Genomic DNA, 71,760 nt, shown 5'->3' with positions numbered 1-71,760 from the left:
TGTTATTAATTTTGAATTCCTGACCCATGTTTTATTATTTTTCAGTAGAATGTGTAAGGATGTGTGTTAGAATTGATGATGTTTTGAAGGCGTTTAGGCACAGCGGCTTTCACTGACATTCAAAAGGGCACTGAGTTCAGGTGACCACTTTCATCTTACGACGGTGTCGAATGGCGGAAATGGATGATATAAAAGCTCACAAAGTGTCGCATTGCAAGACGTTGTGAGCTTATAAATCAGCTCTGTTCACTATTTGTGAAAATTCATGTAAAGAAAATATTATGATTATGATTAATTACGCCTACAGTATAATGACGTGCCCAAAGTAAGGACACCAGGGTGAAAGTGGTTAAAGGGGTATTTCACTTTAAAACACTTCTGGGGCAAGTTTAACGTCTACTCTGGCTTTTGTGTGCATCCGATAATGTCTTAAGTTGCTTGATTAATATTTAGATATTTGACATTAATTATATCTGACATGCCCTCTTCCCTTACAACCCCATTGGACATGCATGCTCCATTTGAACTATATCAAAAACATGTGTGCCTGGTTCTGGTGACTGATACTGTACTGAGGGTGCACACAAATGTCCGAGTAGATGTTAAAATTACCCCAGAAGTGTTTTGAAGTGAAATACCCCCTTTAAGTTGAGCTGCCAAGCGATTACAAAGCTATAGGGCATAGCACTGGCAGCCATTTGGTGCTGCCACAGATATAAACCCCATTCACTCCCCCCATATATATTTATATAAATTATTTATATAAATTATGTTACGCCTTGAACCAAGCCATCCAGAAGCCTGGATGGCTTGGTTCCAGGCTTAGACAATATTAATATTAAACATTTTCAGAAATCTCTATGGGAAATATGAATGGGTTTTCAATCTGTGGAACCACAAAATGGCCTACCACAGCTATGCCCTATTGTAATGCTGTTACTTGTAGGGTACAGTGCGAAGCAGCTCAACTAAGCGTACCTCTATAGGTTTGCCTGGTTTTGACGTGAAACTCACTGGCTGTGCTGAAGGCCTGCTAAAGCAGGAGAAAGAACAAAAAATTAATAATTGTGTGTAGGGATGCTAGAAACCAACCCGCTATAGAACCAATTCCATGACGATGCTTTAATGATGCATTCCACTGCTGTGTAATAGTCAGCCTGAAAACCGAAAGCTTTAAAACCGTTGAGAGATGAAAGAAAGGCTTCCCGAGTTCCCGTTCTTCATCTCAGACCAAAATGTTTAGGAGGCAGAGGAACCTGGCAGATAGCAGACGCAGAGCAAACTGACCTGTTTACGTTCACAATGCTATTCATCTTATCAGTTTATTTTGTATTTATTTATTTATTTAACCCCTTGTACCAATTAACATAGTGTTCTTTTTTTTTTTTTTTACACCAGAATCTATGCACGGGTGATTTAAGCCAATAATAGCCATATATACTAACCAGCAGTGCTGTTTTTTTCAACTTTGGTTGTGGTTTGGGTTGTGTAGTTGTTGTCATGACGTGACTCTAAATATTGGTGACAAACAAGTCTTGCTCCGCTGCTCCACTGATTAGAGAGCAGGTGAAACAGCTCTCAAATTCAGTCTTGTATTGCAAAAATAGCAGATTGTGCCAATGCGTAATATCCACAAATTATTTTTGGATTATCGGTTTCTAATCAACAAAGCAACCATATTGAAGACATCTTGCCAATATTAGGCGTTTTTACACCATGTACCGTGTAGGCTAACAACCCAAACTTCTACCAAAGTGTCATTCTGGTTTAAGTCCTTGGAAACCATTTTTGTTTGTGTATATTATATTATGCATGTTGATATTCACACACACATACACATATATAAATCTCTTTGTTAAATGGGATTAAATGGGTTTAAGCATACTAACATGTTTAGTTACACCATAAGCCGGGCTACATTTCTCAGGTCTGCTCACATGCTGTCTGCCATCTGCCATGGTTCCGTTGCTTCTTTTGTCTACATTCTCCATGCACCTAAAACCAAATAAAGACATTTGAATAGGATTGTGCTTCTGTTGCATTTTCATGTCCCTGTCCGGCCACCACCACAGAGGTTATTGTGGGTTCGAAATCCACCGTGGTGCATCCGCCTTTGTCAAAAATAAACACATCAGCCGCACGATTGTATCGGGTATGTGACTCTCTGTCATTTATGATATTGAGTTATATGTCGTGTTTGGAGAAGATTTGGAGTTTATTTTCTTACTTTTACTGTCTTACTTTGCTTGATATCCATGAGTAAAGATTATTCTAGCGGCTAGAATCTAGCCTATAGAAATGTGGTTGGAGGCCAAAATGAGGTTTTACAGTTAATTCAATGATTTAAGCCTTGAATTCATGGAGAACTACTCCTTATATTTTAAGGAGTAGTGAGTGCAGTGCATGTACAGCAGCCTACGTGCTCTAGGCACAGTGCCAGCAGAGAGTGTAAGGACATGAAGGAACAGAGCTAGGTAATGTGATGATTTAAATGCATGCCACCTCCAGTCTGCAAGTCAGCACTAGATCGCAATAAATATGTGCATATATCAATTACTGCACTCGTACAGTGTAGAGGTAGCCTATTTACTATCATGAGTATTTCCCATTTCAGATACTCCACTACATCTCGGATCCAAACATTGTAGGCATACTTTTACTTCAGTACATCTATTTGAATTTTTTGTTATAGGCTACTATAGTTACTTTATAGATTTTGATTATTATTATTATTATTATTACAAAACATTTCAGCCATTTGAAAATAGCCAAGCTCACATTGCGTCTTGTGAGCTTGTAGATCTGCTATTTTTTTAAAGATTATACATTCTGTACAATGAGTAGCCTACCTTTAAAGGTGGCAGCCACCATAAAAGGAGTAGTTGACCCCACCCAAAATGACTTATTTTCCATCAATTACACACCACACAAAGCCTTGAATTCATGGTGATTTTGTCACATTCCAGAGCTAATAATTTGACTCGGTCAGTCTCGTACTGACCGATGACCCAGCCAGTATGAGACTGCTTTAGGAATGTAAAAAGGGAAAAAAAAGAAAACAAAATCTCCATGAATTCAAGGCTTCATAGGGTATGCAATTGATAGAAAATAAGTAATTTGGGTGAACTACTTAATGTCCACAGCTTGTTTCACCTTCAAATACCTATATAGATTGTTAGCAGAGCTTAAACCAAAAAAGAAAAACAAAGAAAGAAAAAAAAAGAAAACCACTGGTCACCAGTATGACCAGTACAAACAACAGCTTAAACCAGTACAGTCTGTGCTTGTATGGGAGGTGGATGCAGCATATAGCATATATAGCATATACACATATGCCTCAATGCCCCCCCTGCACAAAGCAAAATGTGCAGATTATTGATTTCTAAACTGTGATAACATGGTGATCATCAACCGTATAATATCACAGAGAAGTTGCACTTATTCCTATTCAATTTATTTTAGTTAATTTTGTGGGGGCTTGTTTGCCTTCATAATTTTGTCACTGTCCGAGAGACTATAGGCTAACATGGAGAGAGGGAAGAGGAGTTACATGCAGCAAATGGCCCAGCCAGCCAGGGACCAAACCGTGTGCTAATATCACCACTCGGCTATCGGCCTGAACATATAGGCTGGAAGAGTCAGCGATAACTGAATCATCATTATTATGAGGATTGTGTATTTCACCAGTGTAAAAAAAAAAGTAAAACATCACACCCATGTGAAGTGAGGGGCGCTTTTATCATCATAAATCATCTCATTCCGGGCAATCACAATTTGCGTCCTCACCATCGTCTTCAATGTTTGTGTTACGCAATGTTTGTGCTTACACAAACACTCAAAAGTGTCCATTCATTGTCAATGGCATTTAATGTTTGTGTTAGGACAAAGTTTGTGTTAGCACACACACACACACAAACACACCAAAAGCTGGACATATAGGCACAAATGTTTAAAAAATCACACTTGTGTGAAGTGAAGGGCACTCTTATCATCATATATCAGCATACATCATTATACATCACATTTCGTGCTCAGCCAATCAAATCATCTCAAGTTTGGTACACACAAACACACAAAGCATGGGCATAGGAGGGGCCAGCACCCCTCAAAAATAAACCATGCATCGCTTAGCTGCCATATTGCAGTATTGCTGCTAGTTCATGTACAGTTCAGTCCACAGGCCTTCACAGGGGATTTCACTCGGGTACAGTAACTACAAATGCTGTAGTTACAGCAGCCTAGGCAGTGGTTCTCAACCGTTTTTATTTTATTTCAAGGACCTTCGTTTTTTTTTTACCTACATTAGGGCCAAAGACCCCCATTTGATATAATTGTATTTATTAATTTATTGTTTAATCTCTGGGACCCCGGTCTACACTGCACAGTCCTCAGAGTTAATTTAACTTGGAGTAACATGGAGTTACCAAGAAGCATCTGTTTGAGGGGTGGATGTACCAATGGTGGGTAACATAGCAACTACAGGATAATGCGGCTGGCCGGTCACTGCCATCGACACCAGGAGCTAAACTTGTGCTGTGACAACCAACAAACATCGATCACAAGGGCATCCCACACCTATCAACATCGACATACCTATCAGTCCTGGTTCCTCAGCTTGCGTAGCTCCTCTGTGGCCCAGGTTGCTAGCTTCTTTGTGGTGGAGGTCTTGGATTGCCGTCCCTCACTCAGAAGGGTGTTGATGACCGGACGACCCTCCACGAGCTTCAGCACATCCGTACCGAACGTGCTGCACAGGTCACCTATGAGGCCCGCGGCTTTGGCCACAACTCCGTCTGAGTGGTCCACATCATCGGCTATGTGGTGGACGAAGGACAGGATGAACTCCACCCACGGCTGCACCAGCATCACGTCAGGGTGCACCACGCGCTTCTGGTCTCCCTTGAGGCCCTGGACGATGCCCGTGTAGGCCTCCAGACAGCCCTCCCTCAGGTCATTCAGGTAGTCCACCATATCATAGTCCGTCTTGTCCACCTGGGTGTGGGAGGCCTGCTGCAGGATGTCCAGGACAATCTTCAGATACTTCTTGAACTCCCCGCCGATGGCCAGAGCGATGTCGCCAAACGCCGACAAAATCCGGGGCTTCACCGACCGGTCGACGTTCTCGTTCCCCAGGTTCTCCAGCAGCAGCTGCATGATCTCGTCGCAGTACGGCAGCATGCCGGTACTGAGAGCTCTGCTGAGGTCACACACCAGAACCACTGCCTGAAGACACACCTGATACTCTGCATAGTTCTTAAGCGCAACACACAAGAAGGGCTTTAAGGCATCCATGTACTTCTGGAAGTCACTGTTCAGCACTTCCACCAGGGTGGACATGGCCATGAGAGCATCTTCCTTGACCTCTCCCGAACCGGCAGTGCTCTGGAACATCCTCAGCAGGGAGTCCATCACCTCGTCGGAGATGTTCAGGGCGTCCTGGCGCCGCAGCTTACGGATCACGGTCTGCAGAGTGGCGCACAGCAACAACTGGAGGTCGTTGTACTGGATCCTGTCTGAAGTGCTTAGAATGTGCGACTCCATAAGCAGGACCTGCTGCAGTCTCTGCATGATGATCTGAGCGGTCTTGTGGGTGGTGGCGTAGCAGTCCCTGGCGCTGTTCTCCACAATCTTCATCAGGGCGTCGTAGGCCGCGGAGCGCAGGTTGTGCTGGTGGCCGTCCGTCCGGTCCGCCGTCTCCAGCAGCTTCTGCACGATGACCTCAAAGGAGGAGGACAGGCAGTACGTGTCAGGCTCCTCCTCGTCCACAGCCGCAGCCTCGTAGGCGGCCTCCGCCAGGCTGGAGAACGCCGAGCAGATGTTGGAAGCCACGCGGGGCTCGTCCCGGAGCCCTTCCGTCAGACACTGCAGCAGCGGGGGCAAGTGCACGTCGGTGACGGCCGCCTCGGGCAGCAGGTCACAGATCTTGCCTACCGTCCAGGCCGATGTGTCCCTCACCACCACGCTGGGGTCCTTCATCAGCTCAATCAGCGTGGGCATGGCCTGCACCACCTGAGGCTTCAGCTGGTCCAGGTCAGGCCCTTCCAGGATGGAGCCGAACGCCATGACGCAGGCGTCGCGGTAGCGCCAGTCGGGGTGCTTGATGTGCTCCTTGATGAAGGGCAGGACGTGGGGAACTACGTCGTCCTCGCAGCACGAGGAGTGGAACATAAGACACACGCTGGCCGCCTTGTACGGGTTCCAGTCATCGTCGTCGTCATTCTCGTCCTGCTTGGTGAGGGTCTGGGTCAGGATGGGAACGACGTACTGCAAGGCCCCCTTGGCGTAGAATCTACTGGTGTTCTCCGGAGGACGGCCCAGCTCCTCTGCCTCAGTTAGGGCTTCAGCCAAGTCTATCTCCTCCTCGCAGACGGTCGACCAGAACTCGATGCCCTGCAGGGCCACCTCGTCTATGTCACTCTTCATGGCCTCTATGGTGATAGAGAAGAGAGCCTTGCACATGTAGTTCTCCATGTGCCGGTAATACAGAGACATGATCTTCACCAGGTTCTGCAAGGCCGCCACTTTCACCCGGGTGTCTTGACATTGCGTCGCTTCGCACAGCACCTGCATGATGAAGTGTCTCTCCGTCTCCTTGTCGAAGTTGGCTTTGGTGAACTCCAGGGAGTTGATGAGGGCGTTAGTTGCTGCCAGTTTGACGTTGGTGCTGGGCTCCTCCTTCCCCATTCCCTGGATGATGGCTGTTAGGATTTGGTTGGCGTGGTTCTGCAGGTGTTCCGCGTTCATGTCCTGGCAAATGTATCCAATGGCGTCCAATGTTGACTCCTTCATTTGTTCTATGCTGGAGGGGTTGGTCACATTGGCCACCAGCTGGGGTATGAGCTCGGGCCACTGGTTGATCGGGATCTCGGCACAGGCGATCCCTGCCACGCACTGGGACGCAGAGCTGGGCCGGAATGTCTCTGTGCCCAGTGTCTGAAGAACAAAGGCCTTGATCTGGTGCCGTGTGTTGCCGTCAATGGCCAGCCATCTCTGCTGGTGGTGCTTCTTGACGCTTTCGTCCTTGGAAGTCAGAGAGTTCTTCACCTGCAGGCCGGCGGCCTGGCGAGCCACCTGGCTGTTCCCCGGGTTGGCCAGGACTTTGGACAGCTCCACCAAGAAGGTCGGCAGGTTCTCGACAGCTGCCTGCTCCAAAAACTTCTGCGCCATCTCCAGCTCATTACGAACTGGAGAGACCGTTTTCTCAAGGATTGTGATGAGCTCCATTTCGTTCCACTGGCGGCTGCTGCTTCTACCTTCGCTGGAGTTGCTTCTAAAGCTTAATGGTTTGCTTGCTCCCTAAGGAAGTCCAACCGATTATATGGGTGGTCCAGAGCTATTGCGTGACATCACACACAACACAAGCAGTTGCCATGCCTGCCTATACTGAATCTCTACTAGTTCCTCCTAACATTTTAATCTATTAGACATGGACTCTGACACTGCTCACAGCACAAGAAGAAAGGGCCGTGGATGGAGTCTACACAAGAATGCTGTGAATGGCACTAGGTGTAAAATGGACAGACGACATCAGAAATGTGGTCCTCCATAGGGACCTACTATGGGGCACAGACAAAGTCAGAGAGAGAAGGATGAGGCTGGCAGGGCACTGTGTCAGGCACCCGGAACTATAGAGGCAAGCAGACTGACACGATGGGAGTCAATCCAGTGAGGGAAAAGCCAGGAGAGGCATGGAGCGCTCAACCTATAGATGCACTGCAGCGTGACACCTTAGCTAACAACACTGTAGAGCTCAAGACCTCCAGGGCATGTAGGATAAATAGGTTTGATGGATACAGCTGTGCGATCAGGCTCTGGTGCTGTGATCATATAGGAGCGCTGCCTCTGCAACTAGTCTAGTTGCAGTTGTCCCCCAAACTCCAGCTCTAGTTGAACTAGAGCTGGAGTTTGGGGGACAACTGCTTTGAGAATCGTTATAATTGGTTGCACACAACATAAAACAAGGTATATACTGTATTTCAAGAGCGAGAGATCACAGTAAACATCCATCCTAAAAATTATTTCTTCACACTGGGAGGAAAACAGCATCTGAAAGTTTGATGGGATGCATTTTTACATGTGAGTGCTGTGGGGGTGCATATATTTTTGTCCGACGTACTAATCACACGCAATAGTCCGACCCCCTAACCCAAACCCTAACCTAACCCTAACCGCACACAGAAGCCACGGGTGAATCTTAACCGGCCACACATGTCTTCATCGGCAACACATGTCGGAGCCACAAGTGAGACTTAACCAGCCATATGTGTCTTAACCGGCAATGCATGTCGGAGCCACGGATAAGGCTTAACGGGCCACGCTTGTCAGACCAACGTATGCCCCCGGCCCTGAGTGTTGTGCCCACTTTTACATTGCATCTAATGAGCATTTGGTTATTTTGGCCCCATGCACGCGCATTACTGCTTCATGTCAGTGTAACGTTGTCTGGAAAGTGGATATCTATGGGAAAAATGAATGGGTTTGTTGCACTACTATATTTCTCTATCTGTCTCTCTCGGCCCATTAATTCCATACGTACTTAGGCAGCTTCCCTGACACAACCTGGACATTTGTTGGCCTTCAACTTGATCGATGGGAATGTGAGTCACAGAGAATGATGCTATAGTCACTAATGGATTCTGCTACAACAGCCAACACTGAACACACTGTTATATCATCACTGTTATATCAGCCTATAGGCTACCTTTTCTCGAGTATTGTATAGGATACTTAAACCTAGAACACTATACCCTTTTGTCAAACCATCACTAAACCCGCAGGTATAGTACACATGGCAACTCATTAATATTTCAACATGAAAAAAATTCTATTCATTAATTTGTTCATTCGTTCATTTGTTCATTCATTTGTTCATTCATTCATTCGTTTGTTCGTTCATTCGTTCATTTATTCGTTCATTCGTTCATTCGTTCATTTGTTCGTTCATTCGTTCATTTGTTCATTTGTTCATTTGTTCATTTGTTCATTTGTTCATTTGTTCATTCATTCATTCATTCATTCGTGCATTCATTTGTTTGTTTGTTCATTCGTTCATGCATTTGTTCATGCATTTGTTCATTCATTCATTCATTCATTCATTCGTTTTCGTTCGTTTTCGTTCGATCGTTTGTTTGTTCATTTGTTCAGTCAATTATTCAATTATCCATTTCTTGATTCATTTATCCATACATATAGATACACAATAGCTATAGGATCCAACAAGCAACTTCCATCTTTATTGATCTTATCACTTGATGTTATTCTCAATTCGTATTGCTACTACAGTACATTACTGGGGACCCGAAACAAAAAATCACAATGAATGACCACGAGTTTCTGCTTGAGTGAGTATAAGCAATAGAATAGAAAACGGAAAACGCACCACATTCCCATGTTGAAATGTACCTGAACAAGGTAATAGCGTACACATCTCACATGACAAGACATCAGGAATACAGATGGTCCTTCATTTACTCACACAGCCAAACACTTGAAGATAAACGTCCTTCGTGCCTGGTCTGCCCTGCATTGTGATGTGTTAGTTAGTAAGTGTTTGCTTGATGTGACGTCACACGTCTATTGATAAGTTCATCTGACACCTACCTATACGGTCGTCTTATCTGTAGCTTAAAATGGAGTCTGTGAACCGTGACCGACCCGCACACAAAACCCCGGGACCGCGAAAACAGCTGGATTAATGACTCCCATTACATGTATTCCCGTGATATCGCCCCCTCTGTCAGATAGAAATCTGTTAAAGGACTTGGCTCGTCATTGATGGATAGAGACTTCAAAGTCTAATTTCAGAACCTTGGACAGCGCTCGGTCTTTCAGCACGCGGGACAGCTCTATGGAACTGTCACTACTGAACGCGTTATTTTGTCTCTTTCTCTCTTTCACACGGATCTAGATTTTAACATTTTGTGGATTATTCTGTGAAACTCTAAACTGTAATATACACCTGCATTGAGGTAAGTGTGAGATCGCTCCGGCCAACTCTCTCTCTCTCTCTCTTTTTTTCTTCCCCCAATCTCCCCTGCAGATGCTGCTGTTGCGTAACACATGAGTGTTATAGGCTATTTGCGTGCATGGGGTTTATTTTCTTGGGAACACTTTCAACTTTCACAGCAGGAGGATAGAGAGATAGACCACCAACAGTCATCACCGTTTACGGACCGTTCATGCACTCGCTATGAAACTATTTTAGTATATAATATTAGTATAGCCTACAGAATGTATAGGCTATTGATGAAGAGGGCAGCGCTCTACGTGTGGATTGGAAACGCAGCATGTAATATTCTGTTCTCATCTGATCAGCTTTGATTCACGCATCGATTTTCCTTCTTCGGTCTTTAATGTGCGTGTCGTGTGGGGTGGAGGTGGAGGTGGAGGACACTTGCTGAAGGCACTGAGCGTCGCCACGCCTTTCCCAAAGCTCAATCAACGGCGGTCGTCGCTTGCCGACAAGAACACACGCCGTCAGCTTGAAGATCTGTCCTTGTGGGCAAGCGACAACACCACACTATGATAGGCTACGGGGAATAAAACAAAGCTTTTTTGGGGCCTACAAGTTCACAATCGCCATATGTGTTGCGAATTCCATAATGGACATAAGCAGATCATTATTCACATATATTTTAGGCACGTGCCTAGCTTAGGCCTAGTAGCCTATACTGCATAATAGCTTAATGTTTAATGTTTAATGAGATAAAAAAGAAAGAAAGAAAGAAAGAAAGAAAGAAAGAAAGAAAGAAAGAAAGAAAGAAAGAAAAAAGCTCCTGGCTTAATTAATGATTAGATAATATGCCTACAGTTATCCTCAATAAAATAAAAATAAAATAATAATAAATAAAGTGATAATTTTACATATTATTACCTGTATGCCATAAAGACATTTTATTCTGCACAGTAACTCATGCAAGGTGTACACCAGAGGTCTTCAATGTTTTTCAGGCCAAGGACCCCCTTAGAGAGAGATGAAGCAGGGGCCCCCACTTTTAAAATGTTCATAATATAGTAAACTATAGAAAGGCACAATTCTGGGAAATTACAAATGTGGTTGCATTGACAATTTCAAGCTTTGAGTCTTGCATAAGTAGCCTACAGTATGATGACAAAGTATGATTTTGATTTGATTTGATCTATTTGATAAATTCACGATACAGTGGATTATCAAAATTGCACAAAAACGTATACAAACCATGATTACACAGCTGAGGAGCAGCTGAGCAGATGGCCCGCGGTCCTCCAATCTGAAGTGTTAATTACCTGTTAATTGTTGGCATGCCATGACACATCCGCTGGCATTAGCACTCCAATCATTGTGACCACTGACCATTGCTATAATAGAGTGTTTTGTTTGTTCAGTAACAGGGGTCTCCTTGTCTCATACAGTATAGGGTTCCCCAATAGGCGGCCCGCGGGCCATTTGCGGCCCGCGGAGCGCCCCCTTGTGGACCCTGGAAGAATTTCAGGGGGTCCCAGATATAAATGGCATTAAATGGGGGTCAGTAGCCTATGCATGTAAAACTGGGCATCCTTTTCAAATAGGGTCTTGCCCTGAAAATGAATTTTCAGGGCAAGACCTCGACCTTGTGCATGCGGACTCGGCCCCCAGCCTGGTACCCTAGTCAAAATATGGCCCTTGAGGAAAATGAATTGGGGAACCCTTAACCCTATCTCACAGACATATGGCGAAATAGCACGGAAAAGTACATACACGCCTAGAAAACCCCAAAATCCATACTTATTTCATTCCACGAAACCGGTACGATTTGCAGTCCCTCTTACCTTTTAAAGATGGAGTGCCACAATTTTTGTATTTTTCCAGTTTTTCCATGTGTCTATGAGGTGACAGTACTTCATTAGACACCCTGGAGTCGTTTTTATGTGCAATAGTGTATTAACTTTGTATTTAGGGTTTCTTCCTGGAGGCTGAACCCTTGACAGTCAAACAGGCCAATGAAATAAACAGTAATATAGTGACATCACACTATCAGCCCCTCCCCTAACCCCTCCCCCTTTATCATACAACTACAGCTGTGGGTGTGGCTTCAGCCACCCATCACCACCCACCAGGCAAACCAGGCATACTTAATGAACTGGTGGGCGTGTCCTACATAAAAGCATGATTTTAACAAATACTGTACACTTTTTGGAAAACGTTATTCGTTATTCCTCTTTATATTATAATAATACCTGATGATCATGTTTTAGGGTTGAAAAAAATCGTGGCACTCCTTCTTTAAGGTGTATTTTATCGATTGAGTCACCAACATTTATTTTTAAAAGCTTTTTTAATCAATTTAAATGTTCCCTTTAATATTGTGTAAACATTACATGGACTTTATCTTCATATCAGAAATGATCTTGTTTTCTTTCAGTAGACACCCCCTATTTTGTCCATTTTTTAATGTCCCCAATGGCCTTCGATGAAAGTGGACTTGAGATATGACTATTAAAAATGTACAAAAATCCATAAACTATGTCATTTTCACATATAAATCTATCGGTACTTTATTGCTGGTCATGTTTAGTTTTTGAATAAATAGATGATTAATCATTAAAATAGCATTATATAGCTCTGTCCCCTAATCGCACTCAACCCCGTTACACAAGCCATTCTCCCCTCCATAACAATAATTAACTGGCCCTTTAGTGACATCACGAACAGGAAGTGGCATTCTACAAGTCTTCTGAATAACATGATACAGAAAGAGGCAATCTCACACCTTATTTTACAATGTTTTAGAGTAATTTATACTCTCACATGTGGTCGTAAAGCATAACAGCTCAACTCCGTTACATGGAATAAAGATAGAAAACAATTATTTGTGAAATTTATGTTTGTTATTTCAACAATATATCAGATTTATTAATCCAATGCATGCCTTGCATTTGTTGTCTCCTCTTAATCACCAAAGGTAGTGTAGTGGCCATCTTCAGTAAAAAAAAAACACAACCCCGTGTATAACGTTATCATTTTCAACCCCTTATCATATTATCCCATATAAAAATACATTAAAAAAAGAATTGAATGCCTGAGATGGGAAATTATGTTTTTCTGATAGCTAAAGATGCCCTTAATATTGTGGGGTATTCAGAAAAGTAAAACCTTTCGGTCAAAATTTCAAGAAAAAAAAAGTCCAAATCGTACCGGTTTCGTGGAATGACTCAACTACTGTTTTAACCGTGGGTTTCACTATAGTACGGAAGCGCTATTTCACTGTGGCTGGGTGAGTTCGGGTTTGACATTATTTACTATTCTGTCCAGATATCGGGTTACAACTCGGACGGAGTCTGAGTCGAACACGGCAACTCGTGACCCTTTAGGGCTGCTCGCTCGGTGGTGTCTCCCGTGGCTTAAGTTCGGTAGAGACGGAGCCCTGTATACGTCATTGTCTATGGGGAGAATTTCAATGTCATAAGTAGGTATACGGATTTTTGGGGTTTCTAGGCGTGTATGTACGGAATTGCAATTATGTGCTATATTTCACTGTGTTTGGGTGAGACTGGGTAAGAATTAAAAGATTTTGAGGGGCGCTACCCGGCTTTCAGACATGATGTCATGTGGCAGCCAAGTCTATGTTTGTTGCGTTCACACATAGCAGACGCAAAGACGAATGGGAGTATCATTTGGAGCAGCTATACATGCATCATTGCGTCTTTGCATCGTCATATCGCTGGCTTCCCTTGACAATGAATTGTAGACTTATATCTTTGCATCTGCCTGTGTGAACGCACCAATATTCATGCTCTCCAAAAATCCGCAAGCCCCCAAAAATCAACATGCCCCCACTCGTGACGTCATGTGGCAAACAAGTCTATGGATTTTTAATGCTGCCCCCAGGCGTCTTACTGGTGTTTAAGGCTGAAAGAGAGTACCTATTTATCCAACTTTAATGCTCCAGTCCCAATTGTGTCTGCTCATTTGTGTCATCACTTCCACTTTACATTTTTATCCTGTATCTCACTCCATACAATTGTTATCCTGACCTGAAAATATATTTTCTTTTTATTGAAGAGCTGGAGAGACGGGAGCCCCCTATTGCTGAGTAATATAGCAATGATTACTGTCCCAGGTGCATCCATGCAATGTTTTTTAGTAGTTGTTCTATTTATAGTGAATAGATGTTAGGAATAGGAATAGACTATATGTGACAACCAGGTATAGTCTGGTGACCACCCGAGAGATGGTTGGCAGCCGGAATGTAGACGGCACCTGGGAGCAGTATGGGTTGGCGCCCCAGACTGTGTCTTCCCTGAGGAGGAGGCCCAACAGCCCACGGTAAGGCCTTTAGGAGGGCCATTCAAGCCGCAAGCGGAGCCTGCAGCACCACCGTTTCCCTTGCCGGTGGAGCCTGTGGAACCATGACTGCGGCTCAATAATCTGCCGCTCCTGAATGAAGTGTCTGGTGCTGGGAGTCTGGTGCAACGCACAGGTCCTGCGCTGCACCTGGTGAGAGCAGGATTGGACCTGGTGAGACATAGGAAGGGCCCGGACAGGAGTCAACCCACAGAGCCTAGTCCTTCCACGCGCCAGACCTCCCAGTCCCGGCAGAGTATAGTTAGGGAACAGCGGACTGTATGACCCTGTCTTTCCCTAATGGGACTGATCGTGGGTAGCTACTGGGACGTAAGTCGGGACTTGATCACCCCGGCTGGGTCACCTGAGTGAGGGGTATGATATTGCCAGACCGGAAACCTTGATGACCTTGGGATACATCACTGAGGATACGTCCCAGGTGCATCCATGCAATGTTTTAGTCTTAAAAAGACAAAAGAGTGGCTGCACACACTGATAGCCAAAGAGCCGATTATTTATTAGGATGCAGAGTAAAAACCAACGTTTCGGCAGTACAACTGCCTTCTTCAGGGTATATATGTCATGTTATAAAGTTATTTAATAACATGACATATATCAATATTACACTCCCTTTAAGTGTGTCATAAACTCATACAGGCTATACCTGTTTGTAGATTATTTGCTAATCAGGTCTTTGTGGAGCATTCAAAGATCCTACATATAGTGTTGTGGGATCATATAGATCTGGCTGGACCAAACAAACCATTGATCTGCAATCTATCAAAGTAATGAGCTATATTCACAGCATACTTGAAGCTGCCAATACACTTAATGTAACAGAGTCTTTCTGTATTGTGGTAATGATACTTTTACTCAAGTAACCCCCCCCCCCCCCCCCCCCCCAGTCCCTCTGCCGATCGATAAGCAATAATGTCCAATGTGATGGGAAAAGCCCACCTCCCTGTGTGTGTGTGTGTGTGTGTGTGTGTGTGTGTGTGTGTGTGTGTGTGTGTGTGTGTGTGTGTGTGTGTGTGTGTGTGTGTGTGTGTGTGTGTGTGTGCTTGCGCGTGCAAGGTGTGTTTGTGTGAATGTGTGTGATGTTAACTCCTTGTAGTTGTAAGCTTGTGATATCTCTCCTTTCATGCAACCTGTGTGTGTGTGTGTGTGTGTGTGTGTGTGTGTGTGTGTGTGTGTGTGTGTGTGTGTGTGTGTGTGTGTGTGTGTGTGTGTGTGTGTGTGTGTGTGTGTGTGTGTGCGTGTGTGCGGGTGATGTTATCTTCTTGTAACACTGCTATCCATCTGGCTTTGTTCTCTGTCTCTGTGTGCCGTCTGCCATGCTCTCCTTCTGTTCAGTCTTGCTGATGCAGATCGACTGTCTGACGCAGCTCAACATTTCTCATATCGTCACTGTCGGGTGGAAACCTTGTATGTCCAAAACCAAATCCCAATTATTTACACACACACACACACACACACACACACACACACACACACACACACACACACACACACACACACACACACACACACACACACACACACACACACACACACACACACACACACACACACACACACACACACACACACACACAACAACCACTTTCACTGTCGCTTAAATATATGCAAGTTAGTTCACACCACATCACAACCAATTGTAGATTGGCTATTTCTGACCCCCAGAATAGGGTTTGCCTGAGCAAGAGTCCTTGTACTCTAAAGGCGTTGCTGAGGAGTATGTACGATATTAAACCAATGTTTTGATTGTTTGCCTATTAAAAAAAATTAAAAATGTAATAGAAAACTTGTGTGACACCCCCCCTGGGTCTTTACTAAAGACCCAGGGGGGCGTCACACAAGTTTTCAATTTTCTTTTTTTTTGCCCCCTCAAAAATCTCAATTGACTCCTCAGTCATTTCATCCTGGCGCCGGGCCTGGTCTTTAGGTTGGGTTCTGTACTGTGTGTGTGCTGTTACTGCTTAACCATTCTATCACAGTGCTGGTTTGGAGGGTGGAGCCAGAGATGATCAGTGAAAGGGGAGACACCTGGCCAGTGTATCCATTCCCAATCACTATAAAACACCTGCTCTGCAATGCTCTTTCTCTAGTCTTCAGTAATACCCGGACCCAGTTGTGGTGGTGGTTACATAGGGGAGCATTGCTTTTTTGTTGCTTTTCCTTTGTTTCAGTTCAGTTTAATGAGCAGCATGTTTCCCTGCCAGGTTAAGTTGGAAACTCTAGGTTAATTGCTTAATCCTTACATTTTTCACCATTTGTAAATAAAACCCCTTATTTTTGCATGATCTCAGTGTGGTTTCCCCCCACTTTTGTTGTTGTTGTGGCCTTAGAGCCAGGCCATAACAGTTGAAAAAGATAACAGTTTGAAGATATTAAAGCTATTCTTTTGCATTGTAGGCCTACCTCAATTGTTTTTTGCACATGGGGGAGCACTTATCATCGTACATCATCATACATCATCTCATTCCGGCCAATCACAATTTGCGTCCTCACTTTTGACTTCAATGTTTGAGTTTACGTAATGTCTGTTTTTACACAAACATTCAAAAATGGCCATTCTTTTTCAATGGCATTTAATGTGTGTTTTGTGTTAGGACAATGTTTACACGCACCCTAAGAGCTGGACATAGGAGTGGCTAGCGCCGGTGGCCCTCAAAAATAATTGCTCCATTGATTACAAATTGATCATTTGTGTTCATTCACATCAGTGAAGAGGCTCAGGAGTCAGGAGGAGCTCTTTTAGCCCGTAAACAAACACAAAGCTGATACTGTACTATTTTTGAGGGGCGCTAGCCCCTCCTATACACAGGTTTAATGTTTGTCTTGTAAACGCCATTGACAATGAAGGGAAACATAATGTGCCTCATTACGTCATATTGTCTCTTTATTGTTAATGGCGTTTAATGTTTGTGTTGGCATCGTTTGTTTTACATCACCATTACATCACCTAATCAACATGAGCTAGACTTGAATAAATTAGCTATCCCCTCCTATGTACAGCTTTTGTCCCCACACGTCTCAATATACGCCATTGACAATGAAAGGAGAAATTAGGTCAAATCAACCAATCACATAGTTGTTCATGAGATGATATATGATGATGTATAATGATAAGAGCGCCCCTCACTTCGCACATGTTAACTTCCTGTTCATTTTACAAATTTGATGATTCCGGATCCAGATTTGTGGATGATCAAGTCTGGGTTTTCTACTAAACTTAACCTTTGTCAAAGGATCACTAAACCCGGATAATATACCCAGTGTACTATATATTCCACTAAAATTCCCATCAAAATATATTGAAGTAGAGCAATTCATGGACTTTTCACTAATATATTGAAGTAGAGCAATTCATGGACTTTTCACTATATATATATATATATAGTGAAAAGTCCATGAATTGCTCTACTTCAATATATTTTGATGGGAATTTTAGTGGAATATATAGTACACTGGGTATATATATATATATATATATATATATATATATATATATACATAAATATAAATGACACCCATGTGAAGTGAGCTCTTATCATCGTACATCCTCATGATGTAAAATAAACATTATGCCGATTTACTCAGATACTATAACGTAAAGTTCTCCATTCATTGTCAATGGGATTGTATTGTTTGTGCAGGACAAAAATAGCCGATTTGCCCAGATTTGTACGTCTCTAAATGTTTTGATGATTTGAACATGGTGGACCCTATTGGAAACAAGTGTAATGCTTAATTGGGTCGTCCACTCACAGTTAACAGCCTTTGTATTGAGTTTGTGCTTGAAATGTACTGTAATTCTGCAAACTGTTAATAAATTCTTCAATCAATCAATCAAACACATATGGCGTAAATTCTACATTCATTGTCAATGTTAATTGGACGAAAATAGCCGACAACGTCTCGGGTGTATTTATAAGTGGTTAAATATGTGTCCTCCTCATTACAGAATGGCTGCAAACGAGTCCTGCTGGGACCCCGTCGAGTTTCCTCCAGGAAACTGTTCTGACACCTCCTCACGGACGAACGGGTCATTGGACTGGGAGCGTCCGGCCTTCACGGTGGCGGCACAGTGTCGCGTAGCCGCCACCCTGTTGCTGTTTGTGTTCGCCGCCGTCAGCAACCTGTCCGTGCTGCTCAGCGTGCTGTGGGGACGAGGACGGCGGCTGGCCAAGCACCTCCGCCCACTCATCGCCGGGCTGGCCTCCGCCGACCTAGTGAGTGATTCATTTCATTGGGGGGAATGCACGCAATGTGTAGCACAGTAGCAGCCTGCTACACATTGCGTGGTGCATGCCTGCTACTAGCAGGCACCCTGTTTTCTCTCTGTTTTCTTCCGCCGCACTATCTACTAGCTCAATGGCCTTGTGGTAGACTCTACCACTCTACCGCACCCTGACCTCCCAGTCTCAGGGCAGACAGTCCGCCCTGATTGGCGACTACAATACAGACATGCAACATAAGGAAGCACCTGTGTTTAAGTCATTCAGTAAGTTCTGTGATGTCAGCTAATTACCCAACCCACTAGAGTGTGTGATTCTACTCAAACTGTCATTGATCTCATTCTGTCCTCGGACAAATCCAGAATCTCCAAGAAAGGGGTTATTGTATGTGGGCTTAGTGATCATTTTATGATATTCTGTACCCGCAAAATACAAAAACTTAAGACCGGCTGCCACAAAACAGTCATATCAAGGGACCTCAAAACCTACTCTAGTGAGGTTTTTAACCAAGTATTGGAGAGTCTGGATTGGTCCGATGAGCTTAAAAGCACACTTGTCGAAGAAGCTTGGCTTGGCTTCAAAACCAAATTTACATCAGTACTGAACAACATGGCTCCTTTGAGAACCACCAGGGGCAAAACACACTCGGAACCATGGATGAATTCGGACATACTGGCTGCAATGAAAGCCAGAGACAAAAAATGCTCTGAATTTCTAAAATGCAAGTCAAAGCTAGCCAAGCGCTTCGACAGTGTTCGCCAAGCTCGTTTGAACAACCTAAATACACAACGAATCAAGCTACGAAACAGTGTAACTGCCATGACCAAATCAGCTAAAAGTAACTTCATTAATGATAAAGCTCAGGAAAACAAAAACAATCCTCATGAGCTCTGGAAGCTACTAAACAATCAACTAAGCTATGGTCAGAAACTAAAAACCAGATTTTCGAACATAAACATCAAATCGGACAACACTCTCATCACTGACAACCTTGATGTGGCCAACTACTTGAATATCTTCTTTACAAACATAGCAACAACTCTGGTTAACAAACTGCCCTCCCACTCTGGGCTCTTTGGTGTAGAGCACATTACAACCTTCTACAGAAACCTAGGTGTTTGTAAAGACGATTTTAAACTAGTTATGGTAACAACTGATGAGGTAATTAAGAAACTGAGTGCCCTCCAACCCCACAAGGCCACAGGCCATGACAACATTCCCTCCAAATTTCTCAGAGACTCAGCCATCTCTATAGCTCCAATCATCACCCACATAGTAAACCTCTCCATCAAACAGGGACAGGTCCCCCAAGATTTCAAACTGGCCAAAGTAACCCCCTTGCACAAGAAAGGGAGTAAATTAGACCCCGGCAACTACCGCCCTATTTCTATTCTTAGTTCCATCTCGAAAGTGATGGAAAAAATAGTCTATGAACAGGTTGAAAAGTATCTTGCCACTAATAAATTATTGTACGAGTTCCAATCTGGCTTCAGAACATCCCACTCCACTGACACATGCCTTCTCTATTTGAGCGACCACATCAAACAAGAGGTGGACGCTGGCAAATACTGCGGCATGGTCATGCTGGACCTCCAAAAGGCTTTTGACACCGTGAACCACTCCATACTGGTTAACAAGCTAAAAGCAATTGGTTTCGATAGCACATCAGTGAGCTGGATGCAATCCTACCTGGAGGGGAGAGAACAGATGGTGGAAGTGAACGGAACACTGTCCCCCCCCCTCCCAGTGAGCTGTGGCGTTCCACAAGGAAGCATACTAGGGCCTCTACTGTTCCTAATATATGTAAACGACATGACTTCAGCTTGTGACTGCAACTTGTTCCTGTTCGCAGATGACTCAGCACTGCTGGTCTCGGACAGGGACAAACTGCAGGTTGAAAATGCCCTCAGCTCTGAACTCGGTAGAATCTGCACCTGGCTCGCTGATAACAAACTATCTTTACACCTGGGAAAAACTGAATCCATTCTCTTTGGCTCTATTAGTAATCTCAGCAAGGCAAATGGCTTCTTGGTTAGAGTGGGTGACAATGTTATCACACGTAAAGATGAAATTACCTACCTAGGTTCCATCCTGGAGGCTAATCTTTCCGGTGATAAAATGGCCACCAACGTAATCAAAAAAGTCAACCATAGAACAAGATTCCTCTACAGGATCTCCTCACTGGTCAACAAAAACACCTTGAAGACCTTAACAGGAGCCCTTGTACAGGGTTTCTTTGACTATGCATGCACCTCCTGGTACCACAGCACCTCAAAGGCCCTTAAAACCAGGCTCCAGACTTCCCAAAACAAACTGGTCAGGCTCCTACTTGATCTAGCCCCCCGAACCCACCTCACCCCTGCCCACTTCGACAGGCTGGAATGGCTTAGGGTCGACGACAGAGTACAGCATCTTGCAATGGGTCTGGTCCACAAGATTCGATACACCACCAAGATACCCATGTACCTGTCTAGATACTTCCTTAATGTTAACGAAGTCCACACCCACAACACCAGAGGGAGTGCAACGAACCATGTACAACCCAGATTCGGCACAAACAAGGGACTAAATTCTTTTCGCTCCTATGCCACCAAAATGTGGAACGCCCTACCAACTGTCATTAAGACATGCGAATCCCTTGACTCCTTCAAAACCGCTCTCAAAGGGCACCTACGGATGGCTGCAATTCGAAACTGGCCCCCGTAAAATCTGAATCCCCCCCCCGCCCCCCCCTTTTTTCCCCTCACTGTATATATTTCTTTTCCCTTTTTACCTCCTTTATGATGAATTCCTGTTCTGTCTATAAAAGTGTCTATTTGTACGTCTCTAAATGTTTTGATGATTTGAACATGGTGGACCCTATTGGAAACAAGTGTAATGCTTAATTGGGTCGTCCACTCACAGTTAGCAGCCTTTGTATTGAGTTTGTGCTTGAAATAACTGTAACTGTAATTCTGCAAACTGTTAATAAATTCTTCAATCAATCAATCAAAAAGGTCAGGGTGCGATCCCCGGCCGGTCCCACACTATAGCGTCATGTCCAGGGGGCGTACTTGTACATAAAGCTGCCTCATGCTACAGAAACAGAAGATACTGCATAGGCTCCTGCCCTATATGGGCCTCATGGCTCGGGCCGCTCAGCAAGGCTTACTATCTCACTATCTATGCAGTTTAAAAAAATAAACATTATTTTTAAGTAATATTTTTAGGTACTTTACTGGAGTATTTCCAATAGCCTACTTTTACTTCTACTCCACTACATGTATTTGAAATCTTTAGTGACTTTGTAGATTTTTCAAAATATACATTAACCACTTCATTTCGGCATTTTAAAAATAGCCAATCTACGAAATCACAACCCATTGTGAGCTTGTAGATCTTCTAATTCCAAAATATTTTTATACATTCGAAAATATATTACGGGACATTCAGCATGATGAGATTTTGATACCACTTTGAATTCCGGACTTTTATTGCAGTATTGATATACTTTTACAAAAGTAACAAAAATGTGAGTACTTTTTCCCCACCACCGTATTCAATTGATAGGTGATGACGTTCGTGGTGATGCCGCTGGACGCCATCTGGAACGTCACAGTGCAGTGGTACGCGGGCGACGCCATGTGCAAGCTGCTGTGCTTCCTCAAGCTGTCGGCCATGCACTCGGCGGCCTTCATCCTGGTGGTGGTCAGCCTGGACAGACACCAGGCCATCCTGCACCCTCTGGACTCGCTGGACGCCGGGCGCAGGAACAAGCGCATGCTGCTGCTGGCCTGGGTCCTCAGCCTGCTGCTGGCAGCGCCGCAGGTGGGTCCCGTTTCCAATGCCATCAATGCATTGAAAGGGACAAAGTCATGTTTAATGGTCTCAGTAACCATCTACAGACCTACCAAGATCTCAGTAGACTGCATTCTGTGTGGTTGATCACGAGTCACGACTACCAGTGACGCCGTGCCTTGTCAACTGACTAGTGGCCGGTTGGTTAGGGGGACTTATGTGGCCGGTTAAGACTAAGGTTAGGGTTAGATTTAGGGCTCCATTTTTGTCACCGCTAAACCCCTTATCCCTGAACTTATTTGCCTTTTTTTTTTACTATTTTGAAAAACAGTTTTGAGTAGTTCAACTAGTCAAACTACATTGACACGTTGTGAGCTTGTAGACTGGCCATTTTAACTATTCAAAAATGTTTTGCAAAATAGGAAAAAAAAGGCAAAGAAGTTTAGGGATAAGGGGTTTAGCGGTGGCGAAAATGGAGCCCTTTAGTGTTATAGGGTTTAGTGATATCGGACAACATACACGTCACTGTCGAAACAGTAGCCGTGATCAACGCAGAATGCAGCCTACTAAATTTCTCCAAAACGTCACAATATATCGTTTCTCCCTGGACACGGTTAAAGGGCCACTTCACCCCTTTTGCAACCAGATCTTACTTCCTGGACTACAGCTAGAAACATTAAAGAGGAATGTGCACGGAGGTGTGGCCCGGTCTCCTGCGGGACGTTTGCACATGCTCAGTGTAAACAGGAACTGCGATGATGGAGTGTTCCACCAGAGGTGCTAGATAGAAAGCTCAAACCTTGTGATGTAAATTATGGGATCCAGAACAGTTGAGAATTAAACAGCAGTCACCCTTCCCTTTTCAAATGTTTTATATCATCCACAGCACTTGAATGACCGTATATGTTCCTTTGTCATTTCACAAAAATAAAAGTTTAACACATGTACTACAATCAAAGCAAGCATCAAAATAAAAATATACATACACATTAACATTTAGTAAATGTACTTGTCCTTGCTTTGTCTTTCAGTCTGTTATACACAACATTGTTTCCACACAGTTATGAAATTGATATACTTTTTAAAATAAAAACAATCAACATTGTACTATTCTCTTTTTTTGATATCCTTTTTATTATTTCAGTTCAGGGTCAGCAACTCTCATGCACCTCTAGCACCTCTGCTGGAACAGACCGGGCCGCACCTCTGTGCACCTTCCTCTTTATTTTTCCTAGGACTACATGTTGTCTCGGTAAGACAGCCCTCCCCCCTATCCACAAGGAGGAGCAGTGCACCAAAGCATTATGGGAATTGTAGTCCAGGAAGGAAGTGAGCCCAGTGTCCATGGCATCATGGAGTCCATGGACACTTTGAAATACTGAAATATCTAAAAACACAAATTACCCACATAAAAACCCCAGGAAAGTGTGTCTCCCAAACATCATTAAAATAAGATCTGGTTGCAAAAGGGGTGAAGTGGCCCTTTAAGAGAGAGATAGAGATGGAGAGAGAGAATAAGGCAGCGGGCTCCTCTAAATCGTGTCCGTTCTAATAAATAACATGAACGGGGAAAAAGCATAGCAGGTATGCTGCCCTGCAACAGCAGACAGCACTATCCTTTATGACTTAACAAGCCAGGAGCCTGCATGGTGGTTTGGCAGTCGGCCCGTCATACGCATTAGAATGAATGAGAGTGAGACTGCAGCTCAGACAGGGAGGCAAGTCACCATCTAAACTAAAGCACAGGTTTCCCAAACAGTGGGCCGAGATACATTTTTATGGGTTGTGAGTATATCCCCCTTTAAAAGTAAAACATCACAACTTTTCATCAATTTTATGACATATTTCAAAAGTATTTCATAAATAAAATAAAATAAGTAACATAATTTCCATGAATTAATATTTTTTTAAGTAGTGAAAATAGCAGATCTACAAGCTCACAACGTGGTGCAAAGCAACGCAAGGACCCGACCGGACCCTACTTTGAGAACCACTGCTCTAAAGTTTAGAGTCTAAACAAAACAACACAGAAATGTATTACATACACGTACACGCTATTTTTTTTAATTATTAATGAAAGAAGTAATTGAAATAAACAAACAAACAAACAAACAAAGAAAAACCCTTAAAACGACCATATCAGTCACCCAGAACCAAGGGTGTGTGATTTTAAATGTTTAATTCAACCAGGTGCGACCAGGTGCATCCCAGCTGATTACAAGCATTGTTTTAAATAGTGAAAATAGCAGATGTACAAGCTCACATTTTTTGTTTTTGAAAAATGTCCACAGCTGTTGATCTTCAGGGCCATCAAGCCGGAGGGCAGGGACTTCACTCAGTGCGTGACGCACGGCAGTTTCACGCAGCAATGGCAGGAGACCGCCTACAACATGTTCCACTTTGTCACCCTGTACGTGGTCCCCCTGCTGGTCATCACCTGCTGCTACACCAGGATCCTCCTGCAGATCAGCAGGCAGATGACCAAGAGCAAAGGTATACGAGACTCACTGGAAACCCACTGGTGCTCCATGAACTCTTCATTGTCTCCACCAGGCGTGCGATTTCCACAGAATTATGCATGCAAATTCCCATTAGGCCGAGGAAAACGTAGGCCACTTAAATCAGCCTCATGGTGGTGCTATAACTGTGGGGTTTCTTTTCTTTCTTTTTTTTCCAGGCGGTGAGTCCTGTCTGAGACGCAGCGGAGCGGACATGATCCCCAAGGCGCGCATGAAGACCCTGAAGATGACCATCGTGATCGTGGCCTCCTTCGTAGTGTGCTGGACGCCCTACTACCTGATGGGCATCTGGTACTGGTTCCAGCCGGACATGCTGCACCGCACGCCCGAATACGTGCACCACATCCTGTTCGTGTTCGGCAACCTGCACACCTGCTGCGACCCGGTCATCTATGGCTTCTACACGACCTCCTTCCGGGCCGACCTGGCCGACGCGATGACGTGCTGCTGCCGCGGCAGACGGCGGCGCTCCGACGCCCAGGCTTCGCCCGGGTCCCTGTATCGCTTCTCCGGAAGGAGAGCCGGAGCTGCCAGAGATGTGGAGTCTGACCCCAGCGCTGACCAGTCCAGTGTCAATCTGGGTTAGGCGTTGGAGGATTCAGGAGTGTCTTTGTGACTGCGAAGGGTAACCCTGGACCTTCCATAACCTGGAACTTTACGCAACCCATGAATTTATTTACTTATTTTGGTTTACATTATAGCCACAACCCTTGAAGAGGAAGGTACATCATGAGAAAATATCATTAAAAAACTAATTTTAAATAGCTGATTTGCTCGGCTATTTCAACTATTTTATATATAGTGCTTTCCTAAAGTAACTTAAACGTAAATTCCGTGCCCCAAAAAAAGAAGTTTGAGGGCATTTAAGAGAGTTTGAAATACAGCGCGGTGATAGCAATGGCCGCTGCTCGGCTTCACAATTGGCTCCGATTCAGGTATGCTGTCCGAACGTGTTCACAGGCCTCGTCTGTTGGAACGTGACGTCACGACCTCGTCCGTGTGAGGCCTTGTCTGTTGGAACCTTAGAGTATATATGAATAGAGACGGCACCCGGATGAAACCCTGAGGCGAAATGGACATAGTGGCCGAATTTGATATTGCAGCGCAAACACATGAACGCGCTGGTCCGTTGACTATCATTGTGCACGTTCGCGATGACACGTGAATGCTGAATGCCTGCAATGATAATCAGCGGCAGCGCGTTCATGTGTTTGGGCCCAATCCATCCCAGAATGCACTCTGTTCCTACCCAGAATGCACAGTGAAATCGCCTCATGCGCTTTTGAGCAACTTAATGCAAGTGGATGGGAGGAGAACTCGGGTGCCGTCTCTATTCATATATACTCTAAGGTTGGAACGCGCTGCAGTCAGCTTCTCCTGCAGTGGGAACACTATATGCATGGTTATGTCTGAGTCATAGTTAACTCTATGGTTATGTCTGAGTCATAGTGTCTGAGTCATAGTGAACTCATATGGTTATGTCTGAGTCATCCGCCCCACCCATTAGACAATTTTAATATAGGAATTTAGAAAGTTAAGAACTGATCAGAGTAGAGTTAGTACTACCTCCTGAGCAGGTCCCAAATTAGGTCCTGGGAACCGGATATGAAACCCAGTCCAGGTGAATTATGTGGAAACAAACCTGTGAAATATGTTTTCATGGCACGGTTCACTTTGTTATTGTAGTCAAAATGAGACGACGAGAGGGATACAATATTGGGATTCAGAGATTTCCAATGAGAAGAATCGTTGTGCAACTGGTTCAAGAGCTTTTTGTTTTCTGGCTTTGATGCATGTATGTGTGAGATATAAGCAGGGCCGGACTTCTAAACCTTTTTTTTGGACCATACAGACTGTGGATGAGAACCTAACACCCAGAAAGTACATGTGTGCCATAAGTCAATATCCTCTCAAACAGATTGGACCGACAGTCAGTTGGCTTTTCACAACAACCCAATTGAATGTAACTTCTCTCTACAAAACCTCACTGCCTTAAACCAGCAGGACACTTGGCTGCTAATACGCAGAGAGTTGTCGTTCAAAGCATTCAGGTCTTCTGATGTTAAGATGTCACAGCCTCTGTGCAATATGTTGTGTGCAGTATATTGCAATACCTACTCACACAATTCACGACACCTGACACACAGCTCTTTAAACAGTGGCCTCTTTTTGTAAGACAAAACAATGTATTTTTGTCTGAGATCTACACCAAACATTTGTTTAAAAACGTCCACCACAAGCCAGCATGGCGATGAGTGCTGTGGATTATGGACATGTCCACAGTAGGGCATTAACGAGTTGAGATTTTTCCAAGTCGACTTGTCAGACAGTAAAGTCGAAGTTGAGTCGATGCTCCGCGCAACAACGCAAGTCTCATTGAAAATGATTCGGCGCGTTATATCGCTTTGCGTTTGAAAGGCCCTTTATGCTGCGTTCACACTGGCAGACGCAAAAGATTCAAGGATGCAAAGCTACGCAGCGTATTTGTAGCTTTGTATCTTTGTAGCTGAAGTTGAAACTAGCTCAACTTTTTTGTCGCTTTGTAGCATGTTTGTAGCATGTTTGTAGCTTTTGCAGCAGCTACAAACATTGGATGTATCTTTGTATATCATTGAATGGTAGATTTCATCACGCCATTATCCTACACAATGTGATGTAAATGTGGCATTAACTTTGGCTCACAGGCCAATAATAGATGATGTAATGACCACCCTATTGTAATCTATTGCATTTGGCAGCCATCACAGTTGACTGGCCTCAAGTAGCCTACCCGCTGCTATATTATTATATCACAATGTTATATCATTGTCATTGACGATATCATTGATCCTGGTGACGTACAGTTATAGATTCACGGTCGAGAAAACTTGGGATTCCCTTCTCGTGTACCAGTGGGACATGTCCCACCTACCAGCACAGGTACATGTACCAGTGGGACATGTCCCGCCTACCAGTACAGGTACATGTACCAGTGGGACATGTCCCGCCTACCAGTACAGGTACATGTACCAGTGGGACATGTCCCGCCTACCAGTACAGGTACATGTACCAGTGGGACATGTCCCGCCTACCAGTACAGGTACATGTACCAGTGGGACATGTCCCGCCTACCAGTACAGGTACATGTACCAGTGGGACATGTCCCGCCTACCAGTACAGGTACATGTACCAGTGGGACATGTCCCGCCTACCAGTACAGGTACATGTACCAGTGGGACATGTCCCGCCTACCAGTACAGGTACATGTACCAGTGGGACATGTCCCGCCTACCAGCACAGGTACATGTACCAGTGGGACATGTCCCGCCTATACCAGTACAGGTACATGTACCAGTGGGACATGTCCCGCCTATACCAGTACAGGTACATGTACCAGTGGGACATGTCCCGCCTACCAGTACAGGTACATGTACCAGTGGGACATGTCCCGCCTACCAGTACAGGTACATGTACCAGTGGGACATGTCCCGCCTACCAGTACAGGTACATGTACCAGTGGGACATGTCCCGCCTACCAGTACAGGTACATGTACCAGTGGGACATGTCCCGCCTACCAGTACAGGTACATGTACCAGTGGGACATGTCCCGCCTACCAGTACAGGTACATGTACCAGTGGGACATGTCCCGCCTACCAGTACAGGTACATGTACCAGTGGGACATGTCCCGCCTACCAGTACAGGTACATGTACCAGTGGGACATGTCCCGCCTACCAGTACAGGTACATGTACCAGTGGGACATGTCCCGCCTACCAGTACAGGTACATGTACCAGTGGGACATGTCCCGCCTACCAGCACAGGTACATGTACCAGTGGGACATGTCCCGCCTATACCAGTACAGGTACATGTACCAGTGGGACATGTCCCGCCTACCAGTACAGGTACATGTACCAGTGGGACATGTCCCGCCTATACCAGTACAGGTACATGTACCAGTGGGACATGTCCCGCCTACCAGTACAGGTACATGTACCAGTGGGACATGTCCCGCCCACCAGCACAGGTACATGTACCAGTGGGACATGTCCCGCCTACCAGTACAGGTACATGTACCAGTGGGACATGTCCCGCCTACCAGCACAGGTACATGTACCAGTGGGACATGTCCCGCCTACCAGTACAGGTACATGTACCAGTGGGACATGTCCCGCCTACCAGCACAGGTACATGTACCAGTGGGACATGTCCCGCCTACCAGTACAGGTACATGTACCAGTGGGACATGTCCTGCCTATACCAGTACAGGTACATGTACCAGTGGGACATGTCCCGCCTACCAGCACAGGTACATGTACCAGTGGGACATGTCCCGCCTACCAGCACAGGTACATGTACCAGTGGGACATGTCCCGCCTACCAGTACAGGTACATGTACCAGTGGGACATGTCCCGCCTACCAGTACAGGTACATGTACCAGTGGGACATGTCCCGCCTATACCAGTACAGGTACATGTACCAGTGGGACATGTCCCGCCTACCAGCACAGGTACATGTACCAGTGGGACATGTCCCGCCTACCAGTACAGGTACATGTACCAGTGGTTGGGAACCGCTGTACTACGGTGCCACACCCTAATCATACTAATGAATGTTGTTTTAGTTTTACTTTAGGAGCTAAATAAATAAAAAGAATAAAATGCAGGGATGGATCTTTTTGTAGCCTGCTGTACAGTGGTGATGCAGTGCATGTTTCTATTGAAATGATACTGTGCAGTATTGTACACAGTACTGTTGTACCCAGAGTATTGTAGGCTTGTTCAGTATTGTATGTATTGTTAAAGAGTCTAGTTCACTGTTTCCCAAACACTGGGTCGGGGCCCATTTGTGGCTCGCGGACACACTTCGTGTCGTGATTTTTCAAATGTATTATTATTTCAAAACATTATTGAGGAAAATAGAGAAAATCTAAAGTTTACAGAGACATTTTTACAAGAAAGAAATACAATTTAGGGAATAGCCTAGTGACAATAGCAGATCTACAGGCTTACAGCTTGTAGATTGACAATTTTCACTAGTTTGTGTCCCGGGGAGACATCGAATTCCTTTTTTGTGTCTTTTGGGTCTCTAGCTAAAAAGTTTGGGAACCACTAGACTCAATCTAGACTCTACTTCGACTTGTTTTGCTTGATTGTACTCTACAGCCACCTGCCTGTCTTATAACAATATACAACGTGACAGCCAATGAATGTATTTGAACAACATACCGTATAATAGTCATTAATGACACCTGATGTGATTCTATGTATAACATAATAGACATCTGGCTCTCTATCAAATATATATTATATAGAAGTGTATTATTATTATTCTTGTATGTTTAACATTGTTGCACCTTGACCAATGCCAGCAATAAAGTGTTTGTGAGTTCTGTGATCAGTTTCATACAGAGACGTGCTGGCCATTGGGAAATTCGGGAAAACTCCCGAACGGCCGGTCCAGTCTGGGCCAGCCGTTTTTTTTTATTGTATTAATAAAATAGGTGCGCGGCCTTTGGCCGCGCGCCTAGAGGGCCTCCGCAACTCCACTTCCCGGGCTGAATTATGGGCCCACCACGTCCCTGGTTTCATATATGGGGTGCTGGTCGAAGTTTAACCACTAGAGAGAGCACTCATACCATGAGATCATGTTGTTGGGCCCTGTAGTCCAGCCAGGGGTGTGGAGTGGGAAATGTGGTAGGCCATATTCTTTTTTATTGGCCTAAAATATTGTCTATAATCTATATACATACATTCATAAATCCACTTGCTGACCAGCTGTCAGCATTGAGCAATTGTTTTATAGGGGTTTATATGTGACCATACCATTAACAAATGTCATCATCCTATATAAGGCAAATTTGTCAAAAATGACAACATTTCATTATGCTTTTCATTATGAAAAACACTCCTTGGGCTATAAACGGCCATAGCCGTCATCACAAATATGACTTGAGGTCAGCACATTTTGGGCAAGTGGCTATGGTTGTTTGTTGTTTTAGCCCAAGGAGTGTTTTTTGTGTAAAACTAATGCATGCAATGGATTCAGAATCATGAAAACCCCCTAGTTTAATTGACAAGTCACATGCTAGAGCATAATGACATTTTGAAAATCTTACCTATAGGATGTTAATGGTATGGTCACATATATCCCCCTATAAAAACAATTGCTCAATACCGACAGCCGGTCAGCAAGTGCATTCAGTGTATATAGACAATATTTTAGGCCAATAAAAAAATATCTATACCAAATTTCCCTCTTTAAACAAAAGAAGCCTGTTGGCTGCCGGACTACGGTTTGCTGTCATCGCAGCTCCATCTACGAGCTCCATACACCATCATACTGCCTAGCTCCTCCTCTCCCTGAAGCCTTGATGAGCCTGATTGCCCTGAGTGTCATCACCTGTGAGGACCAGATGAACTAGGGAGCTCCAGACAGTAAAAAACTGGTACATCTTTTCAGCTACCGATCTGTGGCCAAACTGGCCATATACATTAATCTGGGGTAGGGCCTACTATACGTGAAATGTTGGGTCACTTTTCTAGTGTACATGTTTGATATGTAGGCCTATTAGGCTAATAAGCTTAACCTGTACACTAAAGCATGTATCTGGAAAACATTTTGGGTTAGAAATAAGCACATATATTGTGCCATGCTGCCCACCTGCTGCCTGCCCAGGGTGGGTGGATAGTCTGGATACACCAGGCTGGACACAATCATCTGCAATCAAGCCAGCCCTATTTAAGCCCCAGTTTGACTCCAGCTCAGAGTTGTTTCTCCACTCAGACAAAAATAATTGCAGACTGTGTTATCACCGATGAAAACTAAATAAAAACTAAGCTATGATGACTAAGACTAAAATATATTGACAATTGCATAAACAAAATGGGAGGGACTAGTCTCGCTCTCACGTGGGACAACTATTCCACAATCTCTGAGAACTCTGGGTAAGGAATTGCTGTCATTTCCGTTCACGTAAATGTCTTTGAAAATATCTTTACATTTTATTCGTTCATTTCCATTTCTGCTAAGCAACAAGCTATATATTCTTAGATGATTTCTATTGATCTAAGGATAAATGTGTGCAGCTGTAAAGACAAAACGGAAGTGAGGAGGAGTCCGCTTTATCGCTTACTCATGATGATAGAGCTTCTGTTGCTCCAGACTGTATGACGGAAGCATTTGAAAATTGCGAGAGGCAACAGTCTAGCAGATCGGCATGCAACCAAGTGTAAAGTCAGCCATTAATTATGATGCGATCAAGGAATGCCAAATACATTTCTGTCGACAAAATCAACTGTAGATTTAGTCGACTAAAACCTTATATTTAATAGACTGAAACTATGACTGATGACTGAAATATGACTAAATCTCAATGGAATTTGATTCAAAATACTATGACTAAAACTAAATCAAAATTTGCTGTCATAATGAACATTGATGCACACATGAGGCATTGGACCCGGGGACCGCATGTAATTCAGACAGGGCACTAGTCTGACATGCGTCGGACTAGCGTCTGCTCCCGTGCTTGCAGTTATGGTTAGGTTAGGAGATGAGGTGGGTTGTCATTTGGGGAGGCATACTATGGTCCGACGGAGCATTGGTTCGAAGGAGTATTGGTCCGAGGTGCGTTGGGGTCGGGAGAGGGTTGGGGTTAGGTTTAGGTGTGCTGCCCTGGAGGAGGTTAGGGTTAGGCTGAGGGTTTGAGGTAGGTTGTCGTTCGGACCAATGCTCCGTCGGACCAAACACATGAACCCGTCATTTGTCGGACCAATGACTAGTCTGAACAACGTACTGCACAGACACACGCACCTCCAGGGTAAATTGTATGTGTACTGTACTGAGGCTCATAATAGGAGCATCCCCCCGCCTCATAGTCACTCTCTGACTGTCCGACACAGCGGAGAGAAAAATAAATGGTTGGATAAAGTCTTTGTTCAGTGAAGACGTGTTAGTAGCCTTGACGACCTTATAGGCATCTGCAAAGGCTCAACTTATGTAATTTAGATGTAGACAAAGGCCTATAGCACTTTAGTGTATACTCATAGTTTCATTGTACAGATATTCTGTACAATGCTTATACTTCTGCTAAATGCCTAATTGTAAGGAAGGTTCACACACAAGGTCATGTGGCCAGTTCTATGGTGCTCTAGTATCTATGACTTATGTATTTATAATGTATGACTCCATTAGGCCGTGGTTGCAGCCTGATCCAACATAGCACTAGCCTGGATCCAGCCCAAAGACTCCGCCCACTCTCTGAGTGGGCTCAGGCTAACATAGCACAGCTTGGCTCTGAAAGAGGCTAGCTGATGGCATTATCCATGCCCAAATTTGGGCAATCAGAGCATATATAGAACGACTTCTAAAAATCACACTTGTGTGATTTATTATATATATTATATATTGTATTTATATCGGCCACACATTTGTTTAGTGCCCTAAACAAACATTAAAGTCCATAGACTTGGCTGCCATAAAGTCGTAATCTTCAAAAGCCATCATATTGGAGAGACTAGCACCCCTAAAAAAACAAATTAATATTTCATAGTGAACTGGAGGTATTTAGGTTATTTGCATTTTATTAGACATTGGATGGATGTGCCTGTGTCCATATATGGGTGTGTGTGAGCATTTAATGCAAAAGGACAAGGAGATGTTTGGTGGGTACATTTCCCATTCTGGCTTGTGATTGGCTCTTCACAGCGCAAGTCCACTATATAAAGAGACTATCCTCTCAAATCTGACTACACTTCTAGGTTGACTTTTAATTTTACACTTGTGAGCAAATCTTTCCCTGTGAGCTAGAAGGGTTAGATTGCCAGCTCTGATCTTTAGCTGGCTTTTTTGATTAATTTAATCAAACTAGTGCTCGAAGAAAGAACCGAAGCGGAACCAAAACATGTCTGTGTTTTCGGTGAACGTGAAATGGGGGCGGGAGAAGTTTGACGCGGTCGAGCTGAACGTGAAGGAGCCGCCGATGGTGTTCAAGGCCCAGCTGTTCGCCCTGACGGGCGTCCAGCCCGAGAGACAGAGGGTCATGGTGAAGGGAGGCACGCTCAGGGACGACCAGTGGGGTGACATCAAGCTGAAGAACGGGATGACCCTGCTGATGGTGGGCTCCGCCGACAGCCTGCCCGAGGAGCCCACCATCCAGCCAACATTCCTGGAGGACATGAGCGAGGAGCAGCTGGCCTCGGCGCTGGAGATGCCCTGCGGGCTGGCCAACCTGGGCAACACCTGCTACCTGAACGCCACGGTGCAGTGCCTGCACTCCGTGCCCGAGCTCAAGGCCGCCCTCGGGAGATACTCGGCCCGGGGAGCCAACGAGCCCACCCAGTACCTCACGGCGGCCCTCCGCGACCTGTACGACACCATGGATAGGTCGTCGTCCAGCCTGTCGTCCGTCGTCTTCCTCAAGTTATTCCATGCGGCCTTCCCCCAGTTCGCCGAGAAGGGCGACCGGGGCCAGTACATGCAGCAGGACGCCAACGAGTGCTGGCTGCAGATGATGGGCGTCCTCCAGGAGAAGCTGGACCCGGCAGAGCCGACGGAGATCGTCCCCGTCGAGAGCGGAGCTTCCCCTCCCGCCGGCACCGCCGCCACCGCAAAGAAGTTCATCGACCAGTACTTTGGCGTGGAGTTTGAGACCACCATGAGGTGCTCTGAGTCCGACGAAGAGGAGCAAAAGAAGGGCAAGGAGACCCAGCTCCAGCTGAGCTGCTTCATCAACCAGGAGGTGAAGTACCTCGCCACGGGATTGAGGCTCCGACTGCAGGAGGAGATCACCAAGCTGTCCCCGTCGCTGGAGAGAAACGCTGTGTACACAAAGTCGTCCAAGATCAGCCGTCTGCCCGCCTACCTGACAGTGCAGATGGTGCGTTTCTTCTACAAAGAGAAGGAGTCAGTCAACGCCAAAGTCCTCAAGGATGTCAAGTTCCCCCTCATGCTGGACGTGTATGAGCTGTGCGCCGCCGGGCTCCAGGAGAGGATGATGTCCGTCAGGACGAGATTCAAGGAGGCAGAGGACAGGAAGCTGGAGAGACAGCAGCAGCAAAAGTCGAAGAAACCAGAAGACACCCCGCCATTGGAAACCAAATACCAGCCTTTCTCTTTCACCGACGACCTCGGCTCCAACAACAGCGGCTACTACGACCTCCAGGCGGTGCTGACGCACAAGGGTCGCTCCAGCGCGTCAGGCCACTACGTCGGGTGGGTCAAGAGGAATGAAAAGGAGTGGTACATGTTTGATGATGACGAGGTGACCATGGTGTCCCCGGAGGACATCCTGCGGCTGTCCGGTGGGGGAGACTGGCACATAGCCTACCTCCTGCTCTACGGACCCCGGCGACTGGAAGCGGAACAGTGCAATGCAGACGCCTCGAGTAGCTACGGTTCTGTAACTGAAGGTTAGGAATTTATTCTGTGGATTAGGGTCCCAGGGATAGAAATGTTATGAAATGAGGGTCCATATGGTAAAATTCATATCAAACTGGGGGTCCTTGGAATTTAAATTGAAACGGTTTGAGAATCACTGATGCACAGCATGCCACTCCCAAGCACTGTCTGCATAGATGTGTAGCGAACATGGGTATCTTTACGTTTCGATTTTTGATTTACTTTTTTTTTTTTAATACACCTTTTTCCTTTATTTTTTGAGTGGTGTTATAGCCACAACAACATGTGTGTTTAGCAGCACGGTTACTGTGGTTACTGTGTCTATTAGTCCATTTCAGCACGGTTATGTGTCTATTAGGCCCAATTTAGACTGCAGTCATTTCAGTCAAATCCGAAATCTTGAGTTTTTTCTCAAATCCGAACTTTTGGCGTTTGCAAGTCACCCAATCCGATCTGTGTGTTCAGACTTCTTTTAACAACTCCACCCAAAGCTGCCCTGCGTCGACATATCTGCTTTAACAACAATCTGACATTGCAGATGGGACGTAAAGATGTAGCCATTCTTTTAGTTTAGTTTGTACGGAGGCATCCCCCAAAGTGCAACTAGCGCCAAAGTCTGACGTAGTTTCACATACTACCCGGTTTGCATTTAACCCTCCACCCCCCCCTCCTGAAGTCCAATATATATTGGGATCTAAAAATAAACAAATGATCCCGGTGGTTTGACTTGTATGGATATGAAGAATCAACTGGTCAAAACACAAATGTTACTGCCGCCGAATTTGTAACATTTTCACTTGACTGTATGAAATATGACTGACTGTTGTAAACGATACAGAGACACCTCCCCGACAATATCGCAGAGACAGTTTGTTTATTTTTGGACCACAATTCTTATGAGACAATTTAAGATGACCCCATGTTATTCTCCATAGAGAAACATCTGCGACCCATGGGATGAGCGAGTGACGTTAGGACTTTGGTACGGATTTCACCGTCTGTCTACTCCAGTGCTGACAATATTCCTATGAAAACAAACTTATATGTTGCACTATTTGTTTCTCCTTTTTCCGTCCTCACTTGTTTTCTTTCTTTTGCTCTCGTTTTCTCTCTTTTCTCTTCTCGCTTGTTTACTTATAGTGTCGTAAATGACTTGGGTCACATCATCAGGTTGTTGCATTCAGACTGAGACTGATCTCCTCAAATTGGATTTGAATCAGATTTGAAACCACCTCTGAATGTGACTCAAGTCACATTAATGAAAATCGGATTCCATGTGACCTGCATTTAGACTTATAAACAAATCAAATGACAGATCTGATTCAGGCTAGATTTGGCTGCCAGTGTAATTAGGGCCTTACCTAGTCTATTTCAGTCTTGATTACGTAATCATTGCGTCATTATTCCTCTAGTTCATATACATACCTCACTGAAATTAACTCATCAAAGGCACCGTTCACTTCACACGGGGTGTGATTTTTGTGGGGAACAATCCCCTTCCAAAGTCTGGATTTTGACATTACGTCATATGGTAGCAAAGTCTATGAACTTTTATGCACTTTTAACAGAGTGGCAGCCAAGTCTATGGACTTTTAATATAAAGAAGTTTCAAATGTCAGCACACCCAAAAGCCATCACAATTTGTGATGGCTTTTGGGTGATCAGAGGACATTTTGGTAAATCAGTCATATCGGCCCCTCGCCCGGAGTGAATGTCGTACGTCCCTGTGCAGCTCGTGGAAAAGTGGAGATATTTGACTAAACACATGTTTTTTGCCAGCACTTTCACATGGATATGAAACTAGAGGACAATATCTGACTGACAATCTGACAATATCTGACAAGTCTTTGGAATTATTTATTGGGCGAGTACACATGCAGTGTGGTGAAGATTTATGCCGCTGCTAACCCTGAGTGGGGGGGACCGATCTATGGCTGTGTATACTTGAATACATTAAATGTCTCTAACATTCTGTCACTCACTCACAACATATCAACTTTTACTTTTTATGTCTTTCTACCTTTTCTAAAAAGGTATAAAATAATCACAATCTCACATAAACGGGCGGGATGCTTGGCATTTTACAGTCTATGGTGCAGATCGGTAAGATAAAACACATCACGGGGTACTGGCGGTAGTGGGCGTGGCGGACAAGAGATGCCGTTAGGGGCATCTTCTGTGCATCTTCATTCACCCAGGACACCTTTCACACCTATGTTTTGTAGGTGTGACGTCACTTTTGATGTAAGCATCTGTATTTGGGCATTCATACCAGTGCCAAGTTATGGACAGATAGTCCATATAGATTGCCTGACGATGTCTGGATCATCAATCCTCAAAAATAGAACAATAGATGACTGGAAGCATTTAAAAATACGTTAACCAACCACCAAGATCGCACACAAGAAGAACCACAACCATGTCCTCTGAGAAACCACCCTTCAAGGTGGCCGACATCGGCCTGGCCGAGTGGGGCCGTAAGGCCGTCAACATCGCTGAGAACGAAATGCCGGGTCTGATGAAGATGAGGGAGACGTACGGCGTGTCCAAACCACTGAAGGGCGCCCGCATCGCCGGCTGCCTGCACATGACCGTGCAGACCGCCGTGCTCATCGAGACGCTCACTGCGCTGGGAGCCGAGGTCCAGTGGTCCAGCTGCAATATCTTCTCCACTCAGGATCACGCGGCGGCGGCCATGGCCGCGGCTGGCGTCCCCGTGTACGCATGGAAGGGCGAGACGGATGAGGAGTTTGTGTGGTGCATCGAGCAGACTCTGTACTTCAGAGACGGCCACCCTCTCAACATGATCCTGGACGATGGAGGGGACCTCACCAAGCTGGTGCATGACAAGTACCCTAAACTCCTGGGGGGCATCCGTGGCCTGTCGGAGCAGACCACCACGGGCGTTCACAACCTGTATAAGATGTCCCAGAGTGGAGAGCTCAAGATCCCGGCCATCAACGTCAACGACTCCGTCACCAAGAGCAAATTCGACAACCTGTACGGCTGCAGGGAGTCCCTGATCGACGGCATCAAGCGAGCGTCCGACGTGATGATCGCGGGGAAGGTGGCAGTGGTGGCGGGCTACGGTGACGTGGGGAAGGGCTGCGCTCAGGCACTGCGAGGCTGCGGGGCGCGTGTCATCGTCACCGAGGTGGACCCCATCAATGCCCTGCAGGCCGCCATGGAAGGCCACAAGGTGACCACCATGGAGGAGGCCTGCAAGGAGGGCAACATCTTCGTCACGGCGACCGGCTGCGAGGACATCATCCTAGGAAGGCACTTCGAGGGCATGAAGGACGACGCCATTGTCTGCAACATCGGCCACTTCGACTGCGAGATCGACATGGCCTGGCTGAAAGCCAACGCTGCCGACAAGGTCAACGTCAAGCCGCAGGTTGACCGCTACTGCATGAAGAGCGGCCGTCACGTCATCGTGCTGGCCGAGGGCAGACTGGTCAACCTAGGCTGCGCCATGGGACACCCTTCGTTCGTCATGAGCAACTCCTTCACCAACCAGGTGCTTGCTCAGATGGAGCTGTGGAGGAACACGCACAAGTACCCGCTGGGGGTCCACTTCCTGCCCAAGAAGTTGGATGAGGAGGTGGCGGCGGCTCACCTCGACAAGCTGGGGGTGAAGTTGACCAAACTGACCGAGAAACAGGCCAAGTACCTGGGTCTGCCTAGCGAGGGACCCTTCAAACCGGACCACTACCGCTACTGAGGGCCCCCTCGTTCCCTCCGCCTGTAGTCCAAAGTGTGGGTAGTACACCGTGTATTTATCTCAGTGTCCTAGCCCATTAAAGATCTGAGGACGATTCTAAAAATGGTTTCTAAATCGTAACTTTTCTGAGAAACTGTTTTGGTCTATAATCTTGTGTTTTTACCCCCTAATTTACTCTACAATTATTAGTACTTGATGTTATCAATATGCCAACTGAGTAGTTGGGTTAATGTAAGGCAGGTATATCGTTAATCGATTCAAATCTATTCAAACTGGTAACAATTTTGAATCGTGATGCAAACGGCAGAGGGCGTGCAAAAAAAGAAGAAAATACAGGATCTTGTTGTCATTTGCTACTGTATTGAAAAGAGGACAAGAGAAGAAAATTTAAGAAGAAAGAAAACTGGATTTGTGAGAAATAAAATAAAAATAATCTGTCATTTGTCTCAAATCATTTGTTTTAAGCAATCGTATCGTGAACCTCAACCTAGTATCATGATTCGAATCGTATTGTGAGTTGAGTGAATATACATGCCTATGTGTGTAAACACCATTTGTTATTCAGACATAGTAAATGGTAAGCAACCAATAACCTTTCACCGGAATTTAAACAGTTCAACCACATTTAAATGACTCAACCAATATATATTTCAAACACATAACTCACTGTTTAACACTCATGAGCAGGGCCCATGTATTAGAACATTAAACAAGAATAAAAGCGTTGTGAAAAATATATATATTGTGGAAAGTAATTAAATTCAAAAAGTGAAACATATGGTCTCTTTTAACTTCATTATGCCACAAATCCAGTATTTCAACATATTAGATTATAATATAATTTATATTTTTTTATAATTATTATAAATCCAGTTTTTCTTATTCTAAAATAAATTAAGATACAGGTTTATTTTTGATTCATTGAATGCTATAATCCAGAGATAACATACAACCTTTCCAGTTCCACTATATATACATACATACATACATACATACATACATACATACATAAATACACACACAGACGGACAGATATTTCAAACAAAATCCAATTATATTCTTAAAGGACTATAACTCTGAAATGCTGAAAAGAAACAAATGTCGTTAGTCATTACTCAAAGTAAACACAAATAAGGTCATAAACATAACTAAATATTGCACACCAATAGAAAACAAAGGAAGACGGAAGTCTGTCAGCTGGCTGTGATCTGATGCAGAACAATGTCATTATGACAAAGAGAGGAAAACATGTATTTTTTAAAAAGCGTGAAACCGGTTTGTAAAAACAGGGTTCCCCATACATGTATCACAAAGTAAATACAATGTTCATATTATTCAACTACTGCCAGTAACTCGCCCCTAAAGGGCAGTCTGCCATCAGCTTCGTTGATGGCAGACTGCTGTGCGAGCACTGGCGCTTTGGCATGGGGGTCAGATCAACATGGAATGAATTCTGTACTGGCCATATAACAAGCATGTCTTGAGTGTACAGGGTTTGATGAGGTCAGATCAACATGTGGAATGTCAGAACAGGTCAGCTCCATATATGGAAATCTAAGGGTGGTAGCGTGGACATTCTCTTGATTGTACAGGGTTTGATGAGGGCCGGGCCTTAATTTTCGGGCCTGTTGAGAACTCTAGTTTTCGCCGGCTGCCGGGCGCGGCTGCACTAATAACTTTGGGGCAGGCCCGTCTAGAGTTTGAATGGACAGGTATCAGTCAAAAGGGAGACATCGAAGAGGAAGGATAGATGCGGAAATATCAACATATGGAATTTGTGGGATATATCAATATATGGAGATCTAAGGGTTTGAGGTCAGATGTGGAGTTGCTGGCCAATATGGATGACGTCAGGGATCTCCATATGGGCTTAATTGCGACAGCAGATCGCATTTACTACACATCAGATGTCATAGTGATATCACGAGACCTGAGCACCAAATGGGGGCTTCCATGTATGGGGATTTTGAGTGACTGACTGAATTGTACGTTTTCATAGTAAATGCGACCTGCAGTCGCAACTATGACTAAAGCAATTTTAAGGCTATTTTCACCATTCTGCGTTACTTGTCTTGTAAACACAGTAATATTGTAGGTTTCATCAACAAAACCAAAACTACATTGGTTCGCTACCAAGTTATATTTACAAGCTCACAACAAGCGTATAATTTGTGTAATGCGCTTTACCACTTCCGAGAAATGTAGTGGAGTCAAAAATACAATACTTGTCTTTGAAATGCAGTGGAATGAAAGTACCGAAACAAGGTCACATTTAGCCTTTTTTTATACTTATTGCAAACCTCATTTCCCTCTATCAGCCACGTACTATATATTATTGTGCTGGTGTGCAGAAATAGACACAATATATCCCTCTGGCTGTATTTTGGTTTCATTCCACTGTTTATGTTGAAGTTCCTCCCTTGCAGGAATGTGGGGTTTTTTTTCTGTTGGGGGAGAGGTTGTGCAGTTGATTGATACAATACTTTAGTACAATACTCATGAGTGTGCTTCATTAAGGGCCTTTCAAATGTGAAGCGATATAACGCGCCGCGACAACGCAAGCATATTTACGTGAGTGCGGTCCCGTGAATGTGTTGCGCGCGTGCTCGTTTCGTGCACACGCCCGCGACTCACCAGACCTGGATTCTGTTTAGCTTTTTTTTTACGATTGCGTTGTCGCGTCCCTTTTGAGAAGACCTGTATAGCAGACCTCTCGTTGATCCAGGCAACAACGTGTGTGTTCCTCACTTCCCGTTTGAAAGGCCCTTTACTGTCAACCACTGCACATGGGTGATGATGTCATAGCTTTTTCCACTGCACATGGGTTATGATGTCATAGCTTTTTCCCTGACATCATGGCAAGAACCATATATGGAGTAAGTTGCACCATTTGACATGGTGTCTATATTTAACAGAAGCTGCTGATATTGGGATGGTTTTAATTGTAAAGACTGTCCACCAAATAGATAGATAGATAGAATAGAAACTTTGGAAACGTTTAGTTGATATAAGACAACAATCAAACAAAACGTATTAAATCATTAAAATCTGTGTGTGTGTGGGAGTGTGTGCCCAAAAATGGGTTACTGGGATCTGGAGGAAGGCAAAGACTGTGTTGGGAAAACATGGATCACAACCAAACTCGGCACGGCTCTAGGTATGGTAGGTTCAGCCTATCACATCGTAGCGTTCCAGCCTGAGTCTGCACTGGCAGCTCTGCAGAGGGCCACCAGTGCCACCGTCACCATGGCGTCGCTGGGAGCCATCTTCGGCATGGCCACGTGTCTCAGCGCTCAGGCCCGCCATGCTCCTGATGACCCAGTGAACTACCTGGTCGGAGGCTGTGCCTCGGGCGTGTTCCTGGGAGCCAGAACCCACAGCGTGATGACAGGAACGTGTGCCTGTCTGGGACTGGGAACTCTGGCCTTCTTCACCAAGGTGGGCAAGTTGGAGGGATGGAGGTTGTACGGACCACCCAAACTCTGACGCTGACGTGTTCATTCTGGCAGAATAGAGGCTACCTTTCATGTTCAATGGAAGCCAGCAACATGAAAATACAAAGCTACAGGCTACCATTAGGTTAAATGGAAACCAGCAACATGAAGATGCAAAGCTACAGGTTGCCATTCATTTTCAATGGAAGCCATCCACGTGAAGATACAAAGCTATCAAGCGAGTCGTTTAATAGGCTGTTTTCATTACTTATGTTTTATGTTGAAAAACGAATACAAAAAATTCTTTCCACAACATAACGACACTGATCAAAAAGCCTTTTGTGATGATGATAGACTGATGACTGATAGTTGCCTCTATCAGTGTTTTCTGGGGAAGCTTTCAAAAGAGTCAACAAGTTGGAACATTTTTAAATACACCAGTTTTGGAATAAAGAGGCATTGCTTTTTTTTCAAATTCAGTGTTTCAGAATGGACAAAATTATTATTGATAATTATTATTTGTATTATTACTATTTCATCATGATGAAAATGCACAGCTTTGTGTATACTGTCAGTCTGTATGGTGTATGATACATCAGCCAATCAAAGTCATCGATTCCATGCTATACGGACAGACATACACACAAAGCTGTGCATGTGCATGCATGATGAAAGGCGCCGTTCACTTCATACAAGTGTGATTTATTTTTTAAATACAGAATGAGATCATATCAATTGGTTTATATCGGTTATTGGCCACTATGGCCAGCAATTAACTAGAAATACACTCTGTTGAGGTGCCAACTTGCGCCTTGCACACAAGTAGGCCATACATGGCCTACTTGTGACAACCTGACAACCTGTCACAAGTAGGCCATACATGGCCTACTTGTGACAACCTGACAACCTGTCACAAGTAGGCCATACATGGCCTACTTGTGCGCAAGCAGGCCATACATGGCCTACTTGTGCGCAAGCAGAGCGCACAACAGTCTATTACAACTGCTGTTCTTAATCCTTTAGACCTGTTATTGACCCTATACCAACCTTGAAATGTACCTTATCTACGTCACCATCAACAACCAATGAGGGACCAGTGGACCACCATTCTTACCCTGACATACCGATACATACATACATACATACATACATACATACATACATACATACATACATACATACATACTGTACATATTATCTGTAGGCTATTAGGTACAAAACACACACATGGATAGTTCTGTCCACCCTCTGCATGTAAACAGCAGTGTTGGGCTTTTATACACTATACAAGCAGTCATTTAGTATGCATATGTATGTATTATTGTATTTATTATCTTGATAACCTGTCACTTCTCGATAATATCAAACACATCTACAGAGCCCTCACTTCCGTTTCTCTACCCGTGCTTTGATTGACAAGCTAAACAGCCAATGAGGGTGCTTTACAGAGTCTCTACTGAAGCCGCACCCACAGCTGTAGTTTAAGGGGGAGGAGTTAGGGGAGGGGCTGATAGTGTGATGTCACTATATTACTGTTTATTTCATTGGCCCGTTTGACTGTCAAGGGTTCATTGTCCAGGAAGAAACCCTAAATACAACACCATTGCACATATAAATGACTCCAGGGTGTCTAATGAAGTACTGTCACCTCATTGACACATGAAAAGCTGGCACTCCATTTAAGATGTGCTATTTTTGGCTGCAAAGTAATTTTTTAGGGTATAGAAGCCGGATGTGCTGCGGTAGCTGCAGTCCTATTATTGATGTCACATGATTAGAAGGCATTTCCATGACGTAATTTCCATGATGCAATTTCCATGACATCATAAATTATTATTTACAGATGTTTTTTCTAGTTTCTCAGGCACCGTTTTGAAAACAGGGCTCATTCGACATAACACGGCAGTCGTGATCGGCTGGCTCACAGGTTGAGGTATTTTGAAAGGTGCTACCTGTCAGTGGATGAGACTAGAGCTGGATGTTTTCTGGTGGCAGATTGTCAGCTTGTCATCCCCACCACAATGGGCTATACAGGGTCTATACGTATCATGAAGGCACTTCCCCTTTTGGCAATTCTACTAATAATCTTTGCAAAAGGAATAACTGTTGAGGAGAAAAACGGAGTTGATGAAACAAGTCCAGAGTTAAAGTCGTACCACCAGCCAGACTCTGAAGAGGGTGACGTTCCGGTCGGCTCGAGGATCGTAGCAGGCCCCACCCTGACCCCTGCCAGGAGGGACCGCCGTCCAGCTGAGCTGAACAGAAGGATACGGGTAGGAGTGCTGGAGAAGGAGGAGTTGCCAATTCTGACTCCTCCCATTGAAGTGAAGAAGCCTAAAGAGGTTCCTGTGGTGAATGGGGGTACGGCCCACGGAGAGCACTGCGTCTTCCCCTTCCTGTTCCGGGGAAAGGAGTACTCGGACTGCACCGCCGACGGAAGCGAGGGTGGCGGCTACGAACGGCGGCTGTGGTGTGCCACCGCCTACGATTACGACCACAAGAGGAAATGGGGCTTCTGCGAAACGGAGGAGCAGGCAGAGCAGAGGCGTCGAGCAGAAGAGTTGGAGGAGAAGTATCAGGTTGTGCTCCTTAGGCTCAGAGCCTCCACCGGAAAGAAGCAGAAGAAAGAGTTGTATGAGCAGCTTGTGAACGTGGCAGAGAGAGGCCACCGCAAGGCCACGGAGAAGGTGGGCTTTGCGCTGCTGTTCGGAGACCACATGAGCCAGGACTTCCACAAGGCCAAGGAGCTGTTTGAGAGACTCGCCACGGAGGGTGGTTCCCCCCAGGCCATGACGGCTCTGGGCTTTCTGTATGCCGTGGGGCTGGGCGTGAACTCCAGTCAAGCTAAGGCTTTGGTGTACTACACCTTCGGGGCTCAGGGCGGAGACCCCGTGGCTCATATGATTCTGGGTTACAGGTACTTTGGAGGGTGGGGAGTTCCCCGGAGCTGTGAAACGGCCCTGAAACACTATAGACTGGTGGCAAATGGAGTGGCCAGTGACATCTCGTTGACGGCGGGCAGCAGCGCGCCGCACAAGGTCAGGCTCCTGGATGAGCAGGAGACGCGAGGCTTTGTCGGCGGGATGCTGGACAAAAATCTCCTCCAGTACTACCAGTTCTTGGCAGAGGGGGGAGATGTCCACGCTCAGGTGGGACTGGGTCAGCTGCACCTGCACGGAGCACGTGGACTGGAGCGGAATCACCGGAGAGCGTACGATTACTTTAACCTGGCCGCAAACGCAGGGAACACGCACGCCATGGCTTTCCTTGGCAAGATGTACGCAGAAGGCGGCGAGTTTGTCCCCCAGAACAACGAGACGGCCCTGCAGTACTTCAAGAAGGCCTCCGACCTCGGCAGTCCAGTGGGGCAGAGCGGGCTGGGCATGGCGTACCTTCAAGGGAGGGGCGTCCCCGTGAACTACGAGCTCGCCCTCAAGTACTTCCTGAAGGCGGCGGAACAAGGCTGGGTGGACGGACACCTTCAGCTGGGCAGCATGTATTACCATGGCATCGGCGTGAAGCAGGACTACGCTCAGGCCCTCAAGCTCTTCCTGCTGGCGTCGCAGACTGGCCACGCCCTGGCCATCTACAATCTGGCCCGGATGCACGCCACGGGCACGGGCGTCGCACACAACTGCCAACTGGCTGTGGAGCTCTTCAAGGACGTGTGCGAGCATGGCCACTGGTCGGAGCACCTGGCGACCGCCTACGGCAGCTTCAAGGAGGGCGAGACAAACGCTGCGCTAGTCCGGTACCTGATGCTGGCCGAGCAGGGCTACGAGGTGGCCCAGAGCAACGTGGCCTTCATCCTAGACCAGACGGGAGGTGGGATCTTTGCAGAGAACACGACCTACCGGAGGGCCTTGCTCCACTGGACCAGAGCCGCCGCTCAGGGTTACGCTGTGGCCAGGTTAAAAGTGGGGGACCACCACTTCTACGGCCGCGGGACGAAAGTGGACTACGAGGCCGCGGTGATGCACTACAGACTGGCCGCGGATCACAACGCTCAGGCCATGTTCAACCTGGGATACATGCACGAGAAAGGCCTGGGCATCAGACGGGATGTCCACCTGGCAAAGCACTTCTACGACATGGCAGCCAAGGCTAGTCCCGATGCCCAGGTGCCCATCTTCCTGGCGCTGTTTAAGCTGCGCTTGCTATACGCCCTGCAGAACGTGCAGGATCTCAGCGTGAAAGAGGTAGATATCCTCTTTTCCCACATCAACCCCTTTTCCCAATGGGAAGTCTTCCTTGTGATGGTCATCAGCCTACTGCTCATGATCACCGTCCTGGCCTGCCACCGGATAATGGTCATTGCTCGAGGACCGCCTCCATCACCACCCGTCACCAATGCCGGGTCACCCCAGGAGCAGCCACAAGCACGGGCCGAGCCCCGAAGCCATGCTGACACACAGCAACAAGCCCATGACCAGGAGGAACAGCAGCAGCAGTGAGAGAATATAACAGATGGAAGAAAGACAATGACAGGACCAGGATTGCTCAGGGTAGAAGACGCAATTAAAAATGGGATTGTTTTTTGTTTTTTTAGGATACTGTAGTCAAAAGGGCCACAGCCACAATACTATAGGGAGTGACAACAACGTTCTGGTGCCATGCAGTGCCACCCAACTATAGAACAAAAATATCTCTTTCTGCTACATTGTCAGTAGATGATGTCAGGAATGCCCTGACATCGTCCCTTAAAAATCACACTTGTGTGAAGAGAGGGGCGCCTGGTGTTGGTTGCCACATGACGTCATACTGCTTAAAGAAAACATTAAAAGTCCTAGACTGTCATTTCTGAAAGCCAGACGTTCGAGGGGAGCTAGCCACTAGCCAGTGATGTGGATCACTGGCTAACTTCAAAACAAGCTAAAGATCTTTTTTCTTGTACTTTTGTACATAATCATATAGTTGTTTTATATTTAAATCATAAACCACCAAAGTGGAAAAAGAGGAACTCCCATTTAATTGAGAACACTGCTCTGAGGAAGGCTGATTGGCGAAACGTGTAAGACACCGGAGGTCACCTTTGGTGTTATCGGTCGCCCGGTCACGAGAGGGACCAATCCAATGAATCACTGTAATTATGAAATGCATTAATTGTGATGGAATACAGCCATTTGTCCTGCATGTTTCCCCGCCGTAACCTTTGGTTGAACTGCTCAAGTTTCTTCTTTGTCTCCAGAATTTGGGAAGAAAAGAAAGAATCATCGTTGTGTGAAGTGAGGAGCGCTCTTATCATCATAGATAATCATACATCATCACATCCCGTGCTCGGCCAACATTCTGTGGTACAAACACACAAAGCTGTGAATAGGAAGACAGGAAAAAGACAAGAGAGCAAAATAATAATCATCACCTTTTTTCTCTCTCTTTTGTATGTTACCTGCAGTTGATTTGCAGTCTTCGATTTAGCCGACGAGGATGCTTACAGGATACACTTTTTTTGCCCTCATATGATTGGACCGTGACATCACAATGTGTATATGTCCTTCCCTCTTCTGATTGGACTATATTCCTACAGTATAGAGTCGAGATAGGCAACCGCACTCGCAATTGACCCTTTGTCAAGTCCCACCCTGCATGGTTGTGACCTTATTAGAACCCATCGGGTTGCTGTTTCTTGGATGGACAAAAATCCTTTCTCTCCATCCACTACAATTGACAAAACGTGTTTTTCAGTTTCTTCGTATTCATATTCTGTGAATTCAATTCTTATTTTAAACTTGGTGTCAGTAAAAAGGAACATCTCAGGTGCAGTATAGTGACTAGGTGGGCATATAGTTATAGAATAAAATGACGGTGTGGGGTCGATTCCCGCTGGGGATGCTGGGGGCGTGTTCTCTCCTATGTATCAGTGCCCATACCCGAGGTGGGGTTGGCAAAAGGGCCTTTCTGTGTGGAGTTTGCATGTTCTCCCCGTGTCTCCTAGGGTAGGTACCCTCACAAAAAGCATGCAGTAATCCTGGTCTCTAAACTGCCTCCCCCTGGTCAACCTGATGGAGGGGAAAGGAACTGGTGGGAATAACGTGTTCCTTCCACGCGCTATGTCCAACCAGGGAAACTCCCCCCCTGTCAGGTGAAAAGCAGCTTGGAATCCATGCATTGAAGGAAGCATGAGGTCAGTCCGTTGCAGAGGGAGAGGTACAGCCCTGGATTACATTAGATAATTGACACTGGGTGAAAAAAATGGGTTACAAAATCGTGGGATAAAAATGTAAAAAATCAGACCCGTGTGAAGTGAGGAGCGCTAATATATTAAAGTCTAACTCATGTTGATTAGGTGATGTAATGGTGTTGTAAAACAAATGGTGCAAACACAAACATTAAACACCATTAACAATAAAGAGACAATATGACGTAAATGACACATTATGACGTACATTTTTCCTTCATTGTCAATGCATTTACAAAACAAACATTGAACTAAAGACAAACATTAAACCTGTGTATACCCCTCAAAACATAAAAAATCACACCTGTGTGAACTTAGTGGTGTAAGGTATTATATAGCCTGATCAGCTGTGGTCTGACGTAATGTCTGACGTAATGAAATCACACCCGTGGGAACTGAGTGACCATAGCAACCATGCTCATTTTTTTGGTACGAACAAACACGTGGACACGTGGACACGTAAACTAACAAAGCCAGTTGTTGGAGTGGTTTACACCACTCAAAAATAAGAATAAGAAGAATAAAATAAAAGTGAAGGGTGCTCTTATCGTACATCATCATACATCATCTCATCGGCCAATCACAATTTGCGCCCTCACCTTCGTCATCAATGTTTGTGTTACACACACACACAAACACTCATCCATTAATTGTCAATTGCATTTTAATGTTTGTGTAGGACAATATTTGTGTGCACACACACTAAAAGCTGGACATAGGAGGGGCTAGCGCCCCTCAATAATTAAGAATCACAATATAAATCAAATCTGCACCCTATAGGTCTCTTTGGTATTCATGTCTCATGTCTCATGTCTGCTGTTGTGGACCACGGAAGATAAATATATCCGCATGCATCTTTAAGTTTAACTCATCACTTCTGAACTAGCTAGGTGAAGTGTCTATTATTATTATTAGTGATTTGTAGGGAGTCAAAGGGTTAATTTTGGGTAGTTGTCAAACTATTTGAGTTTCTCTCTATTGTCTGCCTGGCCCCTCCCTCTATTTCTCTGATTGGGCCCCATAAAGGGCCTGGCCCCTCCCTCTCTTACTCTGATAGGGCCATCAAAGGCCATCTGTGAGTATTTAGCAGGACCTTACACTTCAATCTCTGTTTAGAGCTGGACTTTTCTCTCCTGCACTAGGTGAAGTATATCAGGTATCTTTGCTCTGAGAATTATTTTTGATTTTGGATTATAGTCACACAGGTAGGCTACAGTCAACCAACAATTGTCCAGTTTTTTGTTGGTCTACTTACTCTACTATGAGAGATATGGATTTCCTACAAACGCTTAAGTCTTTTGTCAAAAAGCGACTATCTGCAGCTGCTGAAGAGATATGTGGGACTGTTGAAATAATTCTAACAGAGTACGAGGATGAGGCTTTCTCTTTGAAGCAAGAAATTGACCACAAACGCAGACAACTGGATTTGATCATCAAATTACACAAAGCAGCAGGTTGGTAAAATCAATAAACTGTATCTTAAAAAGATTGACAACCAGGTTTAAATATGTGGCTTAAAGGTTGTATTTTTGGTTAAAAATAGTCTTGGTTTGAATACAGAATTATAATAATGGGGTTTGAAGCTGGTTTTAATACAGTTGATTGAAATACTGAGTTTGTTTGAATAGAGAATTGTTCATCATATTGCACTGACGAAGGTCCTAGGACCGAAACGTTTGCTTTTTAAATTGCACTTTGAGCACGAGCACTTTGAGCATGTTAAAATAAAGAAGAAATATTTTTCTAAGTCTCAGTTTAAGGAGTTTTACTTCTATTTTCTATACGGTGAGCGAGTCTTTTCCTGTCAAAGTTTCCCTATTGTTAAAAGATATAATGTTTAAATGCATTACACATGTATTTTAATACTGTATATAATTGTTATAGGTAGGTTTGAAGTATCAAAGTTGAAGAACAATGTCTCCGATTAGAATTAATCACATAATTTGGAAACAACAGACACATTCACTCCACAGCTACAGACAATCACAAATGTACATGTCATGCTCTTTAGTGACTCTTATTTCATATTTTGCCTGGATTTCTTGCAGGCTCTGCATGTGAAGAAGTTTTCCCTGAATGGCAGGAGCGTAACTCCAGTCTTGTCCAGGAGGAACCAGAACCTCTGCAGGATAAAGAGGAACAAGAGGGGCTACTTCTAAGACCAGAGGAGAGGTTGACATTACTAGCAGTGAAGAGTGACGAGGGCGAAAACACAGAGACCGAGCCTGTAGCCAGCACCTCAACTGAGCACATGACGACTGATGCTGATGTAGAGGACTGTGGAACATCACAATCAACTGGTGATGACCAGCTCCTGCCTTCACACTGTCCTGGATCTGACAGTGATGAAGAGAGGGAGGTGACCAGGCAAGATCAGTTCGCTTTAAACATACTTAAATCACACAATATACAAGGACCATTGTGTTTTTTGAGCAGCATGCCTATCCAGGGCCTGAAATCATCAAAACAAGCACCCATCACAAGTTCCACAGGGAATACACCCATTAGTTGCCCTGACTGTGGCAAAGGCTTTTGTCAAACATGTGCTTTGAAAATGCACATTACGAGTCGTAATGCATGGGAGAAACCCTTCCGATGTTCAGTTTGTTGGAAAGGCTTTCCTCGAAGGGGTAATCTAGTAATGCACATGAGGTCCCATACAGGAGAGAAACCATTTAGCTGTACAGTTTGTGGCAAAAGCTTCAGTCAGAATAGTGATCTGAAAATACACATGAGGATTCATACAGGAGAAATCCCCTTTAAATGTACAGTTTGTGACAAGGCATTTAGTCAAAATTCTAATCTTAAGAAACACATGCTGATACACACAGGTGAAAAGGCTTTCAGATGTAAATTTTGTGGCAAATGCTTTAGTCAAAATGAAACTCTAAAGAACCACTTGAGAAATCAACATTAAGACGGAAAGCCAACGGTGGCAGGTGGCTTGATTGGTATTAGCCATCATCATTTACTCTATATTTGCATTATAATCATTAACTGGACAGCCCCCAAACAACAATGGAGGCTCTTAAGGGGGCAGTGTTATAAAGAGTGAACTTAAAGGGATTTGCCAAAAACCTCTCCTAGAAAATGGATTTTGCACATTTTACACACAAGAGCATACAATGTAATGCTATGACAACTTCTTTCCCTTCTATTATTGAAGTAGTGTTGTTCAGCTATGTACTAGGCATATATATATTTTTTTCTATTTTGTTTGTTTTTGTAAACATTTGCAGCTATGACATATTTGTATTATTGTGTTTCAGCAAATACACTTTTGCATTCCTACATTTGACCTCTTGTTATGTTTTAAACTTTTGCATTCCTACATGGACATGGCCTACTCTCTCTCAATTAAAGGTGTGAAGAAAAAAATATATAACAAAGTACACATACAGAGCTGTGTTAGTTGCGACCGAAGGTTGCAGTTAACTATGGAATCATGCATTTCCTGTCAGTGTGTTGGTCAGGCACCATATATGGCGCCCGGGTCTCGTGACATCATGTGACATCAGGGTGGTACTTGCTGTGGCTAGGGACACATGCGTCAGTAAGCAGGAACTGGGGATGGCAATGAAGGACCGGGAAGTCTGGCGTGGCATTGTGAAATCCATGATCTGGGGCATGCATCGTTCCAAAGGCCAGTGCCCAACGGGCACCGCTCTAGAGGCTTTGGACAGGGCCCAAATTAGCCTATTGATCACACCTGATGACCCCTAGATCTCCATATATGGAGCTGGCCTGTTATGTTATGTTATTACAGACCCATACGGGTCCATTTGGTTTCAAACTATCATTTAGCTGGGGGACCCCCTGGAACTCCCTCAAGGACCGCTGGGGGTCCCCAGACCCCACTTTGGGAACCACTGGTGTAAACACAAACATGGAAGATAAAAGTGAAGACGCAAATTGTGATTGGCCATGCAGAATGAGATGATGTAGGCTATGATGATAAGAGCGCCCCTCACTTCACACGGGTGTGATTAATTATATATATATATTTTAGGGGCTTTTCTGCCTTTAATTCTAATAATAATGCACAGTGGAGATGGACAGGAAACGCACGAGGAACCTGGGACTCGAACCCGCGCCGCCGGGCTGTGGTACTATGCGCCTGGACTGCTAGGCCAGCGGGCGCCCCATCAGAAGCCGATCTTTTCCAATCAGGATGGAATATGAAAATCACACCATAGTGTGAAGGGAGCGGTGGCTTTGGAGTCAAGCACAGATAGTTCTTGCTTTTGTATTTTTGGATAAAGCCTTTCCATAGGAGTATATTTTTATATTTTTCCAAAAAGAATACAAACAGCCAATAGCAGATTACAAGTTATCCCCCTCACTGGGGAAAGTTCCGGGAGGAAAAATGGGAAAGCACCGGGGTGAGTTGTCCAGTATTCGCCTGGACCACTAGCCACCAGCTATCCTGCACCATAGACGATGACGTCCAGGCTCGCATCGGCCTGGCCTCTGCTGCCTTTGGTAGGCTAAGGTCCAGGGTTTTTCAGAATGGGAACCTCACCAGCTCCACTAATGCAGCTGTGTACAAGGCAGTCTGCCTCTCCACGCTGCTCTACAGCTCGGAAACCTGGACATCCTACCAGAGGCACATAAACTGTCTTGAGGCTTTCCACATCGTCTGCCTCCAAAGGATCCTGGGTCTGACCTGCATGGGCCGACAGGATGCCGTACATTGAAATCTATGACCGGACCAACACACCCAGCATTACTGCACTCCTTGGCCAAAAACACCAGCCCACCGCCTGCCTATACCCCGACAGATCCTGTATGGCCAGCTTCAAGCTGGTCAAAGGGCTGCTGGGGTCCAAAAAAGAGGTACAAGGACCACATCAAAACCCCTCCTTGAAGAAGTGTGACATCAAACCACCAGCACTAGAGTCCCTGGCTGTTGATCGGCACACCTGGAGCTCTATACCTGCCACCAGGGAATCACTCGTCTTCAGGAGAAGCTCACATAGAGGAGAGTACAGCGGCGTGCACAGAGGCACCAACGTGACAAAGTTCCACCGACCACCATTGCTGCTGCCTTCCCCTGCCCCTCCTGTGACAGTCTGCAGATCACGCGCCGGTCTGAACAGCCACCTGGCTATGCACATATGTCAGACGCAACAATAATCATCTCATAAATTATATTTGGAGCAACGTCATCGCATGTCGGACCAACGCACTGCCGTGGAAGCGAGCGGCTGTGGCATGCCCATCTGGTTTTGACCAGATGGGCATGCTTCTGTCTTCATTTCTGACTTCAACATGCCTCTCGTTTTGGAATATTAACGCTTCTAGATGGAATTATGCCTCCCGGTTTTGGTAGGGAACGGAAGGGTAAAGTCTCTGCACTCTATAGCGGCTTTGTTTTGAAGAAAATCCTGGCGCTCATTGTGTTAACCATTATTTTATACCTTATACCTTAGCTGATGCGTGCAAATCTTTGAATATAATCGTTGCTGTCGGAAGGAAACCCCATAACTAAATTTTTGAGGTTTTTGATTTTTTTTTGGCATAAATCAGTGCTATTGAACACCCTTTACGTCTGTGTTGTTTCAAAAATATTGAACCAATGGAAAGTAATAAAAAGTGCTTTGGACAAAACCTCTTAACTCCATTAGTCCCTCGAACTGTCTGCTAAAACAACTCCACCAGCTCTCCCCCTCTCATGGAAGTAATTGACAATATATAAAGTTACAACACCAACTTTGATGGGGCTGCATTGCTTTGTTTTAAGAATATAAGGTTTTCTTTCCTGAAAAATTTATATTTTTCATTTCCTGGAAAATTTAGAGTAATGAGGTTTCCTCCCGACAGCAGAGATATATTCTTTCACAGTGAACGTTTTTAACTCAAATATTTGCTTCTGGGGGGGTCCCTGGAACACCATGTTTTCAGATGGGGGTCTGTGGCCAAATACAGCTAATTCGGAGGGTCCTTGACATGAAAAGGTTTGAGCACCGGTGCACAACTGATTCAGGATTTGGAAGACATTTTGTAGAATCTGGTTTTGATTGATTGATTGAAATATTTATTAACAGTTTGCAGTACATTTCAAGCACAACTCAATACAAAGACTGGTCTCAGGTCTTTAACCCATTTAGGACTGAGACCAGATTCTACAAATGTCTTCTATTCTGAATCATAACAGTTTCCTTTGCTTTCTGGCTTTTTGCCTTTATCGATAGTTATTAATGAAGACAGTGGGAGGGAGGGAGGGAGAGACATGCAGCAAAGGTCGTCATGAACGGGACTCGAACATGCAACGCGCTGTCAGGCCAGAGCCTATATGTGGCATGCGCCTGGACCACTAGGCCAGCAGGCGTCCCTGAATCATAACAGTTTTCTGTTCAAGGACCCTAAAAACAATATATGTAGTTTTAGAAACAGTCTCTAGACGTTTGGGCGTTGACTATACTGTGGTTAGTGAATTCCATGCGAGAAGGCTTTCTTACTTATTTGTAGTTGTTACGTCATCAACAAAGAGGCCCAGGTGTTATTTTGTGCAAAAGTGCATTATTTCCCCTACCATAAGCCCTCAATGGGGATTGGGTTTTTGTGCTAATTCGCTTATTTCCATCGAAATAAGTAGTAAAGTGTGCCGATTGGGATATTATTTAAATTATGAAGAGAGGATATATACAAAAAAATGATTTTTGAGCGATGGAAATAAGCGAATTAGCACAACACCCCGTAGCCCCATTGACTGAGATTCCATATATTGATCCTTCCCCATCCATCCTTCCTCTTCGATGTCTCCCTTTTGACTGATGTCCATTTAAACTCTAGACAGGCCTGCCTCAAAAATGATTAATGCAGTCCCGGCCCTACCTGGGCCCTTATCAAACCCTGTACACTCAAGAGAATGTCCCTGCTACCACCCTTAGATCCCCATGTACTGTATGGAGCTGACCTGTTCTGACATTCCATATGTTGAATCTGACCTCATCAAACCCTGTACACTCAAGACATGCTCCTTATATGGACTTATATTCATTCAATGTTGATCTGACCCTCCATGCCAAAGCGCCAGCGCTCGTCCAGCAGTCTGCCGTCAACGATGGTCAAACATTGGCCAAACATTGGCCACATTGTTAAATATGATCTAAGAAAATTGCTGATCTAGATCGGCTATTTTCACAGTATGTCTTTGTGGAACTGAGTCAAACTAAATATAATGCCTCACCTCCTGCTTGTCAGGGTGGTGGTCCCCAGTTCAAATATGATTATTTTGGGGGGTCACGGCCTGAAAAGTTTGGTTGTCCTTTCTCTATACGGGCCTATCACAATATAGAGCTATTTTACAAAGAACATGACTTACTGCACCTTTATGGGGTGTATGTCTGTGTGTTCCAGGTCTTAGTGATCTTGTCTACAGATGGTGCAGGTGAACGGAACACTGTCCCCCTCCCAGTGAGCTGTGGCGTTCCACAAGAAAGCATACTAGGGCCTTTACTATTCCTAATATATGTAAACGACATGACATCAGCTTCTGACTGCAACTTGTTCCTGTTCGCAGATGACTCAGCACTGCTGGTCTCGGACAGGAACAAACTGCAGGTTGAAAAGGCCCTCAGCTCTGAACTCGGTAGAATCTGCACCTGGCTCACTGATAACAAACTATCTTTACACCTGGGATCTCTTTGGATCAAATAGTAATCTCAGCAAGGCAGATGGCTTCTTGGTTAGAGTGGGTGACAATATTATCACACGAAAATATGAAATTACCTACCTAGGTTCCATCCTGGAGGCAAATCTTTCTGGTGATAAAATAACCACCAATTGACTTAATCAAAAATGTCAACCAAAGAACAAGATTCCTATACATGATCTCCTCACTGGTCGACAAAAACACCTTGAAGACCCTAACAGGAGCCCTCGTACATGGTTTCTTCGACTATGCATGCACCTCTTGGTACCACAGCACCTCAAAGGCCCTTAAAACAAGGTGGGGCCTTTGAGGTGCTGTGGTATCAAGACAAACTGGTCAGGCTACTATTTGGCCTCACTCCCCGAACCCACCTCACCCCTGCCCACTTTGACAGGCTTAGGGTTGAGTACAGCATCTTGCAATGGGTCTGGTCCACAAGATTCGATACACCACCAAGATACCCATGTACCTGTCTAAATACTTCCTTAATGTCAACAAAGTCCACACCCACAACACCAGAGGGAATTCAACAAACCATGTGCAACCCAGATTCGGCACAAAAAACGCTCTCAAAGGGCACCTACGGACGGCTGCAATTCGAAACTGGCCCCCGTAAAATCTGAACCCCCACCCACCCCTTTTACCCCCTCAATGTTTTTTCCCCTTTTTACCTCTTCTATGATGATTTCTTGTTTTTGGCTATATAGAAGTGTATATTTGTACGTCTCTAAATGTTATGATGAATTGAACATGGTGGACCCTATTGTAAACAAGTGTAATGCTTTATGGTGTTGTCCACAGTTAACAGTTTTGTATTGAGTTGTGCTTGACATGTACTGTAATTCTCCAATCTGTCAATCAATCAATCAATCAATCAATCAATCAGTAGTTAACAGCATACAGCAGCTGTTCATGTTGGCACACACCCCACACTCACTGTTGTTAGGTTAGGGCATAGGGTTAGGGTTGTGTAGTTACTTTGCCATGAGGCAGACAGTTTGCAGTGAATGTTTTTATGAATACTCTATGAATCCAGTAGATGGCGGCAATGCAACACGGACAACAACAACGGATGCCAAGAACAAGGACAAGAAGTGTTTCTAAAGGTAAAATAATAAGTACCTTATGCAAGCATACATACAAGGCTTGGATCAAGAGATGTATTTGATCGATTCTGATCTGACATAAGCAAAAGTCAGACTCAATAAAATACATTGATGATAGTCTTGATCCAAGGATACATGATGTTAACATATACAATACTACAGCATAAAAGTATCCCATGCGAGAATGCAGACATCAACAGTGTTTTTAAGGTTTGATTGATTGATTGAATACTTTATTAACAGTGTGCAGAAAAAAACACAAAGAAAGTACAGTTCAATACATGGTCTAAGAGGATTTTAAACCCAAGAAGGCCTATATGGCTTGCATGGTTCCATTGGGGTTATTTACCGGTATATTCAATTCATCTGAGGTAAAATAAGTACTCCATGCTTGCAGAGGTCAGCAGTTTTAGTAAACGTACAATCAATTACCCCATGATGATGCACTACAGACAGCAGTAGGCCTACTGATCTTGAACATGGATGATGGATGGAGAACCCTGCAGAAGTCTTAGTGCTTTTCTGGTTTATCCTCGTAGCTAATTTTGTATTGACCTGTAGCCTACTTTCGTTTGAACTGTAATTTCAATCAATCAATCACCTCGGCTCGTATAGTACTATTTTTCGAGGTAATTCGAGGTAAAATCAGTACCCCATGCAGCAGTATTATTGAAGGGCGCTAGCCGCCCCTCCTATATATATATATGTTTAATGTTTGTTTTTCCTTAAACAAACATTAAAAACGCCATTGACATGGACCGAGTTTAATGTTTGTTTTGTCCATGTTTGTTTTGTCTGATATTTACGTCATAAAATATGTATATAGGCCTATAGCGACCCTCACTTCACACGGGTGTGAGTTTTCTATTCAAGGTAAAATCAGTACCCCATGCAGCAGTGCAGCACAGAGAATTAAACAGACAGACATGGCGGCGGCTGTAACATCGGTGTGCACTCCTTCATCCTCAGACCATTCAGATCCTATCGCAGAAGGTCTGTTAGATCTGTTAAAACCTGCCGTGCAGCAACTAGATCTGCATGTGCACTCCGTCAGGTATATGTAACATCGATTATTACTAAATGACACTAAAGCTGTTTTTAACGCAGGTTTTGTTCTGTTGTTATGGTTATTGTGACTGGCTGTCCCATGATGGTCATGTGATAAGTCTGGCCTTCTCCATATTATTACGGCAATACGACAATAATTAACAATAACATGTCCGTCTCGCTTGTACAAAGAGCTGATGGGTTGTCATCTTCTTATCGATTATTGACTAATGACTATATCTTGATTATCTTATCTTTTTTATTGATTGTACTTTTTTAGATTAAAAGGGTGCAGTAAGTGATATTGTTTTGTTAAAATAAATGTATAATAGCCTACTAAATAGCTCTTTAATTTGTGGTGACGGGTGTAACCTTTTCTGTATTTGGGACTATACAGAACAGGTAATCTAGGGTCCCGAAAGGGGATAGCCAAGGTATCCCCCCTAGGCTAGCTACTAGCCTATTTGTAAACAGAAAATACAATATGGCAGGTTTACCAACAAACGTTTTAACAGTCTGCCTGTCTTGATCCTTTTGGATTTTATAGATTCCAATTAACGATTCCTGTAGATCGGAAACTCCGAGAGTTATGTTGGTCCTTGAAATGTAAACGTTTCAGAACCACCGGTGTTATGTGGTCGTGTTTGCGGACTCTCAGATTAGGACCCTGGCAGCGCTGTTCTGAATGTACTGGAATCTTAGAGTAGACTGGAATGGGTACATTTCAAACGAAAGTACAGATCAATACAAAAACTGCTAAAGACTTGTTTACATAAAAAAATCTATGGAAAAAAAGGGGGGAAAAAAAGAAAATCACACCCGTGTGAAGTAAGTGGTGCAACTCCGTGTGGGGATCCCGGGGAGTTCCAGACCCACAGGAACGCACCCAGGGTGCCGGCCCGATTCCGGCGAGCCGCCCCGCGGCCGAAACGGTTGAGAAATGACAGAGTTACCGTGTGGGGGTCCCTCTGTACCCTCCACTGTACTGTCACTGTACTGTACTGGCACACCCGAAATCACCATATATACAGTTAAAATGTGCGTGTGTTTGTGTGTGTTAGGTTGCGCACAGGTGGTGAAAAACAACCATGCTGTTTTCGTGCTCGGACGCACCCAGCCACCCACCCAGCCAGCCAGCCACCCACACACATAGTCACTTAAAGGACCACTTCACCACTTTTCAACATCTCTTCATATAATTGGTCCTCATTAATGTTCATGATAAAACACCACCATTTTTTCCTACTCAGTCTGTGTCTCATAGGAGGGCTTTGGGCCGTTCGGACACCCGTCCACCAGTGACATCATCATTAGGCAGATTTTTTTTTAAACAAGATTTGTTTTAAAATATATTTAGATTTGTATTATCGTGAGAACGATGGCTTCAACTTTTGCATTGCAATTTTTCAGGAAAAGAAAGCCTGCCGTTTCTATTAGCTTGGATTCACCATCAATGATGTCACTGGTGGACGGGTTTCTGAACTGCCCACAGCCCTCCCATGAGACACAGACTGAGTAGGAAAAAATGGTGGTATTTTATCATGAACATTAGTTAGGACCAATTATAGGAAGAGAAGTTGAAAAGTGGTGAAGTGGTCATTTAAGGAAGTGGTTGCACCACTTAAAAAATAGCGTTTGGTTTGTTTTCACAACCAAGTGTCAATGTTGCGCTGCCTAACACACACACACACACACACACTGTATATATGATGATTTCGGGTGTGACAGTAGGCCTACAGTACAGTACACGGTAACTGTCATTTCTCAACTGTTTCGGACAAGGGGCGGCGCGCCGGAACCGGCCCGGCCCCCTGGGCGCGATCCTGGGGATTCCTGTGGGTCTGGAAGTTCCGGGGACCCCCCGGGGACCACCACACGGAGTTGCACCACTTACTTCACACGGGTGTGATTATTATTATTATTTTAACAGGGGCCAGTTTCAAATTGCAGCCACCCGTAGATGCTCTTTGAGAGTGGTTTTGAAGGCGTCTAGGGAACGTAGAACCTGGGGAATATAGGTACGGTCCCATTGGACTTTTATAGCAGACGTGCGCACGGTGCAGTGCACCTGCCAGCTCTGACGGTGTGATAAAACTCTTCCAAATGTGATGATGGAACTGATTTTTCTGGTTCCTCAATGTTGGATTCCTCCGGTTCTGGATCCCAACCTTGCGTGCAACGTCAGTGTTGTCATTGATGGATTCATTTGACCATTCTTGTAATTCTGTGTCTGTTTATTTCCCCAGAGAGAGTCAGGTGGAACTGAGAGAACACATTGACAACTTGGCCACAGGTAAAACCCTGCTGCATATATAGCCTACTGTGTAGTCTAGTGTACACTGTATGTTATTATACTCTCAGCATATGGATAATATAATTAAGCTGTTAAGAGATTTAATTTTGGTCCTATTCACGTGGGACACCTCTGTCATTATTTGATAATTAGGAGGATGTCTGCATTTGTTTTAAAACCACTTGACTAGACCTGAGTTGAGTCTGTACTTGGCCTATATGCGTGGGCGCTTGAGCTTGCCTTGTACAGTATATACTGTTTTTGTCTAATTTGTATTTGTAATTCCCAAGTAAAATGTAATGATGGTCACACTGACATCTGGTGTCTCTAGGCACATAATTTGAATTCATGCAGAAAACCTGACAATGTAGATTCAAGTGGATACAGTGCTGTCAGCACTAGTGTCACAACATAACACTACTACTATGTTCTGTTATTAGTCCATTCATTGTCTAAATCGATTGTTTTCTGTTTTAAAGGTAGGGTAAGTGATATGGTCATACTATAGAGCAGGGGTCTTCAATGTTTTTCAGGCCAAGGACCCCTTAGTTGAGACAGGGATGAAGCAGGGACCCCCACAACATATTTAATTCATGTTAAATGTGTTTTCTGACAATTAACCACTTAAACCCTCAACTTGTAATTGGACTGCTCTTTTTTCCCTCTACACCAAACCTCTTCCCGAAAATGGCTGATCTACAAGTTCACAATGCGCCGCTGAGCACATTTGCTATTTTCAGCTAATGTTTCCCCCATAGGAATGTACAAATAAAAAAAAGGTTTCCATTACAAGATTATAATATATAATTAGATTATAAGATTTTCTGACCACCCTGCAGTATCTCTGAGGACCCCCTGTTGAAGACCCCTGCTATGTTTTTTACTTTGTTCAGTAACAATGGTCTCCCTGTCTCTCCAGCTCTTAAAACGGAAAATACATTTTCAGGCAGGTTGTCAATTTCATCCAACCAGAAAGGAGAAACCATTTATCAGCTTCAATTTGGTAGTGTTCCAATGTTAATTTTGTCTGCTAATTTTATTTTTGTTTCAACACTCTCAATTGCATGTATTGATCCTGTATGACTTATATCTCCTGGTTGGATAAAATGTGTATCGCAACCTGAAAATGTGTTTATTTTCTGTTTACTCAAGAGCTGGAGAGACCTATTATTAATTGAGTATACAATGGACCTCAAGCCCCTGGGGATTTTTGTTATACCTTTAGCATTACGTTTGACTGTACTTCCTGTACTGTCAATAATCGTGTGATAAAGTATTCAATCAACCAATAATCCAAAACCAATATATAGCAATAATTGCTATCAAAGCTTTACTTGGATATTGAGATGCGTTCACCTAGGTATTTGTTCCTGAGCACAGCACATGTGTTTTAAATTGTTTTCAATGGGAGCTCCTCAGCACTGAGACTGAGTGAGGATCCTGTCTCGTGTGGCACCTTATCTCTCACGCCTAGTTCCAAAGTCCTGATGTCACTCCCACTACACCTATGGGTCCGTCACAGCGTTATTTTAGGCAAATCTTAGATCCCGCCATATAAGAACTGTGTTCCAAACCAGTCTTTGGATAAATTAGTACTTTTCCACAGTCAGTTGAGTAAAATTGCTGGGGTGATTTGTTTATTTCTGGAGCACAATTCACACAGATGGGATCTAAGATTTCCCTATGGGAAAAAAATTCCACTGTGACCCAGGGGGACAGAGCCCTTTAATGGCAGTGAAACAAGAGCATCTATTCTTATTTATTATTTTTTTGGTCACCCAGAGTTTACAATTCATCTCTTGGCGAAACATATCGCTTTCACCCCCATTAATTACCTCTCATTCATCAATGAACATTAGTTTTAATAGTTTTGTCAACAATATTAACTTTGATCCGTATAGCCTGTTATCTTTTTTTTAAACTTTTTTTCTAACATTGATTGTTTACAGAGCTGTGTCGAATCAATGAACACCAGAAGGTAGCGCTAGACCTGGATCCTTATGTGAAGAAGCTTCTGAACGCACGGAGAAGAGTAGTGCTGGTCAACAACATCCTGCAGAATGCTCAGGTCAGTGCCCGACAGTAACTAAGTATATTTACTCAAGTACTGTACAAAAAAAGGTACTTTTACTTACTTTACTTGAGTATGTCCATTTCTCAATACTTTATAGTTTATACTACTGTACCTCTTTCTGTACAGCTTTAGTTAAAAGTGACGTTGTAGATAAATTGTACTACAAAACAAATTAAGACATGGCTTTGACTGTCACATCACACTGCATTGTGAGCTTGTAATAAAAAATAAGGAAAAAAGTTTTGGTGTCAAAATAGCTGATTTACAAGCTCACACAACACATGGTGATGTGAACCGTCGTCAGCTTGTATATTGGCTATTTTTGTGTGACATTGTGAAATATGGGCTTTTTTTGCCATAGCACATTATTGGTACCAGCCATTGTCAGTCATTTCTTTGTATATTTCAATTATTTGTTATTTGTCTGCTCTGTGCAATTTGACAAGTACTGATTTAGAAGGAATTCGTAGATTCTTTACTTTACTTACTTTACTTTGTTAATTTTGACGGAACAAGCATATTCATGAATATTACAAACCAATGCAATTTAAATACACCAGAATTAGCAAGGATGATAAATGTAATCTGCAGTCCCCACACAAAACATAAAAACAAAACGGGCAGGCATTGAAGCACATCACCGGTACATTAATGAGACGAGGCATAAAAACAAACATACAAGAAACAAAGTACAGGCCTGGCCCATGGCTCAGTGGTCCAGGCACCTTGGCTGGTAATCCAGTCTGGCAGTGTGCCGCGGGTTCGACTCCCAATCCCGACGGCCTTTACTGCATGTCTTCCCCCCATCTCTCTCCCCATTTCTTGTCAGCCTACTGTCTGTCCCTCCATAAAATATATAAAATAAAGGCGAAAGCCACAAAAAAAATACATTTAAAGAAACAAAGTACAAGTACAAGATTCGTCTTAAGCGTTTCAGAGGTGAGGAGACGGCCAAATGAAGGTTGTGTTTGATTGTAAAAACCCTGAACTGTATTTCCTGCAGGAACGACTGAGGCGTCTGAACCACAATGTTGCCAAGGAAACGGCGAGACGGAAAACCATGCTGGAAGCATCCGGAGCCTTCGCAACGCGCTCCCCTAGTAAACCATGACTCCTCCTCCCCCTGGATCCCTGGCCCCTCCCACTTCTTAGAAACAGTGGGCGTGTCTGGTGGAATCGTTCAAGTTGTCACCGTGGTGGTGTGACATATCTGTACAGGACCTCGTAGCAGTGAGTGACAAAGTCCTCACTTGCCTTTAGCACCATTTGCTAGCTAAAATTTGGTGCATTGCTTGCTGTACTAGCCCTACTTTCTTGGGCTTTATGATATGGTGCATGAATGAGTGAATGAATTAATTAATGAACGAACGAACAATGAATTAAATGCTACAGAAGGCTATTCCGCTTTCCCACTGCAGAGCACCAGCTCAAACTGTCTCCTGGCTTTACTTTGTTTTCTGCTGCAGGTGGGACCATGTTAGGGGAAGGGGAGCCGGGCTAAGATGGCCATTTTTTGTCATTGTGCTCCTACGGGCTTGGGGGTGGAGCCGGTCAGCAGGGAATGTTGAGAGAGGAGGAGGAGTAGGACTTAGTCCTCCCGGTGGGGGCTCCTCACTGGCATGTCAGCCGGTAGGATAAAACAAATGTGTTGGGAGGGTTACCTGGTATAAAAATAATTGGCTACTCTTAATTTTAATCAATGGAGTAAAGTTAGGCCGCTACCATGCAGTGGAATAACGCCATATTTATTTGCAAATGTCTGTTTTTTGTATAACACATGATTGGCCACAAGTGGGCGATGTTTTGCTATTTAGATTTAACTAGAGAATATGAAGGCAGGCAATTGTTCCATATCTAATAAGAATTCACGTTTATTGTATTGTTGGAGACAGAATAAACATCATAATATGAGCAACTGATTGTGAGCGTTATAGTGTTATCAACAGACTGTATGTAGGAGTGTGTTTGGAAATCTGGAATCGAACCTGGGACCTCTGTCAGCCCAGGTGGGGGCTATAACCATTCAGTTATGGCCACCCTTTTAAAATTCTCTCAAATGAACACTAATTCATGCCATGTCTAACATGATTATCACCTGTTTAGTAAGTAGATGTGTGTTGAATACATAGTCTATGTACCCCCCTTGGGGTACCCCAAAGATTTACAGACCTCTGGAGGTAGTCCAACATTTTAAATAGAGATGCACGATATTGAAATTATGAATAATGATTAGTGACCGCCTGACACTCTATGACGTATTCAGTAATCTTATGTCATGTTTTTTATGACTGTCGTGTCACACAGATACGTCACTCTTCTGCACATAGAAATATCGTATGCACACACCTTCAAATAAAGTATGAATGGTAAATCCAGTTTAAAAATAAAATCTAAAAACCCACTGACGTATATGCAAAGACGTACCGGTATATGCAAATAATACACATTTGATATAACTATATAGGGTCCCCTTACTGAACAAACCTACCTACCTATAGGGACTGACGCACGCACACACCAATGTATCCTATGTAGTTATTATTTAGTCACAGCCTCTTGTTAATACTTTTCATTGGCCAATATAAAAAAATCACACGTGAAGTGAGGGGTGCTCTTATCATCACATTGTGCTCAGCCAGTCAAATATCACATTCCAAGACACAAAAAGCTGTGAAAAACAAACAAACGCAAACTTATAAAAACGTTCGCTTTCAAATATTATGAATTATATTAAAAATGGCAGATTGGCTATTTTCACTACTTTTGTGTGACTGCCTACGACAAAGTAGGTGGTCTGGTGTCCCACAGGTCTGTATTGGTCTCCTCCTTTTTCCTTATACGCAAATCTCTTTGCTCAAAGTAGCCAATCTACAAGCTCACAATGTGTCACATTACATTGTGATCTTTTAGATCGGCTATTTACGCCAAATGTTCACTTGTTTTCGCCGAATGTTCACCTAGTATGCCATGGCCAGAATAGAGGCTCTTTGAAGTCAAATGTCACATTATTTTCTTCATTATTTTGCCTGTCACTGAAGATGAATAGAAGAACAATGAAACATGTTCTGAGTCAAATACCTTGCTCTGTATCCTAACCTTCCTTAATTCCCCATTTCTTAATAAACGCCATTATCACTCGAATCTACTGCGAGCCTTCTCTTCTCCTTGTCTATAGCATTGTTCTGTTGACCCATGCTCCCCTATGAAATCCCTGCCTTGCATTCTCGTGTGAGAAGGGTCACCTTCAACCCCCCCCTGTCCGTATCTCATTGCAAAACATTCATTATTGACACAGGAGACGCGCATACCATACTGCACATCCAATGATGGAGGAGCAAAGCCACTGCCCGGCTGAAGCTATGTATAGGTGAAGATTGCTTTTTAAAGAGGGATGTGCTGTATATCGTTGCCCCCAGGGATCATTGAGGGGGTTCCAGGTGGGTCCCTAGCAAAAATGTGGAACACTTGACACTTGATTTGTCAATTAGAAAGTAGCAGATCTACAAGCTCACAGTGCGTTGTCTTTTACTTTCAAAGTGAAAAATCTCCAAAGCTTGTGACACATTTGGAAAGATGTACTGTTTTAACAACACAAATCTACATACTTTCAGGTTGGGGTCGCAAGCCAAATGCGTATGAATTGTGGGGGTCCTTGTGAAAATGTTGAGTACTACTGAAGTGGAGTTTCACTAGTGGTTTTCACAGTTTTGGTATCAAATCGTCAATGAGAAATACTCTCTTTAATGTCCGGAATTCAAAATTTACTTGAGTAAAAGTACTTCATTCTGGTTGAGAGTTCACATCAACAGGAAAATATGAATCCGGTATTTTCTCTCGGATTGTCTTTACCACTTCACTGTGCCTGTGAAATGTTATATTCCGATTAAATGTTTCGAGGCATGTAAACCAGGATTACTTTTAGTTGGATTCAATGTAAACACTTAAGCTGAATTCTCTGTTTGGAATGATTTCATTCCGAATGAAGAAATATTGTCCATCTTTTTGCAGTTTTCCCCACATCAAGGAGTGCCATGTTTACTCCCACCATCTTCTGTTTTACACAATATTTTGGTCGTCCACTATGAGTCAAATGTGCTGTAAGTTATATCATTTCCATATCGAGTGTCGGTAAGGTCTCCCCGTCTTTCCATTTCTTTAATAAACATAAAAGACATATTCAGGTACTTGTAATTTTTTTCCAACCAGGAGAGAGAACTCTACAGGATTAAGATATATGATAAATAGCCCAATCACAACACTTGTTTCATTCACGGAGAATGTAAACTGATTTGTAAAGTGTCAACGTCATTTCCTTGAGCGTTAGTGCTACAGTTAAAGTATTACGTCCACTTCCCGTTTTGGCCTATAACTCTTGGACCGCAGTTCATATTCAAGAAGAACCTGCAAGACTCATTGGCTCATACAGGTCACAGCCACAACCATTTCCGACATTTTGCATTTTCTTCAAAACACACTTTTTGGTACGAATCCTACAAACTTTGTCCAAAACTCAGCCTGGCAGTCAGAGACCTGTGCTTCGAGGAGCCCACGTTTCTTCTTATTAACACCAGGCCGGATAGACATCGGGCCAGAGATTGTTTTCGTCTCATGTCCGTTCATTTGTCTATCTGTGAGCAGCTAATCGCTGGGCAGATCAGCGTATAACTGTGCATGCACATTCCCAGTAGGCCATGGAAGAACCTCAACGCCTCTGTCCCTATCAGTACATAACTCAAACGGCGCTGAGTAGTCTCTAGTCACTAGTGAGCAGGCGAGCGAGTCACCAGGCCGGACATTGGGAAGTCCACTAGAGTCTAGTGGACTTCCCAATGTCCGGCCTGGTGACTCGCTCGCCTGCTCACTCGGCAGTGCCTCTCGTTGCTCAAGTCTGCTAGAGACGGCGTGCCTCCAACGTTGTAGCGTCCTTTTTTGCCTACATGATTTACTAGTATGCACTCCATGCTGTTTACATTTGTTTTTGACTAATAAAGTATGCAATCAATCCACATTGTATTCAAAACTCACACGAATCGTACGGTAGGCTACGCATGTTCTCTGGAGTCATGTGATCAAGATGTATGTATCAGTCAGATTCTCGACATTGTATTACAACTGGCTATGATTCACTTGCTCAACACCTTGCCCACGACAGACCCAGATGGAGAGTACTAAGTTCACTTCCAAAGTTTGTCAGCCCTGGTATAGGCAAGTAAGGCAACACAGCCTGGTGGAGATCTGCACCAGATCTGCAGCAGTGTACTTTTCTAGTTTCACATGTGACAACCTCTTTCTTTATGGAGTATAGGCGTAATATTGTCTACCTTGATCAATGAAGTCACAACTTTAGTAACTCACAGTTACTTTGATTAATAACTGCAATACTGTTTGAAATTGTACTACACTGTAATTGAGATACACTATACAAGTTACTGGGGATAGTAATAAGCATACAGTAATGCACCGTACTGTATTAAACTACTGCCCATCACTGGTAGGCACTAGGCAGTCGTAGACAGTAGCAGGCAGCAGCACAGCAGTAGTAGCAGGCAGTGGGCACTCGTATAGTATTTGTTTTGGGTACAGATGGGGGGTGGGGTATGCATGTGTGTCTCGTGCAGAGGGGCGGGGTCATGGCCGCCCAGGCGCCAGTAGTACGCATCATGGCAGACAGAACCCAGACGAACCCAGACTCTGGAAATGTCACCTCCATCCCCATTGGCCCGGAGCCGCGGGCTACCGTTTGAGACGGCCGTTCCCATTGGCTGCATGGGGAAAAAGAAAAAGAAAAGCCCCCCCGCCCCTTTCGGCGAGACGCCGCACGCACGCGCGCGCGCCCATGAACCCCCCCGCCCCCCACACCCTCTCTTTTGTTATTGTAGTCAGCGAGGAGGAGAGGAGGAGGAGGAGGAGGGAGCAGAGAGAGAGGGAGCAAGAGCACAGGATGCACGGAGGGAGCTCTAAAGCAGCCTGATAGTCTGATTAGAACCCTCGCCCCCCCCTTAAAAAAAGAACCTACCAAACAACACCCCCCCCCCCAAAAAAAAAAAACACACACACACCCCGAAGAGCCGTCCTCATACCACCAGGACCCGGACTGATCCTCTACCTCAGCAGCCTCTGATGTGTGAGTATACCGCAAATACCTAACTAACTACTACAGAGAAATATAGACATATATTGTATACCGATGATCTCGTCTATTCTATCCGCTTGTTGTAGCCTCGCTACCCGCCGCGACCGCCCGGCGTCTCTTTTAAACCCATACTAAATACACCGTGGAGAGAGCGAGAGAGAGAGAGGGAGAGAGAGAGAGAGAGGGAGAGAGGGAGGAAGTCACCAGACAGACAGACAGACAGACAGTTTACTGGGATCATGCTTCATGCTTGCATGATGTCTGCTCTCTGCTGCTGCTGCCTCGTCATGTTTTCATTACATTTTCCCAGCCATTCACCTCACAGTCATCGTGCATGGCCCCGAAAAAATAGCCTACCAATAGCGCTGTGCTGGGCTTGTAGATCTGCTACCCCCCCCCCCCCCCCCCCCCCGCGCTCCCACGAGACACCTGAAGTATCAGAATTTTTTTAATGTCACAATTCATATCGAACAACTAATAAGAACACATCCGAAATGTGGATAGTTGGAATGTTGACGTGATCATAATCATAAAGCTCTTACAACGTTGTTGTTAGAGCTGTGTGCCGTTTTTGTGTGTCGTTTTTGTTGTTGTTTTTTAATTTTTTATATATATAATTCCCTGTCTGGATTTGTTGAGAATGTTTAGAGACGAGCATAGATTTGGTGACGCGTGATGACCATATATGCAGTCAGTGGCAGCCAGGAGAACTGAATGGATGGTTGAATGTTAGTGGATCAGCTTTGACTTTCACAGTGTTGTTCGTTGTTGTCGTCTACATCATCAAAGGTTATAGGAAGAAAATGATCGATTTTTGACCTTGTCTTTTGACACTTAATCAAACTAACTTATTGAGTCGATTGTGAAATTAAAAAGAAGTGATTAATCGAGTAGCATACTGTGTTCTGTAACAGTTAAACACTTTCAACCTGGCATCTATTTCTGTGATTAGCCTATGTCGGTGGTCTATAGGTGAAAAAATATATTAAAAGAAAATCTAAAATAGATCTAAATCTTGCTATTTTTGCATGACACTGATCATGATGTGATAAAGCTTCATGGTGGTTAGTTAAGTGCTTAATTGGACTAATCAATTTAGTTGATTAGCCTCTTAAAAGACTCTATAGACTCTTCATGGTGATTCGTTGTATAATGTATTATAAATGAATACAATTTATGAAGAAAAAAAAAACATGCTTGACAATTTACTGCGAAGCGTTGTGAGCTTGTAGATCCGCTATTTTCAGAGTGCAACACCACCACCTGAGCGCAACCAAGCATAAAATGACTTGTCTTTTCTGGATCTCATCTCCACTCGTCCCTCCCTAACATTTCAGTCGACGGACATTTTTTTTGTCATAGTCTTTATTCGTTTTTTTTCATTCGAAATGAACACTGCAGTGTTGGATGTGCTCTCCTCTCCATGCAGGGTCTGACTCAGAGCTTGGTCACCATGAAGCTAACAACGTGTCGGGACACCTGTTGACTGACCAGCTCAACACCAGGTAGGAAACAAGAATGACGCAGTCATAACTGCAAGGTGCAGAAAGCTCTCATTTATGAACATCTGCAGTATAATCAGTTTGTGTGCCGCAGCCTCTGCTTCAGATCATGGCTTCTCGTTGCAGCGTTTTGAGTATGCAGCAAATACGGTCTCACGTTGCGCCGTTCAGAGAATGGGTTTTATGGGTAAGTCTTCCCATTGGCTTAGAGGCAGCCTAGAGGCAGCCAATCATGAAAATGTGTCACAGTCTACTAAGGTCGTCTTTACGGTCGCTAGAGAAGTAGCAAATGTAGTCCAGGCGCTTTTCAAGCACCTGGCAAAATTACGCAAGCCACAAGGAGCCGGACTCTTAGATTAGTAGCCGACTATAGGCTGCCAAGCACAATAACTAATATAACCAAATATGGCCATAAATATGTTGTTTTAAAACTCGTTCTAACTGCAGTGGATGGCAGAGTCCGCAATACACAGCTCACTCTCTCAACGGGCAGCTTATACTTTATCAGGTACACTTGGTCAAGCTTTGCATCCCAGACATCTGGGATGCAAGTCTCACTCACCCTCAGAAGCAGTGGTGGTTTTGTTTTGAGACGATTATGATAGCTAGCTAACACTATAGCTGGTAGGCTAGCTGGCATTACCTCAGGTAGCCTACATATCTTGCCTATTCATAATTAATTATCAGAGTCATATTATCCATACACCATGTGTCTTTCAGCGCCAGTGTTACGGAAGCGGAGATATCTCTCTCTCTCTCTCTCTCTCTCTCTCTCTATCTCTCTCTCTCTCTCTCTATCTCTCTCTCTCTCTATCTCTCTCTCTATCTCTCTCTCTCTCTCTCTCTCTCTCTCTATCTCTCTCTCTCTCTATCTCTCTCTCTCTCTCTCTCTCTCTCTCTCTCTCTCTCTCTCTCTCTCACAGTGGAGCCACAGTGTTTGGGCTCCACTGTTTACAGAACGTCAGAGTTCAAGTGGTTAATTAATAAATGTGTCGGATAGTGTTTGCTGCACGTTAAAAGTCTCATGATCGTTCATGAGACTTTTAACGTTGGTTTCACTGTGACTATTGAAAGTTATCAGAATTAAACGTAGCGTGATATTTATTTTGTTCAAAACGTTATGGTGCTAGTTATCATTGCTATAGACTCTGCTGTTTACAGGTGGGAGAGAGAGGGGAGAGAGTACCAATCTATCAGCTTCATTTTTATAGTGTTCCAGTTCTAAGTTTCTCCGCAAATGTATTTATTTAATCATTCCCAATTGTACTTGCATGTGTTCTTTCTCCTGAGTCCATATTCGATTAAATTCTTATCCCGACCTGAAAATGTATGTCCTTCAGCTCCGTAGCAGCAAGCCAGTCCAGTGTGTCATTGTCTACTCTAGGTCAATT

The 71,760-nt window shown here is 44.3% G+C and overlaps 8 protein-coding genes and 1 long non-coding RNA gene across 9 annotated transcripts in view; 8 read left to right on the top strand and 1 right to left on the bottom strand.

Annotated features, from left to right (window-relative positions):
• Positions 1 to 4,596: 4,596 nt before the first annotated feature.
• LOC306937952 (importin subunit beta-1-like) lies at positions 4,597 to 7,224 on the bottom strand (the record flags this gene model as incomplete). Its single annotated transcript, XM_079521975.1, has 1 exon — positions 4,597 to 7,224. One exon carries the CDS (start codon positions 7,222 to 7,224, stop codon positions 4,597 to 4,599), a length of 2,628 nt encoding a protein of 875 aa, XP_079378101.1.
• A 9,313-nt stretch (positions 7,225 to 16,537) lies between these two features.
• Positions 16,538 to 25,570, top strand: LOC306938207 (gonadotropin-releasing hormone II receptor-like). Its single transcript, XM_079522271.1, has 5 exons — positions 16,538 to 16,543; positions 18,270 to 18,537; positions 22,093 to 22,350; positions 24,612 to 24,813; positions 24,998 to 25,570. Exons 2-5 carry the CDS (start codon positions 18,271 to 18,273, stop codon positions 25,423 to 25,425), a joined length of 1,155 nt encoding a protein of 384 aa, XP_079378397.1. The 5' UTR covers positions 16,538 to 16,543; position 18,270; the 3' UTR covers positions 25,426 to 25,570.
• Positions 25,571 to 33,725: 8,155 nt separating this feature from the next.
• Positions 33,726 to 35,237, top strand: LOC306937951 (ubiquitin carboxyl-terminal hydrolase 14-like; the record flags this gene model as incomplete). Its single annotated transcript, XM_079521974.1, has 1 exon — positions 33,726 to 35,237. One exon carries the CDS (start codon positions 33,726 to 33,728, stop codon positions 35,235 to 35,237), a length of 1,512 nt encoding a protein of 503 aa, XP_079378100.1.
• Positions 35,238 to 37,712: 2,475 nt separating this feature from the next.
• LOC306938821 (adenosylhomocysteinase B-like) lies at positions 37,713 to 38,945 on the top strand (the record flags this gene model as incomplete). Its single annotated transcript, XM_079523141.1, has 1 exon — positions 37,713 to 38,945. Exon 1 carries the CDS (start codon positions 37,728 to 37,730, stop codon positions 38,943 to 38,945), a length of 1,218 nt encoding a protein of 405 aa, XP_079379267.1. The 5' UTR covers positions 37,713 to 37,727.
• Positions 38,946 to 42,023: 3,078 nt separating this feature from the next.
• Positions 42,024 to 42,431, top strand: LOC306938337 (NADH dehydrogenase [ubiquinone] 1 alpha subcomplex subunit 11-like; the record flags this gene model as incomplete). Its single annotated transcript, XM_079522469.1, has 1 exon — positions 42,024 to 42,431. One exon carries the CDS (start codon positions 42,024 to 42,026, stop codon positions 42,429 to 42,431), a length of 408 nt encoding a protein of 135 aa, XP_079378595.1.
• A 1,996-nt stretch (positions 42,432 to 44,427) lies between these two features.
• Positions 44,428 to 46,833, top strand: LOC306937949 (protein sel-1 homolog 1-like; the record flags this gene model as incomplete). Its single annotated transcript, XM_079521973.1, has 1 exon — positions 44,428 to 46,833. One exon carries the CDS (start codon positions 44,428 to 44,430, stop codon positions 46,831 to 46,833), a length of 2,406 nt encoding a protein of 801 aa, XP_079378099.1.
• Positions 46,834 to 49,638: 2,805 nt separating this feature from the next.
• Positions 49,639 to 51,850, top strand: LOC306938353. The gene is made up of 2 exons (XR_013791715.1): positions 49,639 to 50,011; positions 50,606 to 51,850. It is a non-coding gene; the product is annotated as an uncharacterized lncRNA (long non-coding RNA).
• A 6,337-nt stretch (positions 51,851 to 58,187) lies between these two features.
• Positions 58,188 to 65,875, top strand: snapin (SNAP associated protein). Its single transcript, XM_079522443.1, has 4 exons — positions 58,188 to 58,374; positions 60,614 to 60,660; positions 62,610 to 62,728; positions 63,738 to 65,875. Exons 1-4 carry the CDS (start codon positions 58,247 to 58,249, stop codon positions 63,843 to 63,845), a joined length of 402 nt encoding a protein of 133 aa, XP_079378569.1. The 5' UTR covers positions 58,188 to 58,246; the 3' UTR covers positions 63,846 to 65,875.
• Positions 65,876 to 68,756: 2,881 nt separating this feature from the next.
• smad10a (SMAD family member 10a) overlaps positions 68,757 to 71,760 on the top strand; it is a 24,820-nt gene continuing 21,816 nt past the window's right edge. The window contains exons 1-2 of the mRNA XM_079523321.1: positions 68,757 to 68,858; positions 70,297 to 70,372. Coding sequence (XP_079379447.1) covers positions 68,855 to 68,858; positions 70,297 to 70,372 — 80 coding nt within the window. The 5' untranslated portion in view covers positions 68,757 to 68,854. The remainder of the gene's footprint in view (positions 68,859 to 70,296; positions 70,373 to 71,760) is intronic.

This window comes from Electrona antarctica (assembly GCF_951216825.1).
Source record: "Electrona antarctica genome assembly, chromosome: 15".
Classification (NCBI taxonomy): Eukaryota; Metazoa; Chordata; class Actinopteri; order Myctophiformes; family Myctophidae; genus Electrona; species Electrona antarctica.
The sequence above is the reverse complement of the archived record's forward strand: the minus strand, read 5'-3'. Positions and strand labels throughout refer to the sequence as shown.

Bases quoted from the DNA above. Each gene is read 5' to 3' on its own strand.
- LOC306938207 (XM_079522271.1), top strand. From the start codon at position 18,271: ATGGCTGCAAACGAGTCCTGCTGGGACCCCGTCGAGTTTCCTCCAGGA. The intron at 22,351-24,611 runs GTGGGTCCCGTT...AAATGTCCACAG, and splicing joins TGCTGCTGGCAGCGCCGCAG to CTGTTGATCTTCAGGGCCAT. The intron at 24,814-24,997 runs GTATACGAGACT...TTTTTTTTCCAG, and splicing joins GCAGATGACCAAGAGCAAAG to GCGGTGAGTCCTGTCTGAGA.
- snapin (XM_079522443.1), top strand. From the start codon at position 58,247: ATGGCGGCGGCTGTAACATCGGTGTGCACTCCTTCATCCTCAGACCAT. The intron at 58,375-60,613 runs GTATATGTAACA...TTATTTCCCCAG, and splicing joins CTGCATGTGCACTCCGTCAG to AGAGAGTCAGGTGGAACTGA. The intron at 60,661-62,609 runs GTAAAACCCTGC...GATTGTTTACAG, and splicing joins CATTGACAACTTGGCCACAG to AGCTGTGTCGAATCAATGAA.